Below are 60,242 nucleotides of genomic sequence, written 5' to 3' on the forward strand. Positions count from 1 at the left end.
ACAGGTAGCTTGGGATTCACCAATCTTTGCTGAAGCTCCAGATGTAGAGACTTGTAGTTCCGCAACATGTTGCATAGGGGGCTCAGATGCCGCAAACCCAGACAGACTTGACTCAGGGACCTCATCCAGCTTTTCTTCCTCCTCACTCTCCACAGACACCTCTTCCACCTCCTCCTCCTTTGGCAAAACTTTCCCTTTCTTGTTCACTTTCTTTACAGTAGCAGCCATTTTCTTTTCTGCACCAACTACAGCTTTCTGGCTCACTGCTCGCCTGCTGGATCCCAGCCTTGCTCGGGTATTCATTGCCCCGCTTCCTCTGTTGGGGGCAACTTCTTACCCATTTCCAAAAAAAAATAAATAAATATATAAATCAAAAATGAAAAGTAAAGGCTATAAAGCCGCAAAAACAGCTGAGAAATCAACCTCCCCAGACCCAGAAGGGCCTGGGTAAGTCAAAATCACAAGTTCTCTCTCAAAATCACGAGCTCTCTCCAAACACGTCTGCTCCCTACGGGGATCAGATAGGATCTGTGCAGCCACTGGGACAGAATGCTCTGTTATACAAATAGCTAGACTCTCAGCTGCCATAAAGCAGGGCAGGACTGCTGCTTCCAATGGGGATCAGATAGGATCTTTGCAGCCACTGGGACAGAATGCTCTGTTATACAGATAGCTAGAATCTCAGCTGCCATAAAGCAGGGAAGGACTGCTGCTTCCAATGGGGATCAGATAGGATCTGTGCAGCCACTGGGACAGAATGTTCTGTTATACAGATAGCTAGAATATCAGCTGCCATAAAGCAGGGCAAGACTGCTGCTTCCAATGGGGATCAGTTAGGACGTGTGCTGCTGGCTATACACAGAGTAATAATACTTTATGAATCTTATTATTGGAAGGTGTATGGTGTACTATTGATTCTGGAATAAAGCAGGCTAGAACACTTTATCTGCTGATGCACAGTGTGGGTCAGTTTGTAGTGAATCAGAAGATGAGTAAATTAAGAGGAGCTGTAGTTCTGCTGTTCAAAACACTGTGAATGAATGGTCGGAATTTTAAGAAATTGGTCAGTCGTTTGACATTCATTTTAAATTCTCTGTCCATTGGGCCTGTGGGCTGATCAGAGTATAGTCAGCCCATGTACTGTGTGGCTACCTTTAAACAGACCGTAAGTAGCTTTGTCGCTAGGATGCTGTTCATTGGGTTAACACCCATGGGCTCTCGCATGCACCCTTTACAGAGAGGGCATGACGCACCCAAATGAGTTCTGTTTACTACTTGGCACAAAGCACTGCTGCTTCTGGGTTGGGTGCAAGGACTTGTAGTGGGTGTAGTTCCTGTAACAGACTGTGAATTTTGGGGAAAACCCATACCAATATGTTCACCATTCTTTTTTTTCACTTTGCACTATTTCACTATTTTAATAAATGAGACCTTATATATTTTTCAAAATGTAAATGAATCACTGCTTTGTGCTGTTACACACTGACACTTTCACTGAGAGACGTAGTTTTGCGACAGCAAGAGCTTCTGAGGATGCTGTGACTGAACTTGCGGTATTTTGGGGTTACTGCTATAACAGTGGTAACAGGGGTGTAACTACAGAGGAAGCAGACCCTGGGGGACAGGAGGTATAGGGGGCCCTAATTGATTAGTAATTTCAATATATATATATATATATATATATATATATATATATATATATATATATATATATATATATATATATATATATGTTAGAGGCCCTAAATGAATTTGCTGTTTGCATATAGTTACGCCTCTGAGTGGTAAGGTATTGGGGGGGGGGGGCTAAGCTCTTGCACCAAATACAAACATACCTATCGGTTTAGTGTTCCCACATTAACCCCTCCACCCCCACAGGAATGACAAAAGAGCCAGGAGTGAAAGGCTTAGAACAACAGACTGCAGAGAGAGAGAGTGAAATGAGGCTGAAAAGAGATAAGGGACAGGCAGCAGTGAAAGTCCTCACATATGTCTCTGCCCTTTATCCCTCACTCTCACTCCTCTTGTGCACAATCTTCCTCATCCTCACACAAGCACAAGTGTCTGAGCTGTGCCTGTAAGAAGGTGAGAGAGCTCAACTTCCCCCACCCTGGCATGGGGTGAAATTTAAGAGAATAAAGTATCACTGGGCAGGATTAAAGGGGAAGTACAAGTCCCTGTGGGTACATGGGCAGAGGTGAGAGGGGGTTCTGGCAGTAGTTGAGGGGCAAATAAAAAGTGTGTGTGGGGGGGATTAGCAAAAAAGTAAAAGGAGCTGAGTGACAAGAGGGGGGAGGAGGAGTGGGGGAGAATTAATGGGGAGGGGAGGAGTAGGCAGAGAGGAGATGGGAGTTTTAGAGAATAGAAGGAAAGGTACTGGGAGCAGAGTTAGTGATCCAGCAAATGAGACACAGAGACCAGTGACTGACTGAGGGGGAGAAGGGCAAGAGCTGCTGGAAGGAGAGATCAGGAGGCAAGGGGGGAGGGAGACATAGGAAAGAGGGACAGCAGGGAAATCAGAGAAGGGAAAACATAGAAAAGACAAGATAACCCAACAGAGAGAGGGACAAGGAGGGGCAATGGGAACTTGACTAGTGGGTGACACAGGAATGAGAAGGGCAGTGAGGTTTTCATGGGATCAGAGGAGGGGTTCATTTCAGGAGATAAGGGGTTCACTGTAGGGTGAGGGACACAGAAATAACGGTGGGCTCATGCTCGGGAACTGCAACGGCACATAAGACTTTGGCAGAAAAATAGGATTAAGACATAAGAGGTGATTCGCTGAATAATTTGGCAGAAGATCACGAGAGGTTTCGCGGAAAAGGCTTTGGAGGAGCGCAGCAGAGGCCTTCCCATGAGGTACAGGACAACACTTACTGCACCGCTTTGTTGAAGCTTGTAACTTTGGAAGATTGAGTAGAGGCACAGAAGAGGACTCACAGGAAGGCTGGGTGGAGGCAAAACAAAGGAGGCTGGTTGAAGCGCAGGTGAAGGACTCACTGGAAGATTCAGGACTGGAGTGGAGGCTCAGCAGAAGGCTGCCTGTAAGGTTGAGTAGAAACCTGGAGAGGAAGCAAAGCGGTGGATTCATTGGAGGATTAAGAAGGGGTGAAGCTGTAGGACGCGTGTTTGGAAGGGTGGGTAGTGAAAGTCGTTGTTGGAAGAGTTTGAAGGGGTCCCAGCAGAAAGGTTAGGAGGAGCTAGACGAAAAGAAGACGGTTTCTGTAGGAGGGGTATTACGGGATCTGAACTGAGCTCTCTGGAAGGGCGGAGTTTAAGTGCATCAGTAGTAACAGCCACAGGCTTTCCGATAAAATGTGCTCCTTGGGGGCGGGCCTTCGGATTTTCCTGTTACTTCTTCCTGTTTGCGCACCTGCGCACCCTGCAACTCGACCGCACACAGGTGAGTGAAACTAGTTTGGAAACCTCACTAGTCATTTTCCCTTCACAGAAACTGGAGACGGGGCTTATTAATTTCCCTGTATCCTCTGATGCCAGATACTTCATCTTCCAAATCTGCAGATGATGGCCAAAGAGTTTGTGGCTAGCCATGTGCCAATACTATTTGCTAGTAAAGAGAGAAACTTTTTCTCGGAAATTGTGGGTGTAATTTACCTCTTCGGTGTAATTGTAAATGAGTGCTTGTGTCACACAGGTTTAATAGCTGATACTTGTAGTTGTACTTGTCTATGGCATAGTACAGCCGCCCCTTTGGCATTTGCCAGAACCCACAGATCGCCAGTCCAGGCCTGCAATCAGACTTCTAATCATATATGTCCAAAAGGCAGCAATGAAACATAAAGCTCTGCCACCAAATATGCACAGCTTTTCCCTATCTGTTTATCTACCTAGAGGGCAAAACTGCACTCAGCTGATCTTTTGGTCTGCCATAAATCTGATCAAATGATGGACTGCATTTAAGGGTCTATACATTCTCCATCCATCCTGATCAATGTGTATAGGAGCCCAACTGATTATTGACAGGGGCTATAAATAACATAAGCTGCACTGGGGCTGTGACTGATGGGATCTCTGTAAAGCCCTATGGACCATGTCATGATAATATTAATATTATATAGGCCGCTGGTCTTTCAAGTCATCCAAGGCAACCATATTGCCAGCTGTAACCTGCTTGTGTATAGTCGCTTTAAGACTAGTGTGTTTATGTTTATAAACCACATTTACAATGTTTACAAATGCCTCAGTCTCAATAGGATTTGCTTACTATGTATAAAAAGTAAAGGAACCAATATGATTGTTACAATATACATAAAGCGCCGTGTCACTTTAAATCAGTTTGGTTGAAAGTTTATTTACAGATTTTCAGGAAATTCCCACTTTTCACTTTTCTTACTTAAACACTGGCCATGTGCTGTCTGCTCCCTAGACAAAAAAAACTGATCTGATGCCCTCCACCCCCTTTCACATGCCTCTGGGGCTTTTTTGTCTTGCATTGTTTGTGCCCCCTGCAGTACTTAACCCCCTTCAGTGCTGGGTCAGTCTGTAATGCAAAACAGGCACATTCTGCTCCCTGGATGGAATAGCACAGGGTTAACCCATAGGAATTTAACTGGAGCTACTGTCCCAGGGGAAGTGTTACTTAAGTTTGTTTGCAAACAGCTCTTTAATTTAACCTTTTAGCTGCCTTAGGGGCAAATGTCATGTATTGATGTTTCTGAGGGGTTAACCAAAGGAAAATGGATAATATATAATTTATGCATTCACAGGATAGAAATACTAAAAATAAAAGGAAAGAGGTAAAGCAGTACGATGACCAGTAAAACAGAGGCCACGGTATCCAGGCAGTATTGCAGTATTTACTGGCCGAGCAGGAGTTGGTAAATGTCAAAGAAAAACTGCTTCCTCCACCCTGTGTAACAGTAACACATTCAGTTTTATGTATTTAATAGTTATATAAAATGAATATATAAATATAATATTAAAATATAAATTATATCTTCTTATATAAAAGTACTGACTGTTTCATAAGTTTGCACTGATATAGTAGTGTATGATATTTGATCCTGTTAGATAACTTGTGTGTCTACCTGACATGAGATGAACTCATCTTTATCAATATTTACATTTAGAATAATAATGTAGAAAATGTTTGGGATCAAATTGGATTAATCTATGGTTACCCACTCTTGCTGCCCTCTGTCTGGGCAGGGTCATTCTGTATGTACCCAGGGCCAGATTTCGAGAAGCGGCCGCCCCAAGGCCACATGGTCCCAGTGCCAGCCCCTTCTTGAGTGTACTCCCAACGCTGCCACTGCATGGTCCTAGTGCTGGCCCTGCGTGAGCGAGCGCACTTTCAAGCACCGGAGCACTGAGGAGCTTTGAGTCCCCAGTGTTCCTTAGGGATGCAGCTGGGCTTTTGCTGCCCTAGGCCCGGTCCTTTGTGGCCGCGCCACAAATCCGGGCCTGTATGTACCTATCACCTGCTCCTCCATCTGTGGTTTGCATGTACCCCTAAACTTTCCCTTTGTCTGAGAAGGGTTCACCTGCAGTTATTCATTTTGTATGTACCACTAACCTTACTCTTTATCTGGGCAGGGTCCATCTGTGGTTCCTTATTCAGTATGGGCCCTCATTTTCCCCTCTGTCTGGGAAGGGTCCATCTGTGGTTCCTCATTCTGTATGTGTCCCTCACCTTACCCTCTGTCTGGGTAGGGTCTATATGTGGTGCTGTATTTACCTCTCACTTTGCCCTTTGTCTGGGCAGAGTAAATTGAGTAGTAGGACAAAAATGTGAAAGGGAACTGTTTGTATTTAATTATAATACACTTATAATCTTACACCATAAATCTTTGGACAGAGACAACCTTTTTCTAATTTTGGTTCTCTACATTACCACAATGAATTTTAAATGAAACAACTCGGATGCAGTTGAACTGCAGACTTTCAGCTTTAATTCAGTGGGTTGAACAAAAAGATTGCATAAAACTGTGAGGAACTAAAGATGGCCATAGATGTAAAGATTTTTAAAAGATCCGATTGTCATTGTGAGACCAGGATTATCTCGAAACAATCGTACAATCGTATGAATTGTCCATCAACTAAAAGGACCATTTCAGGCGATATTGCCAGGAACACACAGGGTGTCCCTGCAGACATAGATAGATCGCACTGGCACCAATAAAGATTTTTTAACCTGGCCTATCAATTTTATGACAGATGTCGGCCGAAAAATTGTAAGATGTACGATTGTTCGAATCCCACTAACCGCACGATAATTTCGAAGGATTGGTCGGAGAAATCTTTGCGTCTATGGGGACCTTTAAGCCTTTCACAATCACTTCATTTCAGGGGCTCAAAAGTAATTGGACAATTGACTCAAAGGCTATTTCATGGGCAGTTGTGGGCAATTCCTTTGTTATTTCATTACCAATTAAGCAGATAAAAGCCCTGGAGTGTATTTGAGGGGGGGGTGCTTGTATGTGAATGCTTTTGCTGTGAACAAACAACATGCAGTCAAAAAAGCTCTCCATGCAGGTGAAACAAGCCACCCTTAAGCTGCAAAAACAGAAAAATCCCATCCGAGAAATTGCTTCAATATTAGGAATGGCAAAACCTACAATTTGGTACACCCAGAGAAATAAAGAAAGCACTGGTGAACTGGGCAACGCAAAAAGACCTGGAAGTCCATGGAAGACAACAGTGGTGGATGATCGCAGAATCATTTCCATGGTGAAGAGAAACTCCTTCACAACAACCAAACAAGTGAACAACACTCTCCAGGAGGTAAGCGTATCGATATCCAAGTCTACCATAAAGAGAAGACTGCATGAAAGTAAATACAGAGGGTGCACTGCAAGGTACAAGCCACTCATAAGCATCAAGAATAGAAAGGTTAGATTGGACTTTGCTAAAAAAAACATCTAAAAAAGCCAGTACAGTTCTGGAAAAACATTCTTTGGACAGATGAAACCAAGATCAACCTCTACCAGAATGATGGCAAGAAAAAAGTATGGAGAAGGCGTGGAACAGCTCATGATCCAAAGCATACCACATCATCTGTAAAACATTTGGGAGGCAGTGTGATGGCTTGGGCGTGCATGGCTGCCAGCGGCACTGGGACACTAGTGTTTATCCATGATGTGACACAGGACAGAAGCAGACGAATTAATTCTGAGGTGTTCAGAGACACTGTCTGCTCAAATCCAGATAAATGCTGTCAAATTGATTGGGAGGCGGTTTCATAATGACCCAAAACATACAGCCAAAGCAACCCAGTTTATTAAAGCAAAAACATAGAATATTCTTGGATGGCCAAGTCAGTCTGAACCCAGTTGAGCTGCATTTCACTTGCTGAAGACTAAACTTCGGACAGAAAGGCCCACAAACAGCCTGACAGAGCATAAAAAAGGAGGAAACCCAGAATCTGGTGATGTCCATGATTTCAAGACTTCAGCTGTCATTGGCAGCAAAGGGTTTTCAACCAATTATTAGAAATGAACATTTTATTTTCAGTTTTTTTTATTTGTCTAATTACTTTTGAGCCCCTGAAATGAAGTGATTGTGTTAAAAAAAGGCTTTAGTTCCTCACATGTTTATGCAATCTTTTTGTTCAACCCAATGAATTAAAGCGGAAAGTCTGCAGTTCAACTGCATCTGAGTAGGTCTGGGCGAATTTTTTTCGCCTTGTTTTGCCAGAAAAATGACGCCCATAGACTTGTATGGCGTTGTGCATCCAAAATGTAATGGGCGTCGGCGACATTTCGCCGGTGGCAAATTTTTGGCGAAACGAAACAGGTCAGATTCGCCCATCCCTACATCTGAGTTATTTCATTTAAAATTCATTATGGTAATGGGCAGAACCAAAATTAGAAAAAAAAGTTGTCTGTCCAAATATTTATGGGCCTAACTGTATATTTGCTTCACAAACACAACTACAATGTATATAAATAGGCTGCTATTTAGCCATATGGGAAGCTATTCAAGCAGTTATTGGGAAGATAAACAGGAGTCAAGTGTATTATGGACTTTCTTGATTAAAATAGGATAATACATAGTTTATTTGTAGCTTTTGGATGAGTAGATTCAAACAGAACATATAAAAGCAACGTTTTCACTCTATGGGCTAATGGGCATTTAACATCTATATATAACTATTCTAATTGCGGATATGTCATTATCGAAAGGGTTTAAGCTTCTTTTTTTAGGGGAAATAAGTGAGTTTATCAGTAGAAAATAAAGGATGCCCAGATGTAGCCGGTGTACTAGACATTGTAGATAGGTGTAGAAATCAAAGATGGCAGCTTACATGCATCAGGCCAGAGAATAGCCAACACTTGCCTAATTTAAATAAATAGTGCAATACAGATTTAAAGGGTAGGGATAAAATGTGTATAAGCACATTAAGTTGCTTCAGACATTTACAGACTTTGGAAAGTCAGTTCTCCTTTAAAACATCCTTTTTTTTTTTTTTTTTAGATTTCAGTGAAATTTACTGGTGCAATTGAATTTGTAAATACGTTTTGTATTACTTGGAAAAGTATTTGGAGATTAACGGCTGAAGTAAGTCGCTGATCCACAAATGGCATGGATCCGGGTCAGGGCTGATTAGGGGGATACAAGAGAACGCAAAACTCGCTAGCAAAAGAGACGGCTTCTTTCCCCCACTCACAGTGTTGGCCTGTTTTCTTCCCCTTAAATCTGTCACGCTGAAAACTACCAGTTTGTAAGTTAAACACTCGCTGATCTTTTTTGCATTTATATGTGAACGAAAGTAAACAAACCTTTTCTCGCTAATCCCTACAATGGGACCAGTATTCTGGCCTGAAAATGAAGAAAAAAACCACGTCTACGCCGTGTGGAATCCACTGCCAAGTTTAACTTTCCAGATTTTTTTTCCCCTTCTTTTGGGGCTGTTTGGCACATCATTAATATGATTAAACATTTTTGTATATTTCAAGTAGGAGAGGAAGCTTGTGGTTACAAAGTTACAAAATGAACAAGAGGGAACACAGGCTGCCATTTTAAGGAGCCAACAAATTCAGTTACAGACGAGCGTTCCTGATGGACCGTCCTGGGGATCTAATTTATGAGAACCATATCTCACGTTCACTACTGCGGGAATCGCGGTGGCTCTGGCTATTGGCAATGCTTGCGAAAGTTTGGCCCGGAAATCTGTTTGAGAAAAGCATTTTGTGTATAGTTATAGAATATTGCCCTGTTGTATGCACATCACTGCCATATGTTTGCACAGTGTTGTGCCCAACCCAATCCTCGAACTGGAACCTATTTCGTCTTTTTTTTTTGATAGGAATTCTGGGACGCGCCTTGTAACTTAATCCTCTTTTTTTCCATAGATTTTGCAAATCAGTAAATGAAAAGGCAGCTTGCTCTTAAACTCGCCAAATGAGAAATATACATTGAGTTTTGTTTATTTTTCTTCTTTATGTACAGTTTGAGCAAATGGCTCACTGTTAGCAGAACATTCCCCCTCTCTTTATTCCTATTTATACTGTATGTTTGAATGGGTGTTGCTATAGTGATTAACTTACGCCAGTAATACCCAGTCTTTGAAAGTAGCCCCCTGGGGAATCTGGAGCATTGGTTGGGGGAGGGGCGCCACCCAACGGCCAGTTAGGGTGAGATTTGAGGTGAGTGCTTTTTTGTGCCCTGGGTACCCCTGGAACTATAGCAGTGTGACTGTTACCACAATGTTTCTATATATCTGTAACCTTGTTATTAGCTAAGGGGGCCCAACCTGAAGGCCAGTTAGGGGGAGATTTGGGGTGAGTGCTTATTTGTGTCCTGGGTACCCCTGGAACTATAGCAGGAGCGTGTGCTGCCAAAATGTTTCTATATATCCGTAACCTTGTTATGTGCTATGGGGACCCAGCCTGAAGTCCAGTTGGGGGGAGATTTGTGGTGAGTGCTTATTTGTGCCCTGGGTACCCCTGGCAGGGTGACTGTTACCCCAATGTTTCTATATATCTTTAACCTTGTTATGAGCTAAGGGGGCCCAGCCTGAAGGCCAGTGAGAGGGAGATTTGGGGTGAGTACCTATTTGTGCCCTGGAACTATAGCAGGGTGACTGTTACCCCAATGTTTCTATATATCTGTAACCTTGTTATGAGCTAAGGAGGTCAAGCCTGAAGACCAGATAGAATGAGATTTATGGTGAGAGCTTATTTTTGCTCTATATTGTAGCAAGGTTACACCAACCTTAACAAAGGGAACCAAGGGAGAGTTGAACTAACAACAGCACTGTATTGGGGGTATAGCTTATTCTGATTGTAGGAGTGGGGGCACCACCCTTTCTACTTACTAACATTGCTTACTTTAATTTAAACATTGTTCCATAGACTTTAATAGAATATCCATTAAACTTGCCTGTGGTTCTTTCCAATCATACAGGTGTGGATGAATGTGCAGAAGGCATTGATAATTGCCATGTGGACGCTATATGCCAGGATACATCCAGCTCATTCAAATGTATTTGCAAGGCCGGCTTTAAAGGGGAAGGAACGGCATGCGAAGGTGAGACTTATCATATGACCTCTGTTTTCATTTAGTAACTTTTGTTTTGAATTTTAGCTCAGTCCTTAAAAGGGGTCGTTCACCTTCCAAACACTTTTTTTCAGTTCAGTTGTTTTTAGATTGTCCACCAATTTTTTCAGTTGGTTTCCATCTTTTATTTTTTACTGTTTTACCAAAATGTACGTTTAAAGTGTAATGTTCCTGTCTCTTGTGTTTCGTTGTGGCAGTTTAGCGATCCAGGAACATCTGAACTGTTACACTTGTTACATTAGTTGATATAATTAGTTGATACATTTCTTATCAGTACCTGCGGAATATTGGCAACTAATGTATCAATTCTTACTGCTGCCTATAATGAAACTCAGGGATTCAGCTTAGCAGGGACAAAGATAACAAATGTATCAACTAAATGTATAGAACAATTTAGAACAGTTAAAGAGTCGACGACCCCCCCCCCCCCAAGCTGCTTTAGAAGGTTGTAAAATGAAACTTTACACTTCAATATCAGCAAACCAATCACAAATAGAAAATACAAAGTAATTGCAAAAAGTCGTTATTTTTGGTGAACAATCTGAAACCAACTGAACTGAAAAAACTCTTTAAAGGTGAACAACCCCTTTAATGATTTCAGAACCGGAGGGGCCAACAGGAGGGAGATGATGAGAGTGGGGCCCTAACTCTATTATTCACAGGGGCCCCTATGTTGACTACAATTTTATGGTAGAACTAGATGATGATAACATCTATTGAAAGAGATCTTTTCAGTTAAAATTCTTAGCTTTTTGCCTTGAAGAACTTCCCCTTAGGAAGTAAAATACATTTAACAACAGTAGAATTAACGAAAGTGCCCTTAACCTATTGGCACATTGTTTCCACTAAGTGGGATTATGGGTTTAACCCTTTATTAGGAGACATAGAGAAGGGGGTAGAGGGTAATTTATCAGCCGTGCTTAAGAGCTGCCAGTGAATACAAATCCCACTTGGCGCTCACATCAAACGTGAGAGAAAGAGAGAGAGGCCCATCAGCACAAACACTCTATTTGCAAGACAATCCTGATTAAATGACAAGGCAAAGTGTTTTCACTGCTGTCACTGAGCCGTGACCTGCTTGTGCCAGCGACGCAAGCATTCATCATACTGACGCTGCCCTTTCTTCCCCAGACGTTGATGAATGTGATAATGAATTTAATGGCGACTGCGTCCATGAGTGCACCAACATTCCGGGCAATTATCGCTGCACTTGTTTTGATGGATTCAAGTTGGCACACGATGGCCATAACTGCCTAGGTAAGAGGTGCAGGTTGACCTGTAAAAATCACACTTCATGATCCCCCTTTGACAGCGCTCTGGTTTTAAAGGGAAAGTCGGTCACATTACCATTATTCAAGTTTGTCGGCTGGTAGTATGAATGTTGGGGTTGTCCTTCAACATTACCATTATCTGGTGAAGATGGAGAGAATGACATTCAAGTTTGTTGGCTGGTAGTATGAATGCGGGGTTGTACTTCAACAGCAACTGCCACAGTATTAACTGCTGCCATCTTTTTCTATTTTCATCTTGTGCTCCTGTTTGCCCTTCTATAAAATCTTAAAGGGATACTGTTATGGGAAAAAAAAATTTTTTCAAAAAATATTTTTTTAGTGCTGCTCCAGCAGAATTCTGCACTGAAATCCATTTCTCAAAAGAGCAAATAGATTTTTTTATATTCAGTTTTGAAATCTGACATGGGCTAGACATATTGTCAATTTCCCAGCTGCCCCAAGTCATGTGACTTGTGCTCTGATAAACTTCAATCACTCTTTACTGCTGTACTGCAAGTTGGAGTGATATCTCCCCCCTCCCTTTCCCCCTCCAGCAGCCAAACAAAAGAACAATGGGAAGGTAACCAGATAGCAGCTCCCTAACACAAGATAACATCTGCGTGGTAGATCTAAGAACAGGGATCCCCAACCTTTTTCACCCGTGAGCCACATTGAAATGTAAGAAGGGCCGGAAAGCAACATAATCTGAAAATAGTTCCCCAAGAATGCCAATGAAGGGCTGTGATTGGCTATTTGGTAGCCCCTATGTGAACTGGCAGCCTACAGAAGGCTCTGTATGGCAACACAACTGGTTTTTATGCAACCAAAAGTTTCCTCGAAGCCTGGAATTAAAAATAAGCTACTGCTTTGAGGCCACTGGGAGCAACATCCAAGGGGTTGGGGAGCAACATGTTGCTCACAAGCTACTGGTTGGGGATCACTGTCTAAGAACAAAACTCAATAGTAAAAACCCATGTCTCACTGAGACACATTCAGTTACATTGAGAAGGAAAAACAGCAGCCTGCCAGAAAGCATTACTCTACTAAAGTGCAGGCACAAGTCACATGACCAGGGGCAGCTGGGAAAATGACAAAATATCTAGCCCCATGTCAGATTTCAAAATTGAATATAAAAAAATCTGTTTGCTCTTTTGAGAAATGGATTTCAGTGCAGAATTCTGCTGGAGTAGCACTATTAACTGATGCGTTTTGAAAAAAACATGTTTTCCGATGACAGGATCCCTTTAACTAACAATTACCATCTTGCCCTACTCCCATCATCTTGTCCTAGTGTGCCAATCTTATCTAACCCATTTTTGTCACCATGTTGCCTGGTATTACCATCTTACTCTACTGCGGCCACGTTGCTATACTATTGTCTACTATTTATGTCTCCATCTTGTCCTACACTCAACATGTTGTCCTACCGTCTCCATCTTATTCTACTGTCACCGTGATGCCTTACTCTTTAACAGGGGCAATCTAGCCCACTGAACAACAAGGAAACGACAGATAATCCCTGGTTCCCTAAATGGTGTCCTAAATCCAATATATATATGTTGCTACTTAATGCCCTTGAGATGGTTCATTAGTGATATTTGGTGAGATCCCTTAGGACAGGAGGCTTCTCCAGTTGGCCTCTGGTGCCCCACTCCAGCACCACTGTGTCTTGTTATCTTACTGTCTCTATCCTGTGCAACTAATTCCATTGTGCCCTACAATCGTTATGTTACCCTTATGTCTCCATCCTGCCCTGTTGTCACAACTCTTCCCAACTGTCTCCATCTTGCCTACGTTTTTTCCATATTGTCCTACAATGTATCTTCTTATTTCAGACTGCTGCTCTTCCATGAGCTTGCTATAAATGGTCTCCAAACTACTATTTGCACCCTACTTAAACACTAGGGGCACTTATAATAAAGAAATCAAACATCTGATTCATAAATTAGCTTTATTTAGCCAAGTGAATGAATGTATCAGGTGAAAACTCTTACTCTTTCTCTGCAAGATTTGTTATTTCAAATCAAAGACAACTTCCCGGTTTCTCATTGCACATCTTAGTCCTGCTCTTTCCCTTTCAATCAGACGCTCATTGTTAGCACAATGCTAACAATGAATGAAGGGTTTTAAGATCCGTCTCAAGTCAATTACTTCACACATGAAGAGAAAAGCCTGGTTGACCGGAGTTAACTGGAAGGAAAACGATAAAGTTTGATGAGGTCAATTCCCTTTGAGGATGCAAATGGATTCTCTGCCTCTCAGGACAAAGCCATTGTGTCAAGCCTTTAACAGAAGCTGTAAACTTCTAATAGAAGGGGGGACATGAAACTATTTGCTTTGTTAAATGAAGAGGTTAATTCTAAGGCAACCATTATATACCCTGGCTCTGCTAACAGTGGCTGGAGAGCCCTTGAGGGTTCCAAAGCTTTGTCTGTATAGAGCCATTATGTTGGGTAAATGAGAGGAGTCCACATTGGAAGTAACAGAGAGGGGGGAAAAAATCTGCATTTAACTCCTTCCTTACTGAAAAATATCTAGCCTATCAAATGATCAGAGTAGCAAGGGCCCTGCACATACTGGGGCATAGCAGGAATATTAGGGAGAGCTGGTCCCTATAGTAACAGTTGGATAATAGTCTCTGGGAAGGGAGTGTGACTGTGGGATAGCAGGTATAGTAGGGAGAGATGGTGCATATAGTAACTGTGGGATAATAGTCTCTGGGAAGGGACTGTGACTGTAGGATAGCAGGTATAGTAGGGAGAGATGCTGTCTATAGTAACAGTGGGATAATAGTCTCTGGGAAGGGAGTGTGACTGTGGTATAGCGAGTATAGTAGGGAGAGATGGTGTCTATAGTAACAGTGGGAATATAGTTTCTGGGAAGGGAGTGTGGCTGTGGGTAACAGATATAGTAGGGAGAGATGGTGCCTATAGTAACTGTGGGATAATAGCCTCTGGGAAGGGAGTGTGGCTGTGGGATAGCAGGTATAGTAGGGAGAGATGGTGTCTATAGTAGCAATGGGATAATAGTCTCTGGGAAGGGAGTGTGACTGTGGGATAGCAGGTATAGTAGGGAGAGATTGTGCCTATAGTAACAGTGGGATAATAGTCTCTGGGAAGGGAGTGTGACTGTGGGATAGCAGGTATAGTAGAGAGAGAGATGGTGCCTATTGTAGGAGTGGGGATAATAGTCTCTGGGAATGGACTGTGGGGTAGCAGGTATACTCATTTTTATGAGCTGATGAAGCTTGATGGCCTATTGGTTTAGTGACTGTAATTGATAACAGTAGGCACAAGTCCTTTCAGCGAATGAACCAAGAGCTTTTCTTTTTCTCTTCAGATGTGGACGAGTGCTTGCATAACAATGGCGGATGCCAGCATAACTGCATCAACACGATGGGAAGCTACGAGTGTCGCTGCAAAGAGGGCTTCTTCCTGAGTGATAACCAGCACACGTGTATCCACCGCTCAGAAGGTAGGGTGTCTGTCCTCCATACTGAAGTCTTGGCAGTTACACTGTAGTCTGACAAGTACTCATTTCAGCTGTTTCCACTATTTTCCCATTTAGAAAACAAACACCTTCATTCAACTTTAGAGTGTTATAGACAGTCCTGTTCTAAAAAAAGTTTTCAATTGATTTTATTCATTCAGTCATTATTTATTTTGTACAGCTTTCTGGCCTGCCATATAAAATGCAATCGTAGGGGCTTCAGTCATATTAATGGCAACCGGTCTTACGCTGATGAGAGTGGGAAGCACCGCCATATATAGCCCACAAAAATACACTTTCTTCTATGAGTTACTCATAGCACTCGCATGGAGCAGATATATGACAGATGGAATATTGCTTTTTAAGGATTGTACACCAAAAACCATGTCGTCCTTCTCTGCCAAACAAACAGCAGATAATCCCCCTTCATGAATAGGTTAATGTCTCTTGAAGCAGGACAGAAGGACATATAGACGTGATAACTACTGTAATGGAAAAGCCCCATGCTGCCCAACACACTTATTATTTATTGCCAGTCTAATCAGGAAGCTAAATCCCAACTTTAACAGGCCTGAACAAACAATGGAAATAATGCCGAATCTCTTTGATGCTTCCTGCTTTGAAAACCGTGTGTAAGATCAAACAGGAAGTATGGAATGCAGGGAAATAATACTCCTTGCATTTCATGCTTCCTGCTTTGTATACTGTATACCTATATGCACACACATTATATTGTTAAGATTTGTATGTAAAGGTGATCTGTAAGTATAGACACCCAGGGCAACTCATATCAAAGGTGATATGCTCATATGCCTATAAAGATTTTTTTCCACTGCTGTACTTTTTTGGATTCGGCCGAACCCCCGAATCCTTCCCGAAAGATGCGGCCGAATACTGAACCAAATCCCAATCCTAATTTGCATATGCAAATTAGGGGTGGGAAGGGGAAACATTTTATACTTCTTTGTTTTGTGACAAAAAGTCACGTTATTTCCTTCCCTGTCCCTAATTTGCATATGCAAATTAGGATTTGGATTCGGTTCAGGCGGTCAGAAGGATTCGGTTGAATCCTGCTGAAAAAGCCTGAATCCTGGCTGAATCCCGAACCGAATCCTGGATTCAGTGCATCCCTACTTTTTACCCATTACACCTAAATTGCATTGTGCATGCACAAAACAGGTGGGAATAGCGTCGGACCTAGGGTGCAGGTTTAGCCCAGTATTGCAGTACTGAGATTGCAACATGGAAATCGAGTGGTTGGGTATTTTGTGGCAAGTGAGCGGGCAAGCTAGTCAGACATGCGGGCACTATTGCCTTGGTTGCCCGGCTCTGAGTGGGAGAGAAGGTGTGCCTATTGCAGTGCCAGTTATTAATCTGCAACTTAGTGTAGAGCCCTCATACATAGTAATTCACCCAGTCCAGTTCTAAGCACATTTTTCATTTGGTAAGTTTTTTTTTTAATCATTTTTTGCTTTCCTATTCTGCCTCTTTCCAGCGTTCAAGTGGGGGTCACTGACCCCCGCAGCCAAAAACGAATGTTCTCTGAGGCTACAATTATAATGTTGCTACTTTGTATAACTTACCTTACCTCTCTCTCCTATTCATCTGCCAGTCTCTCATTCAAATCACTGCCTGGTCGCTAGGGTAAGCTTGACCCCAGTAATCAGAGAACTGCTGTCATTAACAACAAAACTGCTGTGCAAAAATCGAAATCATTAAGCCATTAAAAAAAAAGCCTTATTGCAAGCCATGTCACACTAAAAGTTGATGTAAAGGTGAACTAACCCATAAAACTAAATTTTTTTTTCTTCACAAATGTTTATAAATTGCTTGGAAAACATTAACTAAATAGTGCAAATTCCCTATAAAAATAAAAGCTTTCCAAGTCTCACATAAAGAGTTTTCTGAACCCAAAATACCCCAGGGGAACTTCTTTTTTTAGCCCTGAAATTGTTTTATTGAAAGTCAGTGAACTGTAGCGCAGTACCTGCCACTGAGGGGCCCCTTCTTTGGACGGTGAACCCGCACAAAGAATATTCAGCTTCTTTAAAAGAATAAAAGAAACAGTTAATTTTCCAAATACCCATATTTGGCCGACAGTTGCACATTGCAAAGATCATTCCCCTCCCAATAAAACCTCATTAATAAGACTAATTTGTGATCTTATTTGCAATATTTACTCTTGATGGACAGTGTAAAGGCAAATGAAAGTCATTTCATGTTTTGTCCGGGTGCTGGGAGTGAAAGATCTTTGTTCGGGTGATTTTCTCACTGTGGGAAAGAAAATCAAAAAGCCATCGAAGCAGAATGATGCAAGGAACACAGAACCAGCTCCTTTTGTTGACTAAAGCCTTTTTAATAGGCGGAGAGAGCTGCGGCGTTAAACTTGATTGTGTCAAAGGTGTTGCACGCCAAATAAAGGACTAATTGGGACGTGATTGAAATTTCACCCATTCCCTTAACACTTTCAGGTTTGTTTATCTTGGGAACTTGTGAGACTCTCTAAATACACGTTTATGGCATTCTTCTGCCTCCTGCATACTATTAACTCTAATTCACCCTTTTATAAAGAGTTCTGGTTTGAGTTTTCTAATTTATTTAATTCTTTCTAGAGTTCTAATTTGTGTTGGGTGGGCACTTAAATATTCCAAATCTGTCCTACATTGTCCTTCTATATCTTAGATACATTGCAGTGATAGAAACTCTGGGCATCAAATAAGACTTATACATGCCATGGTTTGAATCTTCTCTTATAAAGATAGTTTATCAGCCATAAATCAGGACAGGCCTGCTGCTTCCAATAGGGTTCATATAGGATCTGTGCGCAGCCAATGTGACAGAACGCTCTGTTATACAGATAACTAGAATCTCAGCCATAAAGTAGGGCAGGATTGCTGCTCACATAAGATCTATGCCAGGGGTCCCCAACCTTTTTTACTTGTGAGCCACATTTAAATGTAAAAAGAGAGCAACACAAGCATGAGAAAGTCTACGGGGATGTCAAATAAGGGCTGGGATTTGCTGTTTGGTAGCCCCTATGTGGACTGGTAGCCTACGTGAGGCTCTGTTTATATTGATGTTCAGTTGTTTATATTACTTCAATGGTGATTTATGAGAAAATGTATATGGCTAAATTTAACAAACAGCTATTTCTAATGTAACTGTAATGTATTAAATATCTGAATGAAAAGCGTGAAATAGGAGGGTGATTTAGGCAAGCTGTTTGTTGACAGTGTTTTGAGATCTACTGATCACCAGCTTAACCGATCAACCTTTTGGCCCTCCCCTGCATTTTTGTGTTTTTACTTCTTGGTTTATCTGGGAGTGAATTCACACTTGGCCCTCCCCATACAACACCTGCTCATTTGTCCCTGTCACTGGCCATTGAGCCGGCACAGAATATTTGTCTTAATCTCCTTGTCTAAATTACCCCTAATGTGCCCCTTATCTATCTACCAGATGACCCCTAAATCACCATACACAGTAAAGTGACTGAGAATCAGGCAGGAGGGAAAGCTCCTTTTTACATTTTGTATGGGTTTGGTGTTTCAGCAAGAAGGGGCTCTTGGCTGTGGCCCCTAAACAACTTTCCCATATATATGTTATTTAAACATTCACACTATACAATTTAAAATTGCTTTTGAAAGCAGAATATCTCTGGCTGTTAATATTCTCTGTTTTTCTGGTTCTAACCCTGTGAAACAATTTAGCAGAAGCAGGGGATTAAGAGACTTAGATGAGTACTAAATTCTGTTACATATTTCGATATTCTGACTCTGGGAACAGAAAGAATTAAAGAACCTTTCCGTTACATGTGGTTTCTTTAGCAGAACAACATTTACCCTGCGTATTATAATGTATAGGACTGCATCGATACAACCGGTGTTGGGTGCTTATTTAAAGTCTAAAGGTTCCTTTTAGACAAGTTCATTCTAAGGCCTCAGGCTCATTTGCTTGCGAAGGAGCAGAATTGTCTGAATCACTGAAGCAGAACTAGTCCTCTCAGCCAGGTTATAACTCAACTCCTGACCTTCTGATTTAAAAGTAATCTGTTACCTTAAACTCTATCCAGGAAACTTGTGAGCAAAGCCAAAGTATTTTTTTTTATGGGCTGAGAAGGTTGCTCCTGGCGTTCTGTGTGACGGCCCAACTAAGAAGCTCGGTTAGTGGTCCCCAAAAAATATGTTTTTTTTAGCTAAACTGAAGGATTTGAGAGAATCTGGATTAAACATTTATGGGTTCCCAGCACTGGAATCTTATTTCCTTTGGGTGTTTCATTCGCCAACATCAACTCCTCTGTTTCCAACTTTCTGGTCTGTGGTCAGGCTCCCAAGATGAGAGGTCAACCACCTATCAGACACCACAGCTGAGCCTCAGCAAGTAGGTGTAGAGCTGTCTTCAGTGGTAATAGAGCACAAGGCAATGGAGGCTTTACAAAGCTGGGTGTATATATAGGAATCTTTAACATGCAACCTTCAGTTGTGGAACTACAACTCCTCTTTTATTGTTAGAGGGTGTTGACTGTCATCAGTTTTCCGTTTGGTGCTAATTTGCCTTACTTAACCTGATATTCCACAGCCTCAGAGACTATTATCCCACTATCGCTCCCTAATATACCTGCTTTCCCACTGCCACACTCCCTTCCCAGAGACTATTATGCAAGCACTCGTCCACATCTGAAGAGAAAAAGAAAAGCTCTTGGCTCATTCGCTGAAAGGACTTGTCCCTACTGTTATCAATTACTGTCACTAAACCAATAGGCCATCAAGCTTCATCAGCTCATAAAAATGACTATACCTGCTACCCCACAGTCCATTCCCAGAGATTATTATCCCCACTGCTACAATAGGCACCATCTCTCTCTACTATACCTGCTATCCCACAGTCACACTCCCTTCCCAGAGACTATTATCCCACTGTTACTAAAGGCACCATCTCTCTCTACTATACCTGCTATACCACAGTCACACTCCCTTCCAAGAGACTATTATCCCACTGTTACTATAGGTACCACCTCTCCCTACTATACCTGCTATCCCACAGTCATACTCCCTTCCCAGAGACTATTATCCCACTTTTACTATAGACACCATCTCTCCCTACTATACCTGCTATCCTACAGTCACAATCCCTTCCCAGAGACTATTATTCCACTTTTACTATAGGCACCATCTCTCCCTACTATACCTGCTATTCCACAGCTATGCTCTCTTCCCAGTGACTATTATCCCACTGTTACTATAGGCACCATCTCTCCCTACTATACCTGCTATCCCACAGCTACGCCCCCTTTCCAGTGACTACTATCACACTGCTACTATAGGCACCATCTCTCCCTACTATACCTGTTATTCCACAGCTACTCTCTCTTCACAGTGACTATTATCCCACTGTTACTATAGGCACCATCTCTCCCTACTATACCTGCTAGAGCTACACTCCCTTCCCAGTGACTATTATCCCACTGTTACTATAGGCACCATCTCTCACTACTATACCTGCTATCCCACAGCCACACTCCCTTCCCAGAGACTATTTTCCTCACTGCTACTGTAGCATTATTTTAGCCAGCATATCCAATGATGGTTCATAATCTTTCTACATTAACCTGCTGTCAGGGAGACCCACATATTTTTCGGGTTCCTGTTAGTCAACCCTCTCATGGGTCCCTTTAATGACAGCCTAAGCTACAAAATTCTAATAATGTTTCAATTATCTATGAGACGGCAGAGTTCTGCTTGTTTTATTGGCAATGAACCTGCTCCCTTTAATGAGGGGATCACATTACTTATTGCTTGGCCTGAGCATGTGGAAGTGGCAAGTGATTCTTAAGCTTCAGGTCTGTGATTCCAGACCTCACCTCTTCACTGTATTTACTCTGGCGTGTAACTGGTGAGGAGAATTACGTCAGATGCAAAACTGCGGCTTTGCTTTACCTAGATAAGATTTCCTGCAAAGTTCAATAAAAACATTCACTGTTAGGTAACAGAAATAATTTTGGAAAAGATTTTAAAGGGACATTAACCTTGAATCACCCATATATTTAAATACGATGGCTAAGTGCTTGTACACATGTTATATATTTGGAGTAGTACAAGCAGCAGATACAATTAACAACACTTGAGAACGGTGAATGTATTTCCATATGGCGTGTGTCGCAATGCTGATAAGCAACCATCTCCTCGCTGGTCAGTATCTCATTGCCAGTAAACAGTCCTTTAACACAAACGTGGCACCTTGAGAAACACTTGGAAGCCAAACAGAATTCTTCTGGGGTCAGGCATGACATTTATGATTTTCAGAAAAAGTGACATGACATTCTAGCGTTAAGGAGGCGGCAGGTTTATTAGCCAAGAGCCCGGTAGAACAAAGGGGTAGATTTTATTATGGTTTTGGGGCTGAACCCCCCCCCCTTACTGGTTAGCTGATAGTAGCCAAGGATCATTGTTTATTGCATAGTGTCTTGAGTGTTAAAAAGTGAATAAACTCCATGCAGTCATAAAAACTTTGGCTTTTGTCATCTCTGATCTTCTCCTTTATAGACTGAACATTAAAATCCAATTTGCAAGTTCTGCCAGAATATGTTGAAACCCAGATTGTGTCTTATTCTTTCCTTGCCAAGTTGTGGTGTTGTGACTTGTGTAAGGGATGTGAAAAAAAAACAACCGAAATTCTGTATCAATAACTTGACACATTGTATTTTCCAGAGGGGTTAAGTTGCATGAACAAAAACCACGGCTGTGCCCATATCTGTAGAGAGAGTCCCAGGGGTGGAGCATCCTGTGATTGCCGACCTGGGTTTGAACTGGCAAAGAACCAACGCCACTGTATATGTAAGTATCACTACTTGGGCGATGTGCTTCATGGACAAACAAGGCTCTGTAATTGTTCATAACTGAGGTCTTTCACTTAAACAGTACAGTATAATGGTGTAGCTTATTGTGTGCCCAGAACATTCCTTCTCTGTATTTTTGTATTTATACTTACGGAAGGAGGTGCCATATTGATTCCTTAGCAGTACAGTATGAGGGTATAGCTTATTGTGTGCCCGGAACATTCCTTCTCTGCATATTTATATTTATACATGTGGGAGTACCATGAAAGAAGAGTACTATGCCAAAGCATCACTAACAAACAAATTTTGTTGTCTCTTACATCACAACATTGTTTCTTTTTATTACAAGGAATTATAATTGTTACTATCATTTTAGTATTTCTTAGTGAAACGCTACTTTTGGAAGCTGACTGCGAGTGCAGAAAAGCCATTTCGCAAGAGAAATAAATAAACACTTGGCATGATGATAATAAAGGGAAATGGGCCACTGGTAGGGTTGCCACCTGGCCGGTCTTTTACTGGCCTGGCTGGTAAAAATGATGGTTGATCCCAATGTTATTAATAGGTAAAAAAAAGATACATATATCGGAAGGCCAGTATTTTTTTCCAGAAAAGGTGGCAACGCTAACCACTGGCGAGCGCCAAATATGAGATATAAACAAGGGCTTCTCGTGTAAGCGCTGAGGTTGAGGTTGAGAAATGACAGGGTCCTTGGGGGAAAGACGGAGAAATTAAATAAACAGACGTCCCAGAATGTGTTTCATCAGGGCAGGGGAGAGAGGCCACAAGCAAGGGCGGATTCTCAGATTTCACCACTGTTTGGTTACCCTAAATGAAGGGAGAGGGTCTCATTAGGGAGAAGGGTCTGCAGATCGTTGGCTGCTCTTTGGCTGAAACACACAGTTTCTGCTTTTAGTTTTGTCTTCTGAAACGTATGCGGAATGTGACTGTCAAAACAGTGAAACATATGATTCCTTTTAAACAAACACTCACACTGAGTAGCCCAGCTAATGAGGCTCCAGGTAGAATCAATCACCCGTCTGAAGGGGAGTGGAGTGGAGATGTCAAAAACTGCAGCTGTTGGGAACTGCACTACCCACAATTCACAGCAGGCCAGTCATATTTTATATCCCGTATATCTGACCATATGTGTATAATGAACAGCTATATTTCCCCTTTAACCTTGGGTTTAGGCTACACATCATGCAAGCTCATTGGATGCACAGCAGTGCTGTAATTGGAGGGCCACGGCCATCCCAGTCCTTCCCAGTAGCCACTGAGGTTGTTGCTACTGGGTTATAGATTGTATGGTGCATGTGACTAAAACTGCAATACATTGCTAGCAATTCTGCCCCCTAATAATGGTGTGGGACTGAATGTTCAACTTCACATGAGATGTTCAGATGATTATCCCACTGCACCAGCATTGTAAGGGTAATTTAATGTAGTCAAATATATTTTTATTATCACATTTATTATAACATTTGCAGTATATGATGGTCAGTCTTTGTCTTTTAGTGACGTGTAACCACGGAAACGGAGGATGCCAGCATACGTGCAATGATACAGAGAATGGCCCCGTTTGCAGCTGTCATCCAAAATACACAATGCATTCTAATGGGAAGTCCTGCATTGGTCAGTATATCTACCTCTATGTGTATTGTGCCAGGTATATAGTGTAACCAGCTGCAGGTTGAATTTTGAAAACGACATTGGATTGGCTGCCATAGGTTACTTCCTAGGTGCAAAACTGGGTGGAGGCATGAGACAAAAGAGAAGATGAAAAACTAACCAAAGTAGATGAAATAGCAGAACAGAAAGCAGCCGGGAGGTAGTGCACAAGCTAAAAGGGGAGGAAGACTGGAAGATATAAGACCTGAGCTCAGCGAATGGTTATTTATAGGAACTTGTGCTGGTCAATATGTGGACCAGCACAATGGAATGTCATTAGAGAGGAGACTAGTTACTAAAGAGCAGTTTCGGACTGGGCCCACCAGAAAACCTTAGGCTGAGGATGAACACATCCATAGTCCAATGTAGTCCTCACTCCAAGTTTACATTGGATATTGCATGGGAGGCCTATTGTTTTGGACCCATACACATTCCAAAAAGCTGCTGAATCTGTCCTGATTTGGTCTTGCAGAGAAGGAGGAACCAGAGAATAATTCCACCACCGTATCGGACATGGACAAGAGAGTGAAACGGAGGCTGGTAATGGGTGAGCGCATTACTCAGATTGTGGGTTAAAGATGTTGTACCGTGTTAGCCATTGAAAAAAATGCAGACAATGTAAGGTTCGGTGATACCTTTTATTGGCTAGCCAAACTTTACAGATTGAGATTTTGTCCCTCTCCCAGTGCAACATACGCTTCCCTCTGCTTTTGCTACTTGTGCTCTTAATTATAATAATGAAGTAGGCGTCATTTATACATTGGGAAAATAAACTTAGGGGGACAGTAAGACTTAACGGATATGCTCATATTATAATTACCCATTTATGTTTAGCACAAGCTAAACTTAACACGTGTTAAGTAAGGCAATATATTTCCCCTTCTGGTGGGTCAGATGTTCAAGGCAACCGTATTACTCATGAGGCTAGACTTTTAATTTCATCCTCACAACCAAACCATGCCCCGTAAATACAGCCAATGAACCTACCAACCATATAGCAATCCGAAAAGGAGAGGTGTAACGCCAAAAGCTCAATAATGGGGAGGGAGACAATAGAGTTAGATACTGGTTACATTCCAGTTGGATAAACAGTTTGCCTTTCTTCTTTCCATTCTCCCCAGAAACCTGTGCAGTTAATAATGGCGGGTGTGACCGCACGTGCAGGGACACATCAACAGGCGTTCGTTGCAGTTGCCCCGTTGGGTTTACCCTTCAGTTTGATGGAAAAACATGTAAAGGTATGTTCAGTTGCAATAAAAGGAAACTTAAATGTAATGGAAATGACTACTGTAAATTATAAGAATATTAGAAGTCACCGAGGGGGTTCTGTGACCATATAAAGGATACAGGCTAACATTAAATAGGGTTGAATATAAGATAAAACCCCTAAAGTTACCCCCTAAAATATGGTGCATCGTTTTGCTGTGATATAATGTATGATGGAGTCTGAACAAAGTCATTTGCATCATCTATTATACTGTATGAAGTTGTGGGATTTCCAGGCCAGGCTGACGTGATTGATTTGTGCTGTGTTTGGAGCAGATATTGACGAATGCCAGACCAATAACGGTGGATGTGACCATTTCTGCAGAAACACTGTTGGGAGCTTTGATTGTAGCTGCAAAACGGGCTTCAAATTGTTAACAGATGAAAAGTCTTGTCAAGGTAGGTAGCTAATTGCTTGAGCGCTCACATAATGAATGAAATGGTTAAGAAGAATGAGGAGCTCAATGGCTTTGCACTCCCCCTCCAGTGCTGACCTCTCTTTTCACAGCTGGGTTACATTGTGTCCAGACTCTGAGCTTGTTGAATGGCACTAGGAAAAGCCTTGGCACAGGGAATTTAGTCCTATAAAATCAGCTGTGTTTGGAAAGAAATGTACATATTACTGATCACGTAGACAATTGCACATTTGCATTTCATACAGACTTGTTTATATTTACTCACAAACACTAATTTCCAGGCTCACAAATACACATCGGGAACACACCTTTGTGAAAATACTGCCAGAAAAGCACAAGGTTTATGCATCATCCGTGCATAGAACCTCCTTTGGGGTTAGGTGGGAATTGTCTGCAAATTGAAGGACAATAGGGCAAAGTAATAATAAAAGTATTGTCACATGTAAGAAGTCCTCCAAAGCAAAGTGTTGCACCCAGAGTGGTAGAGAATTCCTTATCAGCTGTACTGCTTGTGCTCTCAGCTATAATAAAATAAGGAGTAGTTTATAAAATCTCCTTCCACAGCCTCCAGAATTTAGGGTCAGGTTGCTGGTGATAAATGTGTATGCCCCCCTGTGATGCTAACAATCCACAGCTACATCTGTCCCTTCTTGTTGTCACATTCTTGCTCAAATTAATGCTTGTACAAATGCACCAGGCACCCACAGCACCTTGATTAGCAGTAAGCTTGAAGGTTAGGGGGTGATCAGTGCACATGAAGCTAAGGCTGCTGTGCAGTGGGACTCCTAAAACGGCAAATGTTTTATTATATATTTGTCCTCATTTCTACACATCGATCTATAACAATATTATATTATGTTCTTATAATGATTGTATTTATATATCACGTGCTTCTGGCTTCATACACAATGGAATGAACACAAAGATTCTCTTTTCTCAATCTACAGATGTTGATGAATGTTCTTTCGAGCGGACATGTGACCACACCTGTGTCAATTACCCAGGATCCTTTGCATGCACATGTGACAAAGGCTATACATTGTATGGGATCACCCACTGTGGAGGTAGGGGAATCCCTGTAGGCTTTTCAAGTCCTATTGCTTTTCAGTTGCTTTCCGTGAGCGCCAGTTGGCTTCTAGGTTTTTTTAGGGTCTCCCTCCTGTTGTCCTCCTGAATCCTTGCTCCAGAGCTTACAGTCTAAAGATGGCCATAGATGCACCGATAATATTGTACAAAACAAATTTCCATACAATATTCAGTGAGTGTATGGTGGGAGACGAGTCGACTGATATCAACAGAAGACTTGGATATCAGTCGGTCATCGATCGGACTGCCCTGAAAATTTTGATCAGGGGCCTTAGGCGTCTTTGAAGGCAAGCGAACATCGGCCATTGTTATTGCTGAATCATCAGATACAAGTACAATTCTATTGTTTCTATCTGTATATCTGACGATTCAGCTCTACACATGTGTATTCAAACGTACAATCTTTCCTGGAAACATTTTTTCCAGAAAAGAGCGTAATTGTAAAGTCTATAGTCACCTTAATGGATTATGTAGACTTTAAATAGTTTTAGCCCCTCTTTTTCCAAGCTTGGAGTCAATGTTTATACATTTAAGAAAATATCAAGTGCAAGTTTGTTTTCCTAAGGAGTTCTAGAAACCCTGAAGCTTCCACCCCACTATAAATTTGTTTCTTTGCCATTTTTATCCGTGTCTGGGAATCTATTTGTGCCGCAAAGTACACTAAAAATGTATCTCTCTGCTTTTGTATGTATACATAAAGTGAAAGCTGCCATATTGTTTTTAGACAATGCAGCGTGATGTTATAGTTTGTTGTGCACTCTCTGCATATTTGTATTTATATATACTGATGGGACAGTTTTGGCTCTGTTTGCTGCTTATCAATAACACACACACAACCCTGTGTTTCACAGAGCACTATTTACACTAATGCCAGCTCTCCAAGGAGGTTGGCATGTTGTTCATGCTGTGACTGGTGCATAGGGCTGCAAATGAAATAACCCAATCCATTCATAAATGTGTCCTCCCCTTTGTTGTATTTAGTTGCTTGCCTCTGTCACTCTTTTTCGTGTATGCTATGCCCATTTTATCTTGTTAATGAATTTTTTTTTCTAACAGACATTAATGAATGCAGCATCAACAATGGCGGCTGCCAGCACCTCTGCGTGAACACAGTTGGCAGTTACTTGTGCCAGTGCCACCCTCGATATAAACTTCACTGGAATAACAGAGACTGTGTTGGTAAGAAGCATCAGCTGTTGTCCGAACATTAAATAACTGCATTGTGTTCCCTCCGCTGTCCCTGTGCAGCCATTTGGGTTTATATTTTATATATGTATGTATAAATTATATACAATTGTACTTATTGTAGCTCCATGTTGTCTTAATTGTGTTTAGTGTTGGGAACACCCTTGTTCCACTGTTGAAAAACAGGAGATACTTTATTTTGCAGCTCTTGTTTCTTCCTTTATTTTGTCCTTTATATTGCTGGAGCCATTGTGCATGTTTTTGCAAACAAGCATCTAAGGGTGCATGCCTTGGATTAATTGCTGGCGCTTGCATTACCTTCTAGTGGTACTGTATACTAGCTTGCAAAGCACTGTGGGAAATGTATACTAATGTTCGCTTACAGTGCATTGGGGGAGTTCATGCTGGTTTTTGCTTGCAGTGTATTTTTGGGAGGTGCTTGTTCGCACTGGCTAGTGTTGAATTGTGGGGAATATTTGGCCATGCAGCTACTGTAGAACTACAATTCCCAGGATCCCCCAACAACCATAGGCTCATTCCATGAACTGGACGTCCTATGCAAAGAAGCTCACTTGCCTACCAGTGGCTTGCTTTTACTACTGATAATTCTGTTTTATTCCGTTTAGAGGTAGGGAGCGCCCCTCCTGCTTTTGTATCGCCAAAAGCCATTCTGCGTTGTGTTAAGAATGATGGGAATGAGAGGTGTTTCCTAAGCTGCCAGTCTGATGTTCATTCAGTTCCTGGTGAGTATTGAATCCATAACTTAAACATCGGGACGTTATATGGTAAACGCATTAGGCTAGGTAATATATGTACCTTATGGATAAGGTCACAGGGATGGGAACCCCCTGTCCCCTAATTTCCTTATCTTTACAGAGATTTCCTCCTCTTGCTATTGGCATTACACCTACAGTAGCCCCAGTGCTGTGCAACCAACACCAGGGAAAGGATTAGGCAATAGCCATACCTCCCAAACATTAAAATGGAAAAGCTGGGATATTTTAGGCCATATCCATGTACACAATGTCATGGCATTCTGACTTTTTCCCAGCAACATGTTATTAACTGTAGTCGTCTTTGCTCTCAGGCACAAATTAGTGGATTTTCCCATGATGATAATATTCCTTTAATGACTTTGTTGTGCAAAGGATAATCATCATCATTTCAGATGTACAGATGTTATCACTACACAGATACTATACTATAAACAAGAGCATACCAATGACATTGGTAAACCTTGCTGTTTGTACCCTTAGTGTGGGCAAAATACGGGGGGAGGCCAAGGCATAGCAGGCATGCTCTGGGTGCTACAGCGTATGGCTGAGCTGGATCATGGGCCTGGGCAGAATCATACCGATTCACTTCCCTGGAGGTTGATATTTCTTGGAGGAAGCCATCACTGCCACTGCACATTGAAACTCCCATAAACCATGAAATATCTCAAAAACCAGATACAGATACCAGATGTTTCTGTCATAGTGTCTGTTCCGCTTTACTTCGTAACCACGGAATGTTGCGCAGATACTGATAGATAACTACTCTTTTCTAGGCCTCCAAGATGCCTTTAGCATCACCTGTGGATCACCTGTGCCTCTCAAACCTAGAAATGGGAGAAATAATGAAACAATAAACACAGGTAATGAAATCTTGTGGGGGGTGGGCTCGGATCCAGTAGATATTGTGGGGAAATTCATCCCTGGAAAATTGTATCAGATCTTGAAAATAAATTGTGATGACAAATTTAGTGCTCCATGCGAACTGGCCCCTAGCCCTGCCAACTGATTGTAATGGATGCCTAAATAGACCACATCCTAAGTTACTCTAAAGACACCCCTTAGCATGTAATCATGGTTTTGATCCGGCAAACCCATGGGTCCAAAATTATGAAATTGTTCCTGGCCAGGCTGCCTCCAGGAACTGGGCCCCTAACAGAACTCTCTTCTGACTCCTTTTAACACTGGTGCATCTGGGGCTTTCTTTGTGCTCAGTTATAGGACTACAAGCTCTTGCACCTCAGGGTGCAACACACGTTACATAATAGGGTATTTATTGTCCCATTTTTTGTAAATGAGGCCCCAGTTGTTACAGGGGATATATTTGAACAGATTGTGTCCCTCCTTTTGCCAGCAGAAGGGTCAGCAATTTATAGCCTGAGAGCGTAGCCAATAGGAAATAAGCAGGTGAGTTTGCTTGCAACTTCAGTCCATAGAGACGCCTAATCATTCAATATAGACTTCTGATATAGTCACATTATGGCCAAGCCCAGATTTGTGGAATGGCCACAAAGGCCCGGGCCTAGGGCTGCAGAATTTTAGGAGGCGGTATGCTGCCTAACCACACTAATTCGGGAGCCCTGGGGGTGCAGAAGAAATGATTTTTTTTAAAAATTTCTTTTTGGGCATTCTCCAGTGCTCTGGATCCGATGATGAAAATTTGAGCATGTGCATGAATGAAGTAGAGGGCATGGGGGCGTCCGCTATGTAAATCCGGCCCTGAGTATGGTCACTGACCTAGGATCAGAACCAAAAATATAAAAGTAAAAATGAGCAAAATAATTGACCTGTATAGAAAAATGTCTGCTTTTAATACACTCTAACAGAAATAGGTCAGTCTTTATTTCCCTTTAAGATTTTATTTTTTTTATGTGAGTGCAGACACAACTTGTATGGATCTAGTTTATAGTGGAAGATGTTTTCGCTGTGAGACCCAAGTGATTTATTCAGCGCACAGACAGCAATTCATATTCTCATGGAAACCTTTTTATATGTGAAAAACTGTCACATTTGCCCCAGAATGCTGTGGGTGAGGAGGAGAGCTGGTTTGGGGGTTTTGAAGGAAACCCAACACTAATTGTAAAATTCTTATTTATAAAATGATTTTTCCCGTTTGGTACCTGCCATGTTTTGCAGATGTGGCGACAGTCAGAACAAGCACGACGTTTAAGGTGAATGAGGGAACTTGCCGAGTCAGGAGATCAGATGTAGGCCAGGATTTTGTTCAGCAGAAAGGATCAGGTAGGAACAAGCCTGAGATTCAGGCCTGTGATAGCCCCTTGGCTAATTACTATTTGCACAAGGTAGTTGGTCTGAATTCCATGTCTGTCTAACCTGGAGCGGTGTCGCAGAACTCTATCGCTCTCATGCCAAGCTATGTGTACAGGTAATTGCTGTTGAAAGCAGCGTCTGTCTTTCCCTTGCTAACCACTGCACTGCTGGTTCTGACTGTGAGGCAAATGTCACATTTTTCCTATCACACTTGTATAGGAAACAGTGGGAGTATTTAGGCCCATTACACTCACAATAGCATCATTATGATTTTAACTAAATATGCAATGATGCTGTAGTCCGCCAGTCCAGACTCCATTACCCACAGTGCCTTTACTAATATTCCTTCTTCTTGGGTGTGTTAAGATGGTCAGAGGCAGCAGTGCAGAGAAGTTAAAGGGACAGACACAATGACAGTTACACATAACTATAAACCCAGTGAGAATGAGGAATAAATGGATATTGGGCAGTTGTATCAGGAGTCAGAGGCAGCAGTGCAGAGAAAGGGACAGATACAATGACAGTTATACAGAACTATAAACCCAGTGAGAATGAGGAATGAATGGATATTGGGAAGTTGTATCAGGAGTCAGAGGCAGCAGTGTAGAGAAAGGGACAGTCACAATGACTGTTACACAGAACTATAAACCCAGTGAGAATGAGGAATGAATGGATATTGGGAAGTTGTATCGGGAGTCAGAGGCAGCAGTGCAGAGAAAGGGACAGACACAATGACAGTTACACAGAACTATAAACCCAGTGAGAATGAGGAATGAATGAAATTTTCTCGCATTGGGTGATAAGTTCCCCTTTAAAGACAGGCAAGGTCAGTTAGGAACGGTCTAAACACGTGCCAAGCTTTTTCTATGTGTCAGATCTGTTTATTCACACAGAAAAACAAAATGTGGTGTTCGAGAGATTCTGCTTTGTGAATATAACGTGCAGGAGCAGAGCCGGCGTTGGGCAGAAGGGAGCGGCCAAGGAAAACTTTCTTACTGCTGAATTTGAGATGGAATTAAACCACAAGGAGGTGACAGGTTGGTCTGTAGGTCCCCCGCACACCCCAAAAAACAAACATTAACCATTCGATTCATTAACTCTTCCTGCTGCTTCTCTGCAAATAAGTATCTCCTGTTTTTTTGTCATTTGATGGTTTGAAAAAAACCATCATTATATATATATATATATATATATATATATATATATATATATATATGAACATTTGGTGTAGCAGACATTGACATAGAGAGGGTTAAGGAGAAATGTAGATGGAAAGACAGACATTAATTGCTGCTCTGTCTGAACTCAATTTAGACTCCTGCACCTTCACCTGCGCCCGCAAGAAAGCAGAAAAAAGGCTGCGCAAGACGATCAGGACTTTACGAAAAGCCATCAGCAAGCAGCACTTTCACATGCGACTGTCTGGAAAGGACTTGGATGTTGGAAGAAAGTCTCCCAGGCAGTCGGATTCACAGGAGTTATGTGGCACAGGGCAAGTACGAGTGGACAGCAAATGTGGTAAGGCAATGGGCAAGTGATAGATGTGAGGGGGTAATTGCAGATCAGCGACAACCCTGCTTATTGTGCACACATGTATATTTGTATTTATGCCTACAGATGGGAGCTGCCATATTGATTCCTCATTCGTTATGTACCCCTCAACTTCCCCTCTGTATGGGCAGGGTCCATCTGTTGTTCCTCATTCTGTATGTACCCCTCACCTTCCCCTCTGTCTGGGCAGGGTCCATCTGTGGTTCCTCATTCTGTATGTGCCCCTCACCTTTACCTCTGTCTGGGCAGGTTCCATCGGTGGTTCCTCGTTCTGTATGTGCCCTCACCTTCCCCTCTGTCTGGGCAGGATCCATCTGTGGTTCCTCATTCTGTATGTGCCCCTCACCCTCCCCTCTGTCTGAGCAGGGTCTATTTATGGTTTCTAATTCTGTATGTTCCCCTCACCTTCCCCTCTGTGTGGACAGGATCCATCTGTGGTTCCTCATTCTGTATGTAACCTTCACCTTCCCCTCTGTCTGGTCAGGGTCTATCTGTGGTTCCTTGTTCTGTATGTACCCCTCACCTTCCCCTCTGTTTGGGCAGGGTCCATCTGTGGTTCCTCATTCTGTATGTGCCCCTCACCCTCCCCTCTGTCTTTGCAGAGTCCATCTGTGGTTCCTCATTCTGTATGTGCCCCTCACCTTCCTCTCTGTCTGGGCAGGGTCTATTTGTGGTTTCTAATTCTGTATGTACCCCTCACCTTCCCTCTGTCTGGGCAGGGTCCATCTGTGGTTCCTTGTTCTGTATGTACCCCTCACCTTCCTCTCTGTCTGGACAGGGCCCATCTGTGGTTCCTCATTCTGTATATACCCCTCACCTTTCCCTATTTCTGGACAGGATCCATCTGTGGTTCCTCATTCTTTATGCACCCCTCACCTTTCCCTCCGCCTGGGCAGGGTCCATCTGTGGTTTCTAATTCTGTATGTGTCCCTCACCTTCCCCTCTGTCTGGACAGGGTCCATCTGTGGTTTCTAATTCTGTATGTGTCCCTCACCTTCCCCTCTGTCTGGACAGGGTCCATCTGTGGTTCCTTATTCAGTATGCGTCCCTTACCTTCCCCTCTGGCTGGGCAGGGTCCATCTATGGGTTATCATTCTGTATGCACCCCTCACATTCCCTCTGTCTTGGCACTGTCCATCTGTGATTCCTCATTCTGTATGTACCACTCATCTTTTTATCTGTCTAGGCAGGATACACCTGTGGTTCCTCATTCTGTATGTAAATCAACAGCAAAGTCTTTTGCCGCACACCACTTACTTTCTTGCTGGGTGCATCCGTATCCCTGGCCGCCTCCACGCCAAATATTACAACGAATGTACAGAGTGGGAAAGAGCACACCAGAATATGCAGGCAATGCCTTACTTCATTTGCAGATTTATTGAGTGCACAAGCTTTCGGGGTCACAGCCCCTTCCTCAGATTGCACCTGAGGAAGGGGCTGTGACCCCGAAAGCTTGTGCACTCAATAAATCTGCAAATGAACTAAGGCATTGCCTGCATATTCTGGTGTGCTCTTTCCCACTCTGTACATTCATTCTGTATGTACCCATCACCTTCACCTCTTTCTGGGCAGGTTCCATCTGTGGTTCCTCATTCTGTATGTGCCCCTCACCTTCTCCTCTTTCTGGGCAGGGTGCATCTGTGGTTCCTCATTCTGTATGTATCCCTCACCCTCCCCTCTGTCTGGGCAGGGTCCATCTTTGGTTCCTTATTCAGTATGTGTCCCATGCCATCCCCTCTGTTTGGGCAGAGTCCATCTGTGGTTCCTCATTCTGTATGTGTCCCTTACCTTCCCCTCTTTTTGGGCAGGGTCCATCTGTGGTTCCTCATTCTGTATGTACCCCTCACCCTCCCTTCTTTCTGGGCAGGGCCAACCTTTGGTTCCTTAATCAGTATGTGTCCCATGCCTTCCCCTCTGTATGGGCAGAGTCCATCTGTGGTTCCTCATTCTGTATGTGCCCTCACCTTTCCCTCTGTCTGGGCAGGGTCCATCTGTGGTTCCTCATTCTGTATGTACCCCTCACATACACATGTGTTTTTGCTAAACAAAAGTTCCCTAATTCAGTCTGACAGGCGTTCAAGCTCTGGGACACACTTACACACCCATCTTGCAGTTCAGTTTCAATAATTTGTCATGGTTCTTAGACCCCTATTAAGATACAATCTGACCCCTATTTTGTACACCTTGAAGAGGAAGCCATTAATCATTCCAAGCTGACATGTAAATGTGCAAAACAAAGTAACAACCTGGAGGACATTGTATTAGTGCTAGTGGGTGTTGTTCTTAGTCTGTGTAAGTTCTATATTGTGCCGTCTCAGGGAAACACTTTGGCTACATATAAAAAATATGGCACCTCCTCCTTCCATATGTATAAATACAAATATACCAAATATACAGAGAAGGAATGCTCCGGGCACACAATAAGCTATACCTTCATAGTGTACTGTCTAAGGGAATCAACATGGCATCTCTTTCCATATGTATAAATACAAATATACATAGAAGGAATGTTCTGGGCACACAATAAGCTATACCCTCATATTATACTATCTAAGGGAATAAATATGGCAAATCCCACATGTATACATACAAATATACCAATACTTAATGGTATTTACCTGGGAAGGGTTGAAGCAATTAGTGAGTCAGAGGGTTAATCCACAGACATGTTTGGTTGACCCCCAGAGTTTCTCTTGAATAAATAAATGTCTCTGAGACAATGAAAGTGAATTTGCATCAGCTGAATGTCGCCCCACGTGGAGATGGCGAGACCCTGACCTTTTTATTTGGTTCAGTTTCGGCTGTCGAGATTCCATACTGTTTGTTGCTTTTACGTAATGAATGCCCCAGACAATGTTCTAAAGAGCTTTTTAAAGGGTTTTTTAGCCATTAATCCTAGCACCCCGTGGAGCTCGCTTTGCATTACAAAACCTCTCGGGTTTTAAAGAAAACAGCTGTGTGAGTCTTAAGCTGGCCATAGACGCAAAGATCCGATCGTACGAATCAACGTACGATCGGACTTTCTCATCTCTCGACCCTCCACTAACCATTCACATCAAAGTCTTACCATTCCGATCAAATAAAGTAGTTAAAGAACAGATGAGCTAATGTTCTGCCCCTGACAGCAATCGTACGATAGTTATGTCTGACAAAGCTAGTGACAGTCTCCCACTGAAAATCGTATGATCGGCAATACAAGCAGAGATATTATTGGCAGGCGACAGAAATTTTATAACCTGTCCGATCGACCAAACGACCGATCTCCGCAGGATGAAAAATGTCGGGATTCTCCACAGACGGTTCGAAAATCGTATGAATCCACGTCTATGGCCAGCTTAAGAATGGGTTCTTATTGGTCACTGGAGACACATAAAGATTTGCGCTACCGTTATGGACTCTCCTAAAGGCAAATGGCTATTTTATGGATCTGGAATAAAGAGAGTGAGGCGACAACAGGGAATAACACTGAAATTCCAGGCCCCTTATAATGTGTATTGTATTGCACAGTGTTTCTCCCTTACTGACCTGAAGTTATTCCTGATTCATTGGGTCCAGAGCTTCATATATGCCTTATAATACATGGTCTACTCTAAAGGCTCTTACAAACGAGCATTTTTATCTGCGCTCCCCTGCGTTCCGGTTTCATGTGTTCAGCCGCAGGGGAGCGCAGGAGTAGACGCACTGAATTCTTTTCAATGTGGCTGTACTCGCACAGACGCATGCAAATGCCGAACGCAGGAAAAACGCAACATGTTACGTCCCAACCTGCGTTCGGCACTTACATGCGTCTGTGTGAGTACAGCCAAATTGATGCGTCTACTCCTGTGCTCCCCTGTGGCTGAACACATGAAACTGAAGCCCAGGGGAGCGCAGTTAAAAACACTTGTCTGTAAGAGCCCTTAGTAAAACAAGGGAGTAGAGCGAGGCTGCAAGTCAGACACCATTTAATAAAACACCTACCCCTGAGCTCATGGAAATCAGAGTTTGGATTGTGTTACTTTGCCTTTAATGAACCAAGTGCATATAGAAAACTGCAAGTCTCACACCTTATTCTCCTTATTTCTCAGTCAGCTGCCAGACGGGGACTTACTATGACAGTGACAAGGAGCAGTGTGTCTTGTGCCCTAATGGAACATATCAGACTGAGGAGGGGCAGATAACCTGTGAAACTTGCCCCGGCCCTGAGACAAGAGAGAACCAGAGGATGGCAGGAGCTCGATATATAACGGAGTGTGTAGGTAATACTGATTCACACTAACTCAGGGTATTATAATAGGGCATTGTGTGCCCAGAACATCCAGTGTTGCTTAGACAGTACAATATAAGGGTATAGCTTGTTTCAGGGGCATTTAGGTGCTCCTTGGCACCTTTCTGATGCTGTTGTCCCCCCCCCGATACGATTTAGAGCACCGAATTGGGTGTAGGGGGGGCCCATGTGGCTAGTGTGGATATATATAGGTTCAGCAATACAGCAACACTTCTGGCTTATAGATACAGAATTAATGTTTATATCAGATTATAGGGCTCTTTACATGACTGTTTAATGGTGCCCAGTTTATAAAGTAGCTACAGAGGCTCTTACATGATAACATTGCCATCTAGTGGCCAGTCAAAGATGAGCGCTCCTTTGTTTTTGCTGGATCTTTATGCAGAGCCATGATTCTCTGCAGCGGAACATCACTTAATTATTACTATTATCACACACTTATAAAGCACCAATGTATTCCAGAGCACTGTACAGTAGAAATGTGTATTAATACAGGATGATAGGGCAGCCCATTAGAAGAATATTGTACATAATTCACTACTATTTTGAAAAACCTGGTTTTTTTTTCACACCAAAACAGCATTATATACATAGTTCTACATTTTCAAGTAATACTATTGTATTTTACTCTGAATGGTGAATCTTCCTCTTTTGCCACCTAGGTGTTTGTCCACCAGGCGAGTTCTCCTCTGATGGTTTCAGACCATGTGAATCGTGTCCACTTGGCACCTACCAGCCTGATGGAGGACGCACTTCTTGCTTTCCCTGTGGGGGTAGCCTGACCACCAAGCACCCCGGATCCACTTCATTCCAAGACTGTGAAACAAAAGGTGACTAAATTGCTCTGGACCTGTTTGGTTTATCAGTGCAGCCAGCAGCAGAGAGGAACATACTCTATACATACTCTATTGTGCCTGACTCCAAAATGAGATTTTTAAGGGCTACTGCATTGAAAATAAATGCAGTGTAAATAAGTCAAGGTTAATATGTTTATAAATATAACCAATTTAGAATTATTAGCTGTTTTAAAGGTATTCTTCACCTTTTAGTAGTATGTAGAGGGTGATAATATTGAAGGTTTTTGAGTTATTTAGCTTTTTATTCAGCAGTTCTTCAATTTGCATCTTAACCAATCTGGTAACAAGGGTCCAAATTACCCTAGCAACCATGCATTGATTTGAATAAGAGACTGGAATATAAATAGGAGAGGGCCTGAATAGAAGGATCAGTAATAAAAAGTAACAAGAACAATACATTTGTAGCCTTACAGAGCATTTGTTTTTTAGAAGGGAGTCAGCGACGCCCATTTGAAAACTGCAAAGAGCCAGAAGAAAAGGGCAAAAAATAACTATAAAACTATAAAAAATAATGAAAACCAATTGAAAAGTTGATTAGAATAGGCCATTCTATAACATAATAAAAGTTACCTTAAAGGAGAAGGAAAGGCTAAAACTAAGTAAGCTTTATCAGAAAGGTCTATATAAATACACCAATAAACCCTCAAAGTAATACTGCTCCTCTGTCAAAAGAAACACAGTATTTCTTTCCTTTTATTCAGGGCTAGGGCTTGAGCATGCTCAGTTTGCTCCTCTTCCTCCCTCCCCCCTCCCTTTCTCCCTCCCTCCTCCTCTCTCTGCTGTAATATGAGCCCAGAGCTATGAGTGAGCAAGGAGAGACTCGGGCTGGAAATTATTTCAGACCAAGCTAATATGGCAGCTGCTATCCTAAACAAACAGAGAACTTTTAGAGCTGTTTACTCAGGTATGGTAAAGCATTCTGCAGAATAAATAGTTTTATAGCTTGCACTATTGTGGCTAATCTATTGACAATAAACTGCTTTGGTAGCTTTCCTTCTACTTTAAAAGTGAACCACCCATGTAAGAGTAGGGGAATGTCAGCAGGAAGACAAACCCATTCCATTTCTCCAATAAAAGTGACCAATTGCAAGGTGGTTTGTGTGGCTAATGTGATCTTTTTGTAATTGTACAGTTCAATGCTCCCCGGGACATTCCTACAACACCACGACTCACAGATGTGTCCGATGCCCTGTGGGCACCTACCAACCAGAATTTGGGCAGAATTATTGTGTATCCTGCCCGGGAAACACTAGCACCGACTTTGACGGCTCCACTAACGTGACACAGTGTAAAAGTGAGTGAGTGATTTTTACTCTTCCAGATAAAGTGTGGAGCACTGAGTCTATATAATTCTATTCAATCAAATGAGAATGAGGGATGAATGGATATTGGGGGGTTGTATCAGGAGTCAGAGGTAGCAGTGCAGAGAAAGGGATAGACCCAATGACAGTGACACAGAACAATAAACCCAATGAGAATGTGGAATGAATGGATATTGGGGGGTTGTATCAGGAGTCAGAGGCAGCAGTGCAGAGAAGAGAAAGGGACAGACACAATGACAGTTACACAGAACTATAAACCCAGTGAGAATGAGGAATGAATGGATATTGGGAAGTTGTATCAGGAGTCAGAGGCAGCAGTACAGAGAAGAGAAAGGGATAGACACAATGACAGTTACACAGAACTATAAACCCAGTGAGAATGAGGAATGCATGGATATTGGGAAGTTGTATCAGGAGTCAGAGGCAGCAGTACAGAGAAGAGAAAGGGATAGACACAATGACAGTTACACAGAACTATAAACCCAGTGAGAATGAGGAATGAATGGATATTGGGAAGTTGTATCAGGAGTCAGAGGCAGCAGTGCAGAGAGAGGGACAGACACAATGACAGTTACACAGAACTATAAACCCAGTGAGAATGAGGAATGAATGGATATTGGGAAGTTGTATCAGGAGTCAGAGGCAGCAGTGCAGAGAGAGGGACAGACACAATGACAGTTACACAGAACTATAAACCCAGTGAGAATGAGGAATGAATGGATATTGGGAAGAAGCTTAGATTGACATTTTCTTTCATTACGCAAATAAACAGTGAGTCACACAATACAAAACACAAAACAGTGAGCTACTCCCAGCACAATACCTGACAGCTCCATAATTCCCTGCACCCTCGCCCTATATAAATCCTCACATAGTAAATATTTGTTGTTCCAGGTGATGTCAGTTGAGCCCAGTTATGAATCTCACTCTGCTATGTATTGATCTTATTTCCAACTCCAGAATACTAGGGGAATGTCCTGTATTGTTTATGAAATCATTTTAGCAGCAGGAAACAGAAGGTTTCAGACAGGAAGTGCTCACAGCAGGAAAGATTCTGATACTGCCATATTCTCATCATATTCCTCAGCTGTACATTAGGAATGATATAGCAGCCCTGTGCAATGGAAGAAGTAGACCTACAATTGATTTATTGTGATTTTAGTTTCCCTTTAATTTGACAATATTGTAGTTCTGTGATGCCAGTTGCTCCCAGGTGTGCCAATGTGATCCTTGTTTCCAGACAGGCAGTGCGGAGGGGAACTCGGTGATTTTACCGGATACATCGAATCCCCCAATTATCCTGGAAATTACCCTGCAAACATGGAATGCACTTGGAACATTACTCCGCCGCCCAAGAGGCGCATCCTGATCGTGGTGCCGGAAATATTTCTGCCCATAGAAGATGACTGCGGAGATTATCTGGTGATGCGGAAAAGCGGTAGGTTCTGGAAGTTTCATTGAAACAATGTGGTCAGTAAAGCAGTGTTCATTTCCTCTTGAAACAATGTAGCAGAAGTCAGTTCTCCTCCAGGTCAGCTGACTTCTAACATGTTTCAGGAGTCAGAACCAGCAATGCCAAGAATGTATAAAGACATTGCTTTCAGTAGCAATTACATTCGCAATCAAAATCCATTGCAAATGTGTATTATTTTAATTAATATTAATTAATATATACTGGAAATACCAAACATTTCTGTTTCTCCCTCCTACAAAGCCTCTTCCAATTCTGTGACCACTTACGAGACGTGTCAGACCTACGAACGTCCCATCGCTTTCACCTCAAGATCCAAAAAGCTTTGGGTCCAGTTCAGGACAAATGAAGGGAACAGCGCCAAGGGTTTCCAGGTTCCGTATGTTACGTATGATGGTAAGAGAGCAGATTAAATTCTTCTGTAAGCAATGAAAATTAATAGGAGGAGAGGGACTGATTAGAAAGAAAAGGAATAAAAGTAACAATAATAATTAAAATTGTAGCCTCAAAGAGTGATTGTTGATTGTCTGCAAGGGACAGTGACCCAATTTGAAAGCTGGAAAGATGTAGAAGGGGAAGGCAAATTATATAAAAATAAATAAATAATGGAGACCAAGTGTAAAATGTTAAGGTGAATTTTTGGCCTAAAAGACTGGGCCGTGGAAGCAGCAGACCCATAGGAGCTGGACCTTGTTACTATGGAGGCTTTACATACAGCCCAGCACTAGATATAATGATAATGCCTGAGCTCCTCCCACTGCCTGTTATATACTGTATTTCTATCCCAGCGAGTGAATGTGAATATATTTTTTGCATTACAGAAGATTATCAGGAGCTGATAGAGGACATTGTCAGGGACGGGAGATTATACGCTTCAGAGAATCACCAGGAAATCCTCAAGGTAATTCATATTATATTTCTCACTTCTGTATCAATAAATAGATACTTGCTCTGTTATTTCACTTTCGTACCTTTATAGGGTCATGGGACACTGGGCTGATTTATAATATCATTATAATCTACAGTCTGGTAATTTCCCTATGGGACCAGACCGTAAATGATATCCTTATATAACGGCGCGTTCGGACGTCAGGGGCCCCAGGCTGCCGAATTTGACACAGCACATCCGAATTTGACGCCGTGCGTCCAAAATGGACTCCGGCGCGCCCAAATTGGACGCTGGCGACCAGAATTTGACGCCGACCCCCCCACAAAATGTAGATTATAATGCATAATGTACCCCCTACCAGAAATTTATGAAGCAAACACATCAGTTTAAACAGTGCAGGGCAAAAGTACATTATATTGTCATTCCTCTAAAGTAAGGTGCCACGTCTTGCAGTAATACTGAAAATTGAAGGTGCTTTAGATTAATGACAATATAATGTACTTTTGCCCTGCACTGTTTAAACTGATGTGTTTGCTTCATAAAGTCTGGGTCGGACTGGGCTACATTATATCGTCATTACTTTAAAGCACTTTCATTTTTTGGTGTTACTGTTCCTTTAACAGTATAGCGACACGGTGTGGGGCCCTTAATAATAATAATAATAATAATAATAATAATAATAATAATAAACAGTTTCAGGTTTGCAGATGGGGAGGCCACTTTTATTATCCAACACCACGTAACTTGTCAGAGTAGATCACAGTAGCCACAATATTTTGGACAGAATAGGAAGAAAATATATGTATATTTTAAAAGGGTGGGAAATGTTTGCTAACTGGCCACTAGAGGAAGCCATACAGCTGCTTCAGTGCTGTTACAGAACTACAATTCCCTAGGACGTGCCAGTGGCCCGTGTTCTTTTCTCTTTTCCCCTTCCATGTTACTAACGATCCTTTTCCCTTTCTGTTTCAGGATAAGAAGCTGATTAAGGCCCTATTCGACGTCCTGGCGCACCCACAGAACTACTTCAAATACACAGCACAAGAATCGCGTGAGATGTTCCCCAAATCTTTCATCCGATTGCTGCGCGCCAAGGTGTCCAGATTCCTACGGCCTTACAAGTAATCAGCCTTGCCTTCCCGCCGGATAAATTTATGAGACATTATAATGTGGACGACGCGTTTCGCTCACTTGCTGTCATCCCCTTTAGAGTGACCTGGAAATGACATTTTCCAAAATACGGAGTCACTGCTGTGTGTATTGTAGATAACTGGTAATAGACTTTATTTTGTTGCCTTTAGCTGAATGCGCATATTAGTAGGGGATATACAGACTGGTCTTCTGTATCACACCACGAATTCTGGGTAATATAGAATCCGCCCAATCAAATAGCTTCTGCAAGTGCAACCATGTTTTACCAACAGCAGCAGCAGCAGCAAAGTCTGAAACTCTTGATATAAGTGACTGCCCAAATCTTCCAAAATTCTTCCTCCTTGGATATGGGGCCCTCCTGTTACAATCTCCACGTGTTTCACAGAGAATCTTCCCATCAAACAGACCCTCAATAGAAACTCAGAAACATACTTATTTAATTGATTGGAACACGACTCCCTCCTTTCTGCATTCCGGAGTGAACCAAGTGTAACTGAGAGGGGCAGTGGCTTTTTGGGGTTCTGAATGGAATTGTGTAACGGACTCTGGGGGGTGACGTTTGGTGACTGTCGGTCTGGATGGATTTAACTGCAAAAACACTTCGGGCAAAGCAATATTTTCCCTTGAAAAAAGGTCAGAAAATGTAGGGTGACTCCATTGGCACTGGTTCTAGGGTTAGATTTCCTGGCAACCAGAGTTGATTAAAGGCCAGAACTGCTGAACAGATAAAGTGAACATTGAAATGTCAATATGGCCACCTGTGAAAGTAAATCTTCCCCCACTCTACTGAAGGAACTACCCCACCCCCATTACAAATTAATGAAGCAAACAGGACCCAAGATTGCCAAGATTCCGACTTCAACCCAAAATGGACATTTCTGCTTCCATAGGTGCCGGCACAGAGGAGCTGACACTTTTATCAGGGGCCATGCAGAGTTTAAAAGAGGACAAATTACTCTTTACTTGTAAATAATGTAAAAACAAAAGGTTTCTAGACTTTTATCAATACAAAGAATGAGAATTAGGCTTTGAGTATTTAAAGGCACGGTGGGATATTTGAGAGAGTATTTTTGTAGAGCTTTAAAGCGCTTATTCCCATCTCTGGGATTGATTGTGAGCCTGTGAGGTGCGAGGGACCGTCACTCACATATATGATCCATCTCCAACCAACAACCTGCTTGTTTCCTATACAATTTCTTGTACCTTTATATTCATCCTCCGTTTGGAACCCATTAACAATGTATCACTGTTGCTTGTAAAAATTACCTTTTTTTCCAAATACCCGGACCCGATGCTTAATGTAAGTGAACTCTGTATATAGCTATAATGAATAAAATCACAGTAAATTATACCAAAATTGTTTCTAGTATTACCAATACATTGTCAGTGAGTAGATGCATGTGCTGGCTACATTCTCTTGCATAGTAAGAAACGATGTTAGCCCAGCCCCAGCTGTTTAACTACAACTCCCAGCATCCCCAGAGCCTTCACCCCAAGGCAGCCCATGCCTGTCTGTAGCACTCACTGCATTTCTGACTGTTGTCATTCTCCAGTGTGTTAGAAAACAATGAAACTTTTAGCAACATGAAGGATTTGTGTAGCTCAGAGCTCAGCTGCCCACTCACATTTATTCTCCCAGATGAAAATATTTGTGTTCAAGGTAAAGCTGTTTGTAGAACGTTGGAAACGTCTTGTGCGGCAAAATCACACTTTTATATTTACAACAGGATGACAAAGGGGGAGGCGGGTGGATTTTTACATTTGTAAACAAGAAATCCGGCACCCATGGACCCAATCCAGAACCCCCAACAATGTAAAGTCAATGGTACAAGAAGTGTCATAGCAGCCGAGAAAAGCAATAATCAATAGTATGTAATCTGCATAATATTCAGTATATTATTGCTTTACTCTCTGTGAATATAACGATCTGTGCAGCCAGGCCCGGATTTGTGGAAAGGCCACCAAGGCCCGGGCCTAGGGCGGGAGGATTTTAGGGGGCGGCATGCTGCACAACCACAGCCACATTGGTTTGAAAACACCTGGAGATACAATCATTTTTTTTAAATTTCCCATGCCCCAATCCCCATTGCTTTGGTCCTGATGATGCAAATTTGCACAAATAAAGGGGAGGGGACAGGGGCGACAAACAGCAGTGGGCCTAGGGGCTCCCGCTATGTAAATCCGGCCCTGTGTGCAGCTACTGGGAATGCTCTGTTATACAGATAACTAGAATCTCAGCTGCCATGAAGCAGGACAGGACTGCTGCTTACAATGGGGATCAGATATGATCTGTGCAGCCACTGGGACAGAATGCTCTGTTATACAGATAACTAGAATCTCAGCTGCCATAAAGCAGGACAGGACTGCTGCTTCCAATGGGGATCAGATATGATCTGTGCAGCCACTGGGACAGAATGCTCTGTTTTACAGATAACTAGAATCTCAACTGCCATAAAGCAGGACAGGACTGCTGCTTCCAATGGGGATCAGATAGGATCTGTGCAGTCACTGGGACAGAATGCTCTGTTTTACAGATAACTAGAATCTCAGCTGCCATAAAGCAGGACAGGACTGCTGCTTCCAATGGGGATCAGATAGGATCTGTGCAGTCACTGGGACAGAATGCTCTGTTATACAGATAGCTAGAATCTCAGCTGCCATAAAGCAGGGCAGGATTGCTGCTTCCAATGGGGATCAGATAGGATCTGTGTAGCCACTGGGACAGAATGCTCTGTTTTACAGATAACTAGAATCTCAACTGCCATAAAGCAGGACAGGACTGCTGCTTCCAATGGGGATCAGATAGGATCTGTGTAGCCACTGGGGCAGAAGGTCAGACTACTATGTGATAACTAGGCTTTGCATGCACTTGATTTTGCAATAATTGTACAAAACATACATTCTACACAGGCATGTTAATCAGTTGGCTTCTGCTGCATTGTCTTGGTAGTCAGAACAAGCAGTGCAGACAATAAAAAAAAACAGGCTGATACTGCTTTTTGAAGCAATTACACACTGCACAGAACGATAGTATATTATTTATTTTTGGGTTAACATCAACTAAATACAAAGTAAATTAAATATAATACAGTGAATATGTGCCCTTTATGGGGGCAGTTCTATGTGCCAGTGGAACAGGGAATTTGCTACTCACAAAGCACTGACTCCACTCATCCCTGAATTAGAACAATTGGGTAATGAATGAGTTAACTCCGCTGTGCAATGTTCCAGTGAGATCTGTTTCTGTGGTGTCGGCGCTGGGTGTTAATTAGTGAGAATATTGGTGTGATCGGCTTGGGAAAAGCTCATGTGTAAAATGATTAACCCTTTCTCAGCTGGTGGCGGCTGCATGGGCTCTAAAGGTTCTCTGTTCTGCAAAAGGCTTGGGATTGAAACAGTGATAAACACAATCTCTTCTCTACATAATACCATATTATACCCTTTATTCATCCCCCTCTCCTTCTCTATCACCTTCTTCATCCCTCTCTCCTTCTCCACCATCCTTTCATTCCTCTATTCGTCTTGATCATCCCCGTCATCCCTCTATCATCTTCTTCATCATCCCTTTTATCCCTCTCCTCTTCTTCATCATCCCCTTTATCCCTCTCCTCTTCTTCTCCATCATCCATTTCATTCCCCTCTCCTTCTCCATAACTACCTTCATTCCTCTGTCTTTGTCCATCACCTCTTCATTCCTCTCTCCTCCATTATCCCCTTCATCCCTCTTTCCTCTTCATCTCCATCATCCCCTTTATCTCTCTCTCTCTCCTTCTCCATCATGTCCTTCTCTCACATCATCTTCGTCATCCCCCTCCCCTTGTCCTTCACCCCTCTCTCCTCTCTTTCTCAATCACCCCTTCATTGTTCTCTCACCTTCTCCATCATCCCTTTCATCCCTCTCTCATTTTTCTTCTTCATCCCTTTATCCTTCTCTCCTCTTTCTTCATCATCTCCGTAATCCCTCTATCCTCTTTTCCATCATCCCCTTTATCCCTCACCTCTTCTTCTTCTCCATCATTCCCTTCATCCCTCTCTCCTTCTCCATCACCCCTTCATCCATCTCTCCTTCTCCATTATCTCCTTAATCCCTCTTTCCTCTTCTGCTCCATCATCCCCTTCATCTCTCTCTCTCTCTCCTTCTCCATCATGCCCTTCATCTCCCTCTCATCTTCTTCATCGTCTCCCCCCCTCTTTCTCCATCATCCCCTTTATCTCTCTCTCTCCTTCTCCGTCATGCCCTTCATCTCCCTCTCATCTTCTTCATCATCATCCCCTTCTTTCTCCATCATCACCTTCATCCCTCTCTCCTCTCCTTCTCCATCACCCCTTCATTGTTCTCTCCTTCTCCATCATCACTTTCATCCCTCGCATCTTTTTCTCCATCATCCCCTTCATCGCTCTCTCCTCCATCCCCTTTATTATAGTTACTATCCTGTCCTAATAAAGCACCAGCATATTCCGCAGCTCTGCACAACAGTAACTTAATTCTCCCCTTTATCGTTCTGCCCCCCCATTGCGTGTGCAAGTGACAGGGTATAATTGTCAGACAGAAGAAGAAGGAGCAGATACAATGGGATATTCCTGTACTAATTGGCAGTCAGTTTAGTGTCTGTTCGGTCCCAGAGATTAATTACATGTTCCTATTGTGATATAACAGCCTCCCAATAACCCCCATGTTCAGGGCAGGAGCAGTTCATTCCCATTGGTCGGTGCAGATGTGGGGGGGGGGGCTTTAGGAGCAGACATCAGTTCTGCAGAGTAGAAAGGGGGGGCATCCGAACCTCAATTTCCCAGTGGGGGCCGTTATCACACTGACAGAGCTCGTATCGAACCCCGTTACTGTTGTGCCCCCTGTACCTCCCCCTTTCGGTTGCCCGTGTGTCACTGTAATTCTGCGCCCCCCCCCCAGGTCTGAGCTCAGCGTTGCGCCTCCTTCTCTGCGCGTTCCCCTCTGTAGCAGCGTCTCCCGGAGCATCAGCTGATTGTCGGAGCTTTATAGTCGCACAGACAGGCTCGCTCGCTGCTCATCATATCTCCGCGCTGCTGCTGCTCCTGGGGACTCTGTTGCTCAGACGGGGGAGATGTTTTATTCGGGGATCCTCACAGAGAGCAGCAGGAAAGAAGCGGATCCGAGAGAAGCTGCGACAATTCGCCAGCAGAGGAGGATGAAGCAGGCGGTTCAGTTTATCCACAAGGATTCGGCCGATCTCCTGCCTCTGGATGGGATGAAGAAGCTGGGGACCTCCAAGGATACTGTAAGGAGAATGGGGTGACTTAGGCAAAAGTCTGATTATTTCTCAGAATTCTCACACAGTCTGTAGCTCTGTACAACACTTACTACTGGGGTGCTAGTTCAGCTGTAGGGGAGAGGAGAGGGTACTAGTTCAGCTGTAGGGTTAAACGAGTAGAGGGTGCTAGTTCAGCTGTAGGGTTAAGAGAAGATGGGCTGCTAGTTCAGCTGTAGGGGAGATGAGAGGGTGCTAGTTCAGCTGTAGGGTTAAAAGAGGAGAGGGTGCTAGTTCAGCTGTAGGGTTAAGAGAAGATGGGGTGCTAGTTCAGCTGTAGGGGAGAGGAGAGGGTGCTAGTTCAGCTGTAGGGTTAAGAGAGGAGAGGGTGCTAGTTCATTCCTGGGGGAAATAGAAGCTGAGGAAGTGATTGATAGCTCCAGGGGGGATTTAGTTCTGGAGTAGCCTGACATTGGGTTTGTATCCTCTCTGGGCTGATTTCATTAAACTCTGAGTCTGGTTCCTTAGAAATAGAATTCTGGGTATCATTTCATTATGGCCTTGCATGTGTCTACTATAAACCGATTCCCTCTTGGCCTGTAAAATAACAGTGTCCTTGCAGCCCAGGCCCTGGGGTCAAATCTATTTGCTTTTTATGGAAGTAGAATGTTTAAAAATAAGCCAGAAAGAGAACTGGGGCAGTAAACTGTAAAATACCACTTTTACTAAGGGTCCAGTGAGATGTATTGGGGCTGAATATTCCAGGGGTCTGATGTTAGGGGAAATAACACTATGGGGTGTGAAATGTTTGGGATCTACTGATTGATGGTTCTGCAATTAGGGGAGGGGGGGGGGCTCTAGGTAGACTCGCTAGGTTGTCCCATTAAACTTTGCTCATAAAGTCCACATTCTGAATGGCCAATTAGCATATTAATTAGATACAACTGTAGTTGCACTTGGATTTCTGCTGCCAGACAGTATTTGTATTTATCCCCAATAGCATCTGCCGTGTGTGAGTCTGTTGTGCCCAACCAACTGGCATTTATTAACTGGGGCAGAGGGGCCGATATTCTCTTTATCTGGCTTTCTTTGGAGGTGTCCAGCAGAATCATGGATGTGCAATCCCATCCTATTCCTGTTATTGAGACCTACAGCTCTCCCCAACACAATGTAGTACCAATTCATTGATGCTGGGGGGATGAGAGGGAGGATGGGGGGAGAGTAAGGATGAACATTTGGGGGAAAATAAGAAAGGAGATCGGATGAGAAACAGAAGGAGAGAGAACAAGATAAGGAGGATTACTGCCATGATCTCGGGGGGGGGGGGGTTCACATGGTGTTCCTGTAGGTCACATTTGGGGGAAAATAAGAAAGGAGAGGGGATGAGAAAAAGAAGGAGAGAGAACAAGATAAGGAGGATTACTGCCATGATCTTGGGGGGGGGGGTTCACATGGTGTTCCTGTAGGTCACTGCCTGGTGCCAAGGATCTCATAGGAAATTGATTTATTATTATGGGCAATTTGGTTCACATATAGTGAGGGGGCATATTTATTAGAGGTTATTAGAGACATTTAAATTCCCATAATTCTCTGCAGCTCACCCAGGAGTTTGTTAGGAGTCTCAGTGGGCATAGCTGCATCACAATACCTACTTCTTATCACACCCACTAGTTTGCTGAGGATGCTGGGAACTGCAGTCTTTAAAGTCACTGAGCAAAGGAAAGCAAGACATAGACTCTCTAGGGAATCCTGGAGGCAAGTGATGTTGGTGCCACATATGCCGTGGGAGGGTGACTAATGTACCCACTGATACAGACTCAGCACTCACTCTTTATTCTCCCAGAGACACAAACACTGAGAATAATCACAATAATCTGTCAGCAGCACAGCGTCTCCCGTCACTCAGTTACAACACTTAACCCATTGTGGCACCAGCTCTGCCTGGGTCTTTAACTATATACTGCCCCCCCACATGACTGACTGAGGGGATTTATATTTATACCTTTCACACTTCCCTTTGTTTTCCCAAACCATCCTGTACAATGTAGGAATAACTCATTCTGTCATCCTTTATTCCTCCCCACCAGGCCCGGACAGAGAACTGTGGGTTCTGGCAAATGCCAGAGGGGCTGCTGTATGGTTCCATAGAAAGTTACCATATAGGGGGCTGTTTGGGCTGGTTGGGGGCTCTTTGGGCCTCTGTGTACTTGGAATGGCAGGGCCTATTTTGACTCCCAGTCCAGGCCTGCTCCCCACCAATGAATCACTCATTTCCCCTCTCTTGGTAGGGAATCCCATAACCTGACTGCCCTTACAGTAAAGAACCCCTTCCTATGCTGATGGTGAGATCTCCTTTCCTCCCCACCAATGAATCACTCATTCCCCCTCTCTTGGTAGGGAGAATGTACTCAGGGAGATAATTATGTGCCGATTGGGATCATGAGTGAGAAGAGTTTGTTTACAATATAACTATCCCTGTGTTGCCTCTTAATCAGATTTCTGGGAATTGGCTGGCAGTTTGCTGGGTAATAGCTCTGTGCCACTTTGAAGCAGGAGTCGCCTCTCAACAGCAGGGATTTCTGCAGCTTGTCCCACTCCCTGTACTTAATACCTACCTTAACCAGGAGCTGAGGTGTAACAGAATAAGCTTGGCCCCCCAACTTATATGGACAAATATAGATAAAATGCCCAATGCTCTCCATTTAGGAGAGACAATCTTGAACCATGAACCCCAATAAATGATTGGTGATTCAGTGACTCTATATTGCTTTATATATCCATATTAAAGACACGCTTTTATTCCACCACATGGAGGCATCAACCTTCCTGTGCACCAGATGCCACTGTGCTCCTGTTGAACTAAACCTCCCCAATGTTTCCACCCATTGTTGTACCTTTGCCTGACACTTGCACCTCTCTCTAAAGCAGCCGCACAATATCCTGCAGAGGCGCTTGCTGGAGACCAACCTATCAAAGCTGAGGATCAACCGCCCCACCTGGACACCCAAGAACGACAAATTGGCCCAGAGTAAGAAGCTGAACCAAGGCAAGCTTGAGAGTCCGAGGAAGAGCGAGGAAGAAGATATGATCTACATCTGGTGTCAGGTAAGCTCCCCAAGAATATCCCATTTATACACTGACCAAACAATCTCTTATTTTTCCCTTGAAATAGAGTATCCTGAATCATCACTTGTCCCAAAAAATATCCAGTGTCCACTTTTATATCATATCTGGAGTTGCTTTTACTCACTCCATAATGTAAAATATAAATTCTACTCTCTGCCACTAGGTGGCGCATGCAGTAAAAACAGCAGAGGAGGCAAAGATCCTTGGAAAATGGCAATGCTGCAAAGAGTAAAAAGGATGAAGGTTATTTTAAGACAATTCTGATCCAACAAATGTTCTGTTTTGAATTCAGGAAGGATGTTGCACCCTTCTGGGGCAAATTGAAGAACGGCTGATATTCAGGTGGAGAATATGGATGAGGAATTGGTGGGCCCTCTGGTACTGTGGGGCCCTTAATGACCTGGACTATGGAAGGGGTGGGATTTAAAATTAGCAGGATAGTGGGAATAAAGAACTAGAGGGTTTAAGGTACGGTAGAAATGATATTTGCCTTTGGGCCTTGACAAAGCTAAGAGGCTCTTTTTTTTTGCCAAGCCAGTTACACTTCTCTTTAAATAAAAAGAAAGAGTTAAATTGGCTGCCTGGGATCTGGAAGCAGTCGGTGGCGCTGCAATAAAACACATCTATCTCCATCCAAATAACCCCAGAATCAGGACATTACTAGGAATAAAGCATCTCATGAATAAACCTGTTGGGGGGGGGTCAGATAAGGAAGCTCAGAGCTAACATGTCAGTCTGTCTTTCCTCTCCACCCATCCCCTGTCTCCCCTTTGTCTCTATACAGTGCGCTGGAAAGGAAGTGAGAGCCTTAATTGATACCGCCTGTCAGTACAGCCTCATACCTGCCCCCTGCCTCCACCGACTGGGGTAAGTGCCTCCCTTAGGGGTAAGTGACTCTCTTCTATATAACTGTGCCAGTGCGGGGAATAGAGAGATGGAAACTGGAATGCTCTGCTATAACACAAATCGGTGCATTCTCGCACATCATTTACACTCCCAGCAGGGGGGCCAGGCGAGACGTCACATTTCAGACCCCGCGTTACACACTCAGCTCATCGGCACTTTCCCTGGTGAATATTTCCCTGTTTCATATATTGTGGCTCAGCCCAGATACTGATCCCCCCTATAGGGAATCTGGGGGGTTTGCTTTCTGTTAGGGGGCAGAGAAAATCAGCCCATTAATGACATTTTAGCACATTCCACTTATTATGCAAATTAATGCTAATTATATCCCAGGGTGCAATCTGCTGTCAGAAGCCAAATGCCACATTTCTTTGCTTGTTTAGTGCCAACCCAAGGGAGCTTTGTACTCAGACTGAATTGTCAGCTTATTGACCCATTTACCCAGCCTGCCCTGAGGCCAAACCATCACCTAAATTGCCCCGCCTCCCTCACCTGTATGTGGCCATGGTTGTTGCACAACTGGCGGGGAATGGGGGTTGGTGCGGCACTGGGAATTATGGTCATGTGACATGGGTACTGGGACACAAACAATAGGGCCCAATATAGACATTAATATGTGAGTAATTGCAGTAAAACAGAATTAAAGGGCAGATTAGAATTTAGCAGGCGCCAGTCACTTCTTGGAATATAATCTCCATGTCTCTTTTGTACTGGGCCTCAGACACAATGGCCCTATAATAATATTCCTGTAATGTTCCCGGGGCCCTCGCTTGGCTTGGATAATGGCCTTCGGGAGTGACAGGCAAAGTGGAGCAGAAAGCTGAGATGTACCAATTAGGAGTCGGCGCAGTGGAAAAGCCTCTCTCTCTCTCTGTGGCAGAATGAGGTCAGGGAAGGGGGATCTTACTAAGGGGCACGTTCTACTGAGAGACGCTCACTCCCTGCCACCCCTCTTCCCTTACACAGCACTGGCAATTCCACATGATAAATCCACACACACTGTCACCATTATTCCACTAATAGAGATAATAGTATATTCACAAGGGCAGAAATACCTTTGGGGGGAGCATGCTAAAGGGGCCACAACCTTGAGCCCCACAAGTAGGGCAAGATGGAGACAGTAGGACAAGATGGAGACAGTAGGAAAAGATGAAGACAGTAGGACAGGATGGAGACAGTAGGACAAGATGGAGACAGTAGGGCAAGATGGAGACAGTAGGACAAGATGGCGATAGTAAGGCAAGATGGAGACAGTAGGGTAAAATGGAGACAGTAGGGCAAGGTGGAGACAGTAAGGCAATATGGAGACAGGAGACAGTAGGACAAGATGGAGATAGTAAGGCAAGATGGAGACAGTAGGGTAAGATGGAGACAGTAGGACAAGATGGAGACAGTAAGGCAATATGGAGACAGGAGACAGTAGGGCAAGATGGAGGCAGTAGTGCAAGATGGAGACAGCAGGACAAGATGGAGACAGTAAGGCAAGATGGAGACAGTAGGGCAAGATTGAGACAGTAGGGCAAGATGGAGACAGTAGGACAAGATGGAGATAGAAGGCAAGATGGAGACAGTAGGGTAAGATGGAGACAGTAGGACAAGATGGAGACAGTAAGGCAAGATGGAGACAGTAGGGCAAGATGGAGACAACAGGGCATGATGCAGACAGTAGGGCAAGATGGAGACAGTAGGACAAGATGGAGACAGAACAGCAAGATGGAGACAGCAGGGCAAGATGGAGACAGTAGGACAAGGTGTAGACAGCAGAGCAAGGTGGAGACAGGAGGACAAGAGGACACAGACAATAAGACAAGATATACATAGTAGGACAAAATGGTGATGGAGAAAGTAGGGTAAGATGACTTGTTGGTGAAGAACAACTCACAGCACTGTAGTCTGTTTAGGGGGGTTGGACATAGTAGCCGTATGGTGTCAGCAGCTCAATCTTCTCTTTTAATTTTTAATTTAGGTTGAAGGAACATTTCAGATCATATAAGAAAGAGGAGGAACGTCCTTCCCTACCGTACGATGTAAAGGCCATTGGGCAAGTGGAGCGCATGGAGGTGATGTTGGGCGGTTCCACAGTGGAATGCACAGCCATAGTAATAGGTGAGGATTCTCTGTCATAGTGAATAGCAGTACCTGTATCTGTCACCTGGTACAACTGAATGAGTGAAGGCAAAACATAGTCAGGGCAATTAGTATTATTGCCTAGGTAACAGTACTTGTCCCTCTCCATGGTGGGATTCTGGGAGTAGTTGCCATGGGACCAGATCAATAATAAATAGCAGAATTAGCCCCCAGTAGCGGTAACCCAATCCTGCAGGGATCAATACGCCTGGTCCATTCCCAGCACTAACTATAGAGGGCGGTGTTGGCACACTCACCAGGCTCATTATTGCGACTCTCTGCCGGTGCAGCTGCCAAGGTGATTTTCTGCCTGATCAGTGATGTCATGATGAATAGAGATTTCATGGAGAAAAGGTTCAGTGGTGCTGTCAGCACAATAATGGCATGCTTTGTACTTTCTCTCCAGATAATAATGACAGAAATTTTTCGCTTGGGCTCCAGACCTTGAAGTCTCTGAAGGTAGCGACGTCCTTACTCGCAGCTTATGAAATACTTTCTTTACATATTTTCCTACACCTGTCACCCATGGAAGCCAATCAACTGTCAGCTTACTGAATAATACAAGAAAATAGCTGATTGGTTTTTATGTGATTAACCTCCAATCATTCCAATGTCTCTGCCTAATAATTCCCTTTCCTTTCTTCAGTGTGTTATCAACCTGGAAAAGAACCATATTGAAGTGGGACAAACGGACAAAGACATCATCCCATTTATTTCCAACAGAAACACAGTCAAGGAAGATCAGTAAATTCATGGAAACTTCCAACCTCTTACCTGTATTAAAGGGAGAATGTTCCCTTTCTGTAAATGATAAGGATATTAGGAGTCACTGAGGGGTTTTGTGACCATATAAAGGCACAAGGCTGCAGGCTGAGTTATACAGGGAACTCTGGGTATCACTCATGTATTATAAGGGATAATGTACCCCCTACTGTAATTGATAAGGATATTAGAAGTCACTGAGGGGTTCTGTGACCATATAAAGGCACAAGGCTGCAGGCTGAGTTATACAGGGAACTCTGGGTATCACTCATGTATTATAAGGGATAATGTGCCACCTACTGTAATTGATAAGGATATTAGAAGTCACTGAGGGGTTCTGTGACCATATAAAGGCACAAGGCTGCAGGCTGAGTTATACAGGGAACTCTGAATAGCACTCATGTATTATAAGGGATAATGTACCCCCTACTGTAAATGATAAGGATATTAGAAGTCACTGAGGGGTTCTGTGACCATGTAAAGGCACAAGGCTGCAGGCTGAGTTATACAGGGAGCTCTGAGTATCACTCATGTATTATAAGGCATAATGTACCCCCTACTGTAAATTATAAGGCCTTAAAATTATTGTTCATGATGTAGATCTATGTGTATCTGACACAATCTCTTCCCCATTTCAGCTCCTCGGAAGGCGTGACAGGAAAGAGAAGAGATTCACCAGCCAATGACCAAAAGGTTCCTCTCGTGTCAGCGTAATCAGATCAAACACAATCAGATCAGGAGAAATATCTGTGCCAACTCTGTGTTCCTTTTGTTGCTGCCTCATTCCTTTCCTTGTGCTCCTAGTGCCCCCCATCCTGATTGTTTCTATATAGCCAGAGATGTGGGCAAGGATTTGTGTTTTTTTATAGATACAATTTATTTAATTATTTGCCGCCTTCTTCTGACTCTTTCCAGCTTTCTAATGGGGGTCACTGACTCCATGTAAAAAACAAATTCTCTGTAAGGCTACAAATATATTATTATTGCTACATTTATTCCTCATGTCTCTATGCAGGCCTCTCCTATTCATATTCTAGTCTCTTATTCAAATCGATGCATGGTTGCTAGGAGAGTTTGGACCCTAGCAACCAGATGGCTGAAATTGCAAACTGGAGAGCTGCTGAATAAAAAGCTGATTAATTCAAAAACCACCAATAATAAAAAAAAATGAAGACCAATTGTATATTCTCTCAGAATATCACACTCTACAGCATACTAAAAGTTCATTTAAAGGTGAACAACCCCTTTAAATTGCTGTCCAGTTGTTAGGGTCAGTTACCCCCAGCAATGAAAATGACTGTGAGGCTAATACTTTCAGTTCTCCTGTTCATCTTCCCTTCTCACATTCTACTGCCTAGATAAGTCAAATCACTGAAAAACTACTCACTCTACAAAGAGTTACAGCTGAGGGAAACTTTCCCTTTAATGACAGTGTCTATGTTTGGAGCACTCAATAATATATATATATATATATATATATATAAAAAAACCAAAGTAAAAACATTGGTAAAAAAACAACAGAAATATTTATTGTATTTTCTTTGAGATCTAGGTGGTTAGTGCAGACCAGGTGTCTCTGTTTTTCTCTTGCCTATGTCTGGGACTGGGTTATAGTAGAATCTCCCTGCTGCCCCCCCCCCATTGGAGAAGAGGTGGTACAGTCTATGTAGAACCGATAAGCGAGAACAGTGCCCCTGCTGGCAGGTGCGGAAAATAGCGCAGATTGCCTACAGCTTAGTGTATTGTATAGAAACTATATATTTTAATGCATAAATTAATAGTTTATCCAAAAAATATTAATTCTGCAAATTGAGATGATTTTATGTAATCCTATTTATTAGCACCAATGCAACGTGAGAGCTTCAGTAGCACCCTATACACCTGCCCAGGGGGCAGAACACACCCCAGAAGCATTAGGAGCACTTTGCACCACAGGCACTGGCTTGGAGTGCAAAGTTGATTTCATAGAGGGTGGGCTTTAGAGGAATAAAAGCACCCCCCATCCTGCCCTATAACTTTGGCATTATTAGGGGCTTTATAAAGGCCCCAGCAGATTGTAAATACAGGTCTGCCTTGTGCCCGCTAGGTCTCTCTACCAGGGTCTCAATTCCAAATCAGCACCAAGGGATGTGGCTTTTTACCCCTCACACCTGCCCCTGTGTAAATAACCCTTTATATGCCCTAGGCCTTTCATTCTGTTACATCAATATTTCAGTGATCCTACACAATCAACATTAAAGGGCAACTTAAGCCAATATCTCAATATCACTCTGATATGAATCCATCCTTTACCTGTGTCGGCGGCTCTGCACATACTCAGTGAGTTCCATATTGCTACTGCGTTTGCCTGTGATGTGCATGGGTGCTGATCACGGGTACTGGGGGGATGAACAGAGACCCCCATCCTAATGAAGATTCTTATCCAGGCCCTGGTCTTCATCATTTTCAAGGGGCTCCAGTGCCTCGGTAGCTTTATGCACAGGGTTCAACCTTTCTAATTTAATTCTTTGTGTGTCTGAAGTTGCCCTTTAATGCTCAATAGAAGCCATGTCTGCGCAGACAATCTGTCCCCTAAGCAAACGCCCTAATGCCGCTAATTACTGCTAATGTTTATATGGGACAGTCACAAATATTTAGGAATTTGGGCACATTTAAAAAAATATTCAGCTGCATTAAGGCCGCACTGCTGCCTGTGCTTCTTCAAGCGCAATATACATCACAAGCTCCATAAACTGAACCAGCGCTAAACTGATACAAACCCTGTATAACTGGGAACAATTGCTTTTAACTCTTCATGTGCTGTAGGGTAAATATTGCATCCATAAGGTACTGGTGCTTTAACCAGGTCAAGCTGTGCCCGTTTATAGCCGGGCACCCCCTACACCTCCTCATTTCTTTAATATGATTAATTATGTGTATAATGTGCCCTTTGCTTATGTGACAAGTCTATTTCTAATAAAGTGTACTTTTACACTGAGTGTAACCTGTGTATAACAATTATGCCAAATAGTCCAGTGGTGACACTTAAAGGAGGCCAGAACCTACTGTATTAAGGGACAGTGTACCCCCTACTGTAAATGATAAGGATATTAGAAGTCACTGAGGGGTTGTTCTGTGACCATATAAAGGCACAAGGCTGCAGGCTGAGTTATACAGGGAACTCTGAGTATCACTCATGTATTATAAGGGATAATGAATCCCCTACTGTAAATGATGAGGATATTAGAAGTCACTAAGGGGGTCTGTGACATATAAAGGCACAAGGCTGCAGGCTGAGTTATACAGGGAACTCTGAGTATCACTCGTGTATTATAAGGGATAATGTACCCCCTACTGTAAATGATAAGGATATTAGAAGTCAGGTCCGGGCCAAGGCATTTTGGCACCCTAGGCAAGTTTTTCAATCAGTGCCCCCCACCTGGTCCTGCATTACCATTTCCCACCTTACCATTTATGTTGCCCCATGTACCTGTCCCAGCACATATCAAATTGCCCCCATTTGTACCTGTGCCAATGGCAGTCAATCCCTCAGATTGCCCCCAAGCCCCAATCGGTACCTGCGCCAGCATAATCCAAAACATCATATTGTTACCCCTAATCTGTACCTGTACCAGCAACAGCCAAAAGTATTGCCCCCAAATATGTACTTGTGCAAGCAGGAGCCAAAATATCCACAATATTGCCTCCAAATATTTACTTGTGCAAGCAGGAGCCAAAAAAACACAATATTGCCTTAAACAACTGTGTACCTGTGCCAAAAACCACCATATTGCCCCATGTACCTGAGCCATCAGCAGCCAATCCCTCATATTGCCACCAATCTGTACCTGTGCCAGCAGCCACCAAAAAATCCACAATATTGCCTCCAAATATGTACTTGTGCCAGCTGTAGCCAAAAATCCATCATATTGCCCCCAAATATGTACCTGTGCCAGCAGCTGCCAAGAGGGAGGTGGGGAGTGCTTCTGCCTACAGTATGAATCACGGGCAAGAGGGGGTTGGAAGAGGCGGTTTATAAAATTGAAAAACTATTAAAGGTCAAGCATACCAGGGTTAAAGAAAAATAAAATAAATTCTCCTTAAAAGTGCACCCCCGCATGATTGCACCCTAGGCGGGCTCCTACTCTGCCTACCCCTAGTTCCGGCCCTGTTAGAAGTCACTGAGAGGGTCTGTTACCATATAAAAGCTCAAGGCTGAGTATTATGTAGAATACATAGTATTGAGAGTTTACTAAATACACAACTCCATCACAAACAACCTTTATACCTAAATGAAACGTGTATAACTGCTAGTTGAACCAGGGAAAAAAACCTGAAAAACCTGAAGCCTTTGCAATTTGGCACAAATTATTAACTGTGCAACAATCTAATTCCATTACACTATATATATATATAGATATATATATATATATATATATATATATATATATATATATATATATATATATATATATTGATCATATCCACCTTAAAGAAGATCTAAACCCTAAAAATGAATGTGAATAAAAATGCAATATGTTATATACTGAACACCAGCCAAAAGGTTTCAGCTTGTCAATAGCAATGATCCAGGACTTCAAACTTGTCACAGGGGGTCACCATCTTGGAAAGTGTCTGTGACGCTCCCTTGCTCAGTGGGCTCTGAGCAGCTGTTGAGAAGCTAAGCTTAGGGGTCGTCACAAATTATCAAGCAGAAAATGAGGTTGGCCTGTAATATAAGCTGATGCTACAGGGTTGATTATTATATTCTGATGCTCGTTGCACTGCTTTCTGTGCTGCCGTGTAGTAATTATCTGTATCAATTACTAATCAGCCTTATAATGTCATTTCTATTCTATATGTACTGTAAATTGTGAGTGGGTCCCTAAGCTCAGTAAGTGACAGCAGCACAGAGCATGTGCAGTGAATCAGCAGAGGGGAGCTACTGGGGCATCTTTGGAGACACAGGTTTTTACTGGTAAAGGGCCATGGTTGCCTTGGGCTGGTACAGAAGCCCAAAACATAATGTACAATATTTCTACCTACTTCTTTAGTTACTCTTTAACTGTCTCTTCTCCAGTCTAACCAATCCCAACTTGCCTTTCCCCATAACTGATCCCTTCCATTCCCCTTTATCAGCTTAAGGTGGCCATACATGGAGAGATCCACTCGTTTGGCGATTTCGACAAACGAGCAGATCTCTCCCCGATATGCCCTCCATGAGGTGGGCAATATCGGGCTGATCTGATCGTGGGCCCTAGGGCCCAACGATCGGATCCTAACAAATGGTAACGGGCGTCGGATCGCGGCACCACATCAACGAACATATGCGGCCGCGATCCGACAGGATTTTTAGTCCCATCCGATCGAGATCTGCCCGACTTTCGGCCAGATCTCGTTCGGTGAAGCCCGTCAGGGGGCCCCATACACGGCCCAATAAGCTGCCGACTCGGTCTGTCGGCAGCTTTTATCGGCCCGTGTATGGCCACATTTAGTCACTTTTCTCTGTACTTTCTCTATTTCATTACTGTCCCGTATATAATTATATATAGTGATCATATCGGTCTCTTCTCCAGTGTAACCAATCCCAACTTGCCTTTCCCCATAACTGATCCCTTCCATTCCCTTTACCAGCTTAGTCGCTCTTCTCTGTACTTTCTCTATTTCATTAATATCCCTTTTGAGCACTATAGTTGAAACAGTACTTTGTATTCTAGCTGAATCCTTTGTATTCTATCTGAATCCTCGCCTTACACGTGAATATAATTGACATATTACAGGCTTGAAGGGGATTATTGTGAGTATAAGCACTATACACACAGTACAT

General features: G+C 43.0%; 2 protein-coding genes across 9 annotated transcripts; both read left to right on the forward strand.

Moving 5' to 3' along the window:
• The first annotated feature begins 1,889 nt into the window (after positions 1-1,889).
• scube2.S (signal peptide, CUB domain, EGF-like 2 S homeolog) lies at positions 1,890-43,644 on the forward strand. 7 transcript variants are annotated; one of them, XM_041561032.1, is made up of 23 exons: positions 1,899-3,403; positions 10,369-10,491; positions 11,653-11,778; positions 15,132-15,266; positions 21,989-22,114; positions 23,635-23,751; positions 24,260-24,334; positions 24,909-25,025; positions 25,330-25,452; positions 26,417-26,533; positions 27,612-27,734; positions 28,367-28,483; positions 29,290-29,376; positions 30,650-30,754; positions 31,660-31,821; positions 32,099-32,302; positions 36,403-36,573; positions 37,265-37,432; positions 38,592-38,753; positions 40,022-40,219; positions 40,496-40,648; positions 41,074-41,153; positions 42,114-43,644. In XM_041561032.1, exons 1-23 carry the CDS (start codon positions 3,316-3,318, stop codon positions 42,264-42,266), a joined length of 3,030 nt encoding a protein of 1,009 aa, XP_041416966.1. In that variant the 5' UTR covers positions 1,899-3,315; the 3' UTR covers positions 42,267-43,644. The 7 variants fall into 7 exon arrangements, 6 of the variants coding, with proteins under 6 accessions (XP_041416968.1, XP_041416967.1, XP_041416966.1 ...); XM_018260339.2 differs by having other exon boundaries at positions 1,905-3,403; positions 31,678-31,821; XM_041561034.1 differs by lacking the exon at positions 29,290-29,376 and having other exon boundaries at positions 1,898-3,403.
• Positions 43,645-47,046: 3,402 nt separating this feature from the next.
• nrip3.S (nuclear receptor interacting protein 3 S homeolog) lies at positions 47,047-57,414 on the forward strand. 2 transcript variants are annotated; one of them, XM_041561035.1, is made up of 7 exons: positions 47,047-47,548; positions 50,447-50,623; positions 51,429-51,511; positions 53,514-53,653; positions 54,081-54,133; positions 54,321-54,418; positions 55,075-57,414. In XM_041561035.1, the coding sequence occupies exons 1-7, from the start codon at positions 47,375-47,377 to the stop codon at positions 55,148-55,150; spliced, it is 801 nt and encodes a 266-aa protein (XP_041416969.1). In that variant the 5' UTR covers positions 47,047-47,374; the 3' UTR covers positions 55,151-57,414. The 2 variants fall into 2 exon arrangements, with proteins under 2 accessions (XP_041416969.1, XP_018115832.1); XM_018260343.2 differs by having other exon boundaries at positions 47,054-47,548; positions 50,444-50,623.
• Positions 57,415-60,242: the final 2,828 nt, after the last annotated feature.

The sequence above is a fragment of the Xenopus laevis genome, chromosome 4S (assembly GCF_017654675.1).
Source record: "Xenopus laevis strain J_2021 chromosome 4S, Xenopus_laevis_v10.1, whole genome shotgun sequence".
Lineage (NCBI taxonomy): Eukaryota > Metazoa > Chordata > Amphibia > Anura > Pipidae > Xenopus > Xenopus laevis.

Bases quoted from the DNA above. Each gene is read 5' to 3' on its own strand.
- scube2.S (XM_041561032.1), top strand. From the start codon at position 3,316: ATGTGCTCCTTGGGGGCGGGCCTTCGGATTTTCCTGTTACTTCTTCCT. The intron at 30,755-31,659 runs GTAGGAACAAGC...TCTATGTGTCAG, and splicing joins TGTTCAGCAGAAAGGATCAG to ATCTGTTTATTCACACAGAA. The intron at 36,574-37,264 runs GTAATACTGATT...TTTGCCACCTAG, and splicing joins ATATATAACGGAGTGTGTAG to GTGTTTGTCCACCAGGCGAG.
- nrip3.S (XM_018260343.2), top strand. From the start codon at position 47,375: ATGTTTTATTCGGGGATCCTCACAGAGAGCAGCAGGAAAGAAGCGGAT. The intron at 47,549-50,443 runs GTAAGGAGAATG...CTCTCTCTAAAG, and splicing joins TGGGGACCTCCAAGGATACT to CAGCCGCACAATATCCTGCA. The intron at 54,134-54,320 runs GTAGCGACGTCC...TCCTTTCTTCAG, and splicing joins AGACCTTGAAGTCTCTGAAG to TGTGTTATCAACCTGGAAAA.